General features: G+C 35.3%; 4 protein-coding genes across 5 annotated transcripts in view; 2 read left to right on the top strand and 2 right to left on the bottom strand.

Moving 5' to 3' along the window:
• Positions 1–2,892, bottom strand: part of LOC127117757 (pentatricopeptide repeat-containing protein At5g55740, chloroplastic) — a 3,050-nt gene extending 158 nt beyond the window's left edge. Inside the window, exons 1-2 of one of the 2 annotated variants that reach the window (XM_051047865.1) lie at positions 1,828–2,892; positions 1–1,653 (exon numbers count right to left, since the gene is read on the bottom strand). The exon at positions 1–1,653 is cut by the window's left edge and continues 158 nt beyond it. In XM_051047865.1, coding sequence (XP_050903822.1) covers positions 220–1,653; positions 1,828–2,724 — 2,331 coding nt within the window. In that variant the 5' untranslated portion in view covers positions 2,725–2,892 and the 3' untranslated portion in view covers positions 1–219. The other variant, XM_051047864.1, reaches the window with a different exon arrangement.
• Positions 2,893–31,200: 28,308 nt separating this feature from the next.
• On the top strand, positions 31,201–33,817 carry LOC127117758 (uncharacterized). Its single transcript, XM_051047866.1, has 9 exons — positions 31,201–31,302; positions 31,404–31,478; positions 31,571–31,690; positions 31,857–31,979; positions 32,079–32,153; positions 32,246–32,334; positions 32,411–32,519; positions 32,616–32,684; positions 32,764–33,817. Exons 2-9 carry the CDS (start codon positions 31,455–31,457, stop codon positions 33,709–33,711), a joined length of 1,557 nt encoding a protein of 518 aa, XP_050903823.1. The 5' UTR covers positions 31,201–31,302; positions 31,404–31,454; the 3' UTR covers positions 33,712–33,817.
• Positions 33,818–41,213: 7,396 nt separating this feature from the next.
• LOC127117759 (protein argonaute 1) lies at positions 41,214–48,237 on the bottom strand. The gene is made up of 22 exons (XM_051047868.1): positions 48,070–48,237; positions 47,146–47,933; positions 46,843–47,054; positions 46,587–46,736; positions 46,366–46,499; positions 46,136–46,245; positions 45,342–45,448; positions 45,118–45,256; positions 44,911–45,027; positions 44,646–44,753; positions 44,489–44,560; positions 44,270–44,392; positions 44,023–44,182; positions 43,664–43,923; positions 42,857–42,999; positions 42,681–42,743; positions 42,539–42,602; positions 42,321–42,456; positions 42,151–42,224; positions 41,978–42,072; positions 41,832–41,863; positions 41,214–41,733 (listed from the first exon to the last, which is right to left on the bottom strand). Exons 2-22 carry the CDS (start codon positions 47,923–47,925, stop codon positions 41,516–41,518), a joined length of 3,297 nt encoding a protein of 1,098 aa, XP_050903825.1. The 5' UTR covers positions 47,926–47,933; positions 48,070–48,237; the 3' UTR covers positions 41,214–41,515.
• A 10,322-nt stretch (positions 48,238–58,559) lies between these two features.
• Positions 58,560–65,284, top strand: LOC127117760 (protein SLOW WALKER 2). Its single transcript, XM_051047869.1, has 16 exons — positions 58,560–59,377; positions 59,688–59,763; positions 60,136–60,255; positions 60,678–60,753; positions 61,017–61,085; positions 61,203–61,283; positions 61,490–61,561; positions 61,786–61,878; positions 62,005–62,139; positions 62,290–62,373; positions 62,456–62,599; positions 62,696–62,785; positions 62,866–62,948; positions 63,136–63,549; positions 63,868–64,090; positions 64,322–65,284. Exons 1-16 carry the CDS (start codon positions 58,696–58,698, stop codon positions 65,075–65,077), a joined length of 3,198 nt encoding a protein of 1,065 aa, XP_050903826.1. The 5' UTR covers positions 58,560–58,695; the 3' UTR covers positions 65,078–65,284.
• The last annotated feature ends 6,805 nt before the right edge of the window (positions 65,285–72,089 follow it).

The following is a 72,089-nucleotide window of genomic DNA, read 5'->3' on the forward strand; positions in this document are numbered from 1 at the left end:
TCCATGCTTCCGTTCCACTTTCTTCGAAAAAATGGACTGGTTTAGATGTGGGGCCCACCAAAAACACCATTATCCTTCTCTTCTGACACTTGATCCAAACGATGGAAATATTCATAATCAGCTATCTTTCCCTCCTTAAACTTTTTTTCCTTTGTGTTTCTTCCATACCAAACAGCCCCTAAGTCTCTTGTATTATACAATGGGAACTGTACAAAAGGGTTATTTATAGTCTGCATAATACATTTCAAATCCCAACAAATCCAGTATCATATAAATCTCCTCTTTTTTAGGATGTGATTTGTCGCTAGCAATAAATACATGAAGTTCTTGTTCAACTTCAATCCAGCTACATCCAGGAATCTTTTTTAGACCTTTTTCTTTCATGAAGCCCCTTATGTTTGATACCTTATCCCATTTTCCTAGAGTTGCATACACATTTGAAAGAGCTACATAATTCCCAGGATTATTTGGTTCCAGTTTCAATAACCATTTTGCTATATAATCTGCAAGTTCAGTCTCATGATTCTGTCCACATGCAGCAAGCAGAGATCCTAATATGTGTGCATCTGGAGGACTTGGCATTGTCAAGATAATCCTAAGAGCTTCATCTAGCTGGCCATCAATTGCAAGGAGTTTCACTAGGCAACCATAGTGTTCTTCACTTGGCTTCATTTGGAGTTCACACACCATGTATTTGAAAAGCTCTAGGCCTTCCTTCAGCAATCTCCCATGGCTGCATGCTGACAAGGCACTAGTAAAAGTTATGTGATCCGGCACTATACGTTCTTTCACCATTTCTTTAAAAAGTGCAAGGGCTTCTGCAGATTTACCATGTGAAGCATAAGCAGATATCATTGCATTGTACACAGGCAATTCCTTTGTTGAACATATAACGAAAACACGCTTTGCAGGATCCAAATTTCCACATTTAGCATACATGTCAATAATAGAGGTTGTAATTTGAAGGGAAAAAGACATGAAATTTCTCATAACATACCCATGAATTGCCCTTCCATAGTTCAATAATGCCATATTTGTGCATGCTGACAGTGCGGAAGTTATGCTTATGCTATTAGGTCTCATCCCTGCGTCTTGCATTTGTCGGAAAACCGTATTAGCTTCGTAACAAAAACCATTTTGAGCCAAGCCAGATATCATAGTAGTCCATGTGATCAAATTCGGCGTTACACCCGATGATTGCATTTCCGAAAACATGTCTTGAGCCTCAACAGCCTGACCATTTCTAAAGAAACCGAATATCAAAGAGTTCCACGAAACAACATTCGGAGGAACACTCTCCAGTTGCATTTGAAAGAACAATTTCAAAGCCTCACCACTCAAACCCTTCTCCGCAAAAGCTGCCAACATTGTATTCCACAACACAAGATCTTTCTTCACTGCAAAACAAAAAACTCTTCTCGCACAATCCATTCTGCCGCACTTTGCATACATATCTACGATGCCACTCAACACAACCACGTCAGAGTCAAATTCATTCCTAATGCAAAACCCATGTAACTTCTTACCAAGTTCTACATCTCTTGTATCCGCAGCAACAGCCAACAAAGAAGACAGTGTGACACAATCAAACCTCATGTTTTCCTCCTCCCTCATCCAACCACACATCTCAAGCACCTCCTCGAACATTCCAAACTGCACATAACTAGATATCATCAAATTCCAAGTCACCTCATCTTTCAAAACCGCAATATTTCTAAAAACTAACTCAACCTCCTCAATCAAACCAACCTTAGAATAAAAATTCATAATAGAGCTACCTAAAATGTTACCTAACTCAAATCCCATTAAAACAACAAGAGCATGCACCTGTTTTCCCTCCTCAACTGCCTCCAAATTAGCACAAGCCGAAAAAAAACCCGCCAACGTAACCTCACTAAGTTCAACACCCTGATATCTCATCTTCTTAAATAGCTCAACAGCCTCCATATTCATTCCGTTTCTAGCAAAGACCGCAATCATTGAGTTCCAAGCAATAACATTCTTCTGAGGCATATCATCAAACACCTTCTCCGCATCCTCCAAAAACCCACATTTTCCATACATATCAACAAGACTCGTCGCAACATACACACAACCATCAAATTCCTTATTCATTTTAACGACATACCCATGAATTCCTTTCCCGAAGCCACCCCACCGGAGTGCCCCACAAGCCTTCAAAGCATTGGGGACAACGAAATTATCCGGGAGAAACCCTTTCTCCATCATTTCAACATAATTCAACAGCGCTTCTTGGGAGAGTCCCATTCGGGCTTGCAGGCCTATAATGGCAGCCCAAGAGAAGAGATTCTGGTTTTGAACAACGTTACGAAAGAGATGAACCGCGATATCCGCAAGGCCGCATTTTGCGTAGAGAATCACAAGCTTGGATTCGATGAACTCGTTTGATGAAAAGGAAGGACCTTTTTTGATGACGTGGGCGTGGATTTGAAGACCTAAACTGAGGGCTCTCGCATAGACACATCCTTGGAGGAGTTCACCGTAAATGTCGGGTCCTATGCGGAAGTGCTGTGGCAATTGGTAAAGTGAATCGACGGCTTCTTGGATTCGAACATGTTTGCAGAGGAATGAGATGCGGTTATGGATTGAAGTGTTGTTTGTGAAGTGTTGTTGTTTTGGAGGGGATTGGGGTAGTTTTGAATGGGTGAGAAGTTGTGGGATGGTGGTGGTGGGTGTGACGTGAAGAGAAGCTAAGCCATGCATGGAGTCAAAGGGGAGAAGGGTGTTGTGGTGAGATGAGGATGATGGATTTGCATGGATGGAGTTGTTTGAAACTAGGGATAAGGGATTGAATAAGAATAAACAATTTTAGGAATTGCTTTTTCCATCAAGGTTAACCAAAATTACTCATGATAGGGGGAAATGTAATTTCCAAGTATCCCAATTCACACCATTCATGCCTAATTAAGAATTAGATTGTGTAATATGTAGTTTATAAAGTTATTTAACATAGAAATGTGTTTAATAGATAGTTTAGATGATCAATGTTTTTTAGAATGTTGGATTTTGACCATTTTTATTTTAATGAGTTACGGGTTAATACGAAAATGCACTTCTGTATTTGTTTAAAATATTATTTTTTAGATATTCAAAAATACATTTTCGTATCAGGTCTGATGGAATTGTTTGACTTTATTTCCATTGTGTTTCATATGGGTTTAATTTTTCCTACTATGTAGTACTTGTGTGGTTTAACTATAGGTAGTTAAACCACACAAATACTACATAGTAGGCTGATAATCAAGATCGATTGAGGCTCGACAGAGTGTCTCAACATGCATCGGTTCGCATGGAAAAAGTTTGACCCTCGTAACCACCTGTTGGTTCTAGTTCGGTTGATGCAGATCCATAAACTTCCAAGGTTCATACATCTCCGACTTCGTCTTTCCGAAGTAGGCAGGTGTCACCATCGGTACAAGTTTAGGCACCCTAGATTGAGGCACCTGATGTCGATGTAGCTGTTCCAAGAAGAGTTTGAAGGAGGCTCGTAAGACTTATCATTATCACTGTTATCTTTATATGTAGACCATGTTGTCAAGCATGTGTGGGACGGAGAGGTGAAATTTATCTGTATTTATTCTTTGGGAATGCTTTAAAATGCGGTTATGTGATGCTTAAAAATGCATCAACCGTGGTCAGAAGATTGTGAAGTTTCCGTTGAATACAATAGATGTGAGGGGTGTTAATACATTTCTCTTGTATAATCGACTCCCAAATCCATAATCTCTAAGTGTTCTTTTGGTAATGTGGAAGTTGATTATCTAGAACACACAGTCTCTGGTAAAGGTGTGTTGATGGATAAAGGAAAAGTGCAGGATGTTATAGATTGGTCGACCCCGTCGAATCTGAAATAGTTGTGGGGGGTTCCTTGGTCTCATGGGTTACTACCACCGTTTTATCAAAGCATAAGCTACTATTGCGTTGCCATTGAAGAATTTATTCAAGAAATATGATTTCCAATGGGATGAGTTTACTATAGTCGCTTTTAACAAGTTGAAGCAAGCTATTTCCACAACATCGATGCTCATGTTGCCTGGTTTTAACCAACCATTTATTCTTGAAACTGATGCATCTAGTACCGGAACTGGTGTTATTTTAAGTCAAGCAAGACACCTTATTGCTTTATTTTCACAAAAGTTAGGGCCTCATATTCAAAACCAATCAGCTTATGTGCGTGAATTTTGTGCCATTACCGAAGCCTTAGCCAAGTTTCGTCAGTACTTAATGGGACACAAGTTTATTACTTACAAGAACCAAAAGAGTTTGAAGGAAATTATGGAACAAACCTTCCAAACACCAAAGCAGTAGGATTGACTCCACAAATTTATTGGATTCGATTTCACAATAGAGTATAAATCAGGCAAGGAAAACGTAGGGGAATATGCTTTATCCAGTGTTTCCTTGATGGCATGGTCTCACCCATGTTCTCAATTTTTGACAAAGTTACGCCAAGCAATACATCTAGATATTCACCTTGCTCCAGTCTTGTAGCAGTGTGACAATATGACCGATACTAATCCATATTTCACTTCCAACTATGGGTTACTTTATTGGTGCAACAAACTGGTTTTCTAGCAACTAGCTTGTTGATTCAGAAAGTGCATCTTGAAATTGAAATTCATTCCTTCCCCGTTGGGGGTCATTCTGGTGTAACACGGAGCATGGCTCAGATTGCTTCTCAATTTCAATGGCCTCGCAGGCGACTTGATATCAAATAATTTATTTTACATTGTGTGGTCTATCAACAAGCCAAAACTCCCACTTATCTTCTACATGGTTTCACAATCCCTTCCCCATTCCAACTAAAGTATGAGAGGACATCACAATGGACTTCATCACTGGCTTACCGACCTCTTCTGGCTTCATCATCATTATGATGGTTATTGATCTCTCACTAAGTTTGGCCATTTCTTTCCATAGAAGTCTAACTATGACAGTAAAAAGGTTACTGAAGTTTTCATGAGTAATATGGTAAAACTCCATGGCATGACTCATTCCATAGTATGGTAGTTTTTTTTCAACCCAGATCAAAAACTTAAAACAATGAAAACAAAGATAAAGTACTCAATGACTTTTATCCTTGTTCACCATTAAAAAGGATGTTTCCGGTCTATCCACCTAAGTGATTTTTCTTAGACAAGGACTTAATCGAATAATCAACACTGATTACAAATACAGTCATAACTTGTCACTAATTTCTTAAGAGTATGACCTCCCCGATCGCGTAAGAAATATGATGGTCACTGACTCCTTAAGATCATGACCTACTCGGTCGCTTAAGAAGATTTCAACCTCAATAACAACTTGTTATTGACTTCTCAAGAGCTTGACCTAATCTGATTGCTTGAGGATTACAATCAAAGTTGTAATAACTAGTTTTGTGTTTACAAGATGCTTCAGATAAGAAGATACACAAGTTTACAACCAAGTATTATACTTAACAAGAATATTCAATGAGTTTTTGTTCTAAGTGTATAAGTGTAAGAAACACTTATTTTCTGTATATATTTCCTGAGTGTGAGCATTGATGAATGTTCAATGCACGTATCAAAAGTCTTGTTCTTCAATCTTCAAAGACCTCTTTATATAGATGCGAAAAAAGATCTATTGGATATGAAGATGAAATATCCTTTAAGTATCCATTGTGTGAAAATCACTTCAAACGCAACACTAGAGTGGTGTTGTAGTTAGTAGACGATGAAGATGATGGGACACGAAAGACTTCTTTGACACAAAGTACGATACTTTATGGAAAATATATATTTTCTTTTGTGCTTCTGTAACATCAAATCTTTGTTGAATTTTGGCTTTAACAACTTCTATTCAGAGGCTTCTGATATTTTTCGATGAAGCTTAAGTAGCATTTCCAAAGCCTGTCATCAGAACTTGGTGAAACAAATAGAGTCTTTGAACAACTAGGTTATGAGACTTTCACAAGCAGATAGTCAGAGCTTTATATTAGAGTCTGTCTGGATAACTTATATTCATAATGTTGACTTGATAGATCATAGTTGACTTGTTTGATCACTTATATTCTTTGGTTCAGAGTATAGATATCTTTAGAGTAAGAATTTGTTTCCAATTTTTGCATACTCAGTAAAATGGTTAGGGTACAACATTATTCTCTACACCTTGTTAACATCAAAACTTAAGGATAGTTGTAGAACCAAACTTATTCCAACACTATTTAAATTGTATGGTGCTACACTTGCAATAAGATTGTTAGTCGGAAGCTTTGAATAAGTGTCTGGATATGTATCTTTGCCACCTCACTTTTCAAAACCCCACTCAATAATCCAAATCCATGTCATGGGCAGAATAATGGTATAATATTTCATTCCATAACGGCGTGGTTATGACGTCTTTTAAATCCCCGCATGATTGATATCCTCTCACACTTATTCGCTCCAAGAGTAGCTATGAGGACTCTCTCAATCTACAAGCTCAACTATTATAACACGATGAACTTTTTCTGCAACTACAGTATAATTTATACCATGCTCGGCAAGCTATGAAGTTGCATGAAGACAAGAAACGTAGGCATGTGGAATTTAACATTGGTGATCAAGTCCTTATTAAACTGCAACCTTATCATTAATCCTCAATGGCTCCATAAGCACCAGAAACTCGGTATGCACTACTTTGGCCCATTTCTAATCATGGCCAAGATAGGCTTTATTGCTTATAAGCTACAACTTCCTCTTATGGAGAAGATTCACAATATTTTTCACGTTTCTCAATTGAAGGCCCTATGGACCTATTACTGTTTTATATCTTTTGTTGCCATTACCTACTTCTGAATTGGGTCAGATAATACAGTCAGAAGTTGTCCTAAACTCTAGGGTCATTTTCAAGGATTAACTTCGATTCCATGGGTTATAGGTGGGCATGAATGTTCAGGAGACAACATGGGAAGACAGTAAAGAGATAAACCTCACTTACCCAAACCTTAGCCTTAAGGATCAGGTTTCTGTTATTGGGGCAAGACCATGTGGGCAAGAAGATGGGCCACCACATGCTTGTAGAACCTTATTTTGTATGTGATATGACTTTAACAAAGGGCAACAACTTTTACAACAACCACTTTTTTGGAGTTTTGATGGCAACAAAATATTCATGATGATAACTTATTTAACAAGTCAAGCATAAGTGCTTAAACGGATGAAGAAGAAAACCTAAGTATAAGGGTTTGATGAACTTGACTATCCAATGATGGAAACCAATTTGAATATAAGCTAAAGCCTCATCTCAAATGATCTCCGGCAAGTGTCTTAAAAAAGAAAGCATTTGACAAAGTCTTGAAGTACAAAAAAGTCCTACCTTAGTCTGTGTGGACATTGTAAAGCAAAAGGGAATTCTCATAAAAGTGCATGGCACACACACAAAAAAAACTTATTTTCAAATTGATTTTTCTCAAGAAAATATTTTCTATAATGTCTTGAAGTTGTGCCAGATGAATTGGGAGCAGTCAGCATTGCTATGTGCAAAGTTTTGCCTTTTCTAATCGATTAGATGAGTTTAAAATTAAGCTCTAAGCAATTATGACAACACCTTAATGATGTGCATTGGCTAGATATCTTATCCTTACTTTTTGGAACTCATAATCGATTACCATTGAAATTTCTAATCGATTAACGATATGCTCTAATCGATTAGATTGTCTTAAAATGCATTAAAATCAATTTACTTTTTGAGCCAACCTCTATGATATAAATAGAGGTTCATTCCATCATTTCATTTCATCCATTATCGTGTTTTTACATTTCTCTCTCTCTCTCTCTCTCTCTCTCTCTCTCTCTCTCTCTCTCTCTCTCTCTCTCTCTCTCTCTCTCTCTCTCTCTCTCTATATATATATATATATATATATATATATATATATATATATATATATATATATATATATATATATATATATATATATATATATATATATATATATATATATATATATATATATATATATATATATATATATATATATATATTTATATGTGTGTGTGTGTGTGTGTGTGTGTGTGTGTGTGTGTGTGTGTGTGTGTATGTGTGTGTGTGTGTGTGTGTGTGTGTGTAATTTTCTTTTAAACTTTCTCTCATTATTGTTTTTAGCCGAAGTGCTTATTTAAAAAAATCCTTTTGTGAGTGAGGATATTGTGTAACCGTTTACCGTGAAAATTGGTAAACAACCTCTAGTCTCCAAAAATGGCTTACTTTACATAATCAACTAGTGAATCCTAGGACATGTGCTCTTTTTAAACTATATTTGAAAGTCTATGAACTCTTCGACAATACCCATGATTTGAGAATGTTGCTTAAAATTTAAAAATAAATGCAAAATTTGTAAAGGAATTGCAATAAAGAACTTTAAAGTAAATTGCAATAACAAAACATAATTGATAAACTGCATATGACTTCAATTGAAATGAAAATATGGCGATTCATATGTACATTCTCAACGAACTCATTTCTCAAACGCACTTAGATACTCAGAGTAATTTCTGAGTATTTGTACAATGATTAAACACACGGAAATCCTATACACTAAGACCCTTATTTATACTAAGTCAAAAATAACCGCTATCAACGGTCTTTTCTCCAGAAAATGACACGTTTCGCTTGCATGCCTTCACTTCGCCATAGCTTTACACGCGTCATTTTAGATAAATGGATAAAGACAAAAGACAATTATCATCCTTATTCAAAATTCAAAACCTTTCGTCGAACGCAACCTCAGTATTGCTTCCGTCGAAGTTGCAGTCTAAACTCATAAATATCTCTAAGTTCTAAAATCAGCACTTCCCTCTTAAATAAAGGATCTCTTCGACTAAGATCTCCCAAAATACTTCCTGTCAAAGTCAAAACACCTTTAAAATATTTCTTTTTCCTATCGTACTTAATCCAACCTTGGCTTCGAAATCTCAGCTAACAAATTATCACAAAAAAATATAATTTCCTTATAATTAGCATACTAGTCTCTCATCATTGTATAAAACAATTCCTAATCATGGTGAGAGAGGTTATTTGTTATTCTGTAACACTTGTAATCTTGATTTGAAGAGAAAGTAAAGAATAACAATTTATAATCAATTTCATTGTGTTCTTCTTGCTTCCCTCTTTTCTACCCTTGTGGGTTTCTTGCAGACCAAGAAACCGATTATACTTTGTTATTCTTGTATCGTTTTCACAACAAATTGGTGCGGTGAGCATGGAGAAGATGTCACCAACAAATTATGAGATTGAAAAGTTCTCCGGAGTGAACGATTTCGGTATGTGGCGCTTGAAGATCAAAGCTTTATTCTTTCAGCAGAGTTGTTTAGAAGCGTTGAAGGGAGCTGAAGCCATGGACGTTGCGTTAACGGATAGAGAAAAGATGACTATGGTAGAGAAAGTCCACAACGCCATCTTATTGAGATTTGATGATAAGGTTCTTCGACAGGTTTCGAAGGAGATGACGACGTTGGGGTTATGGGTGAAACTCGAAAGTTTGTACATGACCAAATCGTTGATCAATTGCCTCTACCTGAAACAAGCTTTATATTCGTTCAAGATGAGTGAATACAATGTTCTGGCTGAGAAGTTGGATATGTTCAACAAGCTGATTCTTGATCTTGAAAATATCATTGTCAAGATCGAGGATGAAGATCAAGCACTGCTATTGTTGTGTGCTTTACCCATATCACATGCTCACTTAGAAGAGACTCTCTTGTATGGAAGAGAGACTCTGACCTTTGAATAAGTTCAATCAACCTTGTATTCTAAGGATTTGAACTAATGAAAGGAGCACAAGCCATCTTCGACTGGTGAAGGTCTGTCGGTTAAGGAGAAATTCACAAATAGAAATGACAAGTTCGACAATAAGAAAGGTAAAAGTCAGCATAAGTCTTATAGTGGTAATGCATCTGGTATTCTATGATATCACTGTAAGAAGGAGGGTCATACAAGAAAAGTGTTCCCTGAACGCCTGAAAGATCATGGAGGTAAGGATAATCGCAACACAACCAGTGTTCAAGATGATTTTGACTCATCTGATGTTCTTGTGGTTTCAAGCGGCGACTCAAGTAAAGAGTGGATTATGGATTCAGGTTGCAATTGGCACATGACTCCAAACAAAGACTTGTTCGAGGAACTATGTGATCAAGATTGTGGATTTGTATTGCTTGAAAATAATAAAGCTTGCAAGATTGCAGGTATTAGATTTGTGAGATTCAAGCTTCATGATGAGTCAATAAGGTTGTTGACTAAAGTCGGGTATGAACCAAATTTGAAGAGAAATTTGATTTCTCTTAGTGAATTCGACAATAAAGGATATGTTTTCCAAGGAGAGAAAAGTATTCTAAAACTCATGAAGGGGTCAAAGGAAGTCTTAAGAGGCATGAAGAAATAAGGCTTGTATACTGTCGCACCTCGAAAAAAATGGGGATACGACTTCAAAGCGAAGCGCGATCGCACGCTCGCAATGATGGACTGAACAGAGTCGCCACCGAACTTTATTTATTCCTAAAAAGGAAAGGGGAAATATCGATAAAACCCAAGACAAAAAGAAAGGATAAGATACGGTCATCGCAACCAATATCAGGGTTCGGGAGTCGATTACGCAAGGGGAAGGTATTAGCACCCCTCACGTCCGTTGTACTCAACGGGAACCATTAGGTCAGTTGTGTGCGTTAGTGTTAGTTAAAATATTAGGCTTTTCAGTTATTAAGTGGGAAAGAAAGAATAGAAGAGAGAAGAAATGTTTTTGGATTTTTAACGAAGGACTAAACCTAAGTTTTTTATTAATGGGCCTGACAAGATTCATAAATCCTGCTCCTACGTATCTCAAAAGAGAAATCAAGGCTTACGTAGTTCTGGGTAGAAAAATGTTTGTTTGTTGGTCGATTTTAGCGAAAGCTATATTGTATTAATCGACGAAAACATTGTTTTACCCAAAACAGATGAGGAGTGAACGCATACCACACATCGAACGGATTTATAAATCTACATTCGGAAAAGCGTCATTTATCTCGACTCAACAATCGTGGCCGAAACATTGTTTTGTATCACTTAAGACAATATATCTTTCATTTATGAAAAAAAGTTTTTGATCAATCGCACGGCGGCGAGAAAAGAGTTTGATTGGTTGGATGTATTTTGAGTGATGGCGAGGACTTGGATGAGCGAGATATACATCTCGAATCCTAGCCTCAGGAGTGCATGGTATACACCATGTTCCATTTCCATCTTTATTGAAAAAAAGTTAAAATAGGAATTAAGTATTTTTGGAATTTGATTGAGAAAGGGTTTGACGAAACCGCATTAACAATTTTTAGACGATGGCGAGAGTTGAGATTGGCGAGGCATACGTCTCGAATCTTAACCTCAGGAGTGCATGGTATACACCATGTTCCATTTCCACCTTTATTGAAAGAGTCTTAAATAAGATTTTAAGTATCTTAGATTTGATTGAGAAAAAGGTTTGACGAAACCACATTGACGATTTTAGATGATGGCGAGAGTTAAGATTGGCGAGGCATACGTCTCGAATCTTAACCTCAGGAGTGCATGGTATACACCATGTTCCATTTCCACCTTTGAAAAAGTGTTTAAGTAAGAATTAGTTATTTTGGTTTTTATTGTGAAAATGACTTGACCTAGATCAAGTATTGATTGGGCGTTTGAGAAAGATGAATGAGTGTTTGGGAAGACAAAGTGGATAAATTTGGATGATGGCGAGAACTAGGATTGGCGAGATATACATCTCGAATCCTAGTCTCAGGAGTGCGCGGTATACACCACGTTCCATTTCCATCTTTATTGAAAAAGTCTAGATAGGGATTAATATTTTTTTTGAGTTTTTATTATGAAAATGGCTCGACGTTGGATCAAGCATTTGATGAAAGTTTGAAAAAGATGGGATGGAATAGGAGGGAGAAATGAGTTGGTTCGTTTATTGAGAAAGTACTCGACGTTGGATCGAGTCATATTTTTGTATTTTTGAAATTTGTGGATTTTATTCTTGGGTTAGTAGCTAATTAAGCACCCAAACAATAAAAGAAAGAAAAAGCACAAAATTATTACACATTGGGGGAGTGGGGTACATTTGTCAAATGGGGATTAAACAATCATGAAATAAATAAAATCGGGCCCAAACAAATAATGCATGAGTGTAAGTGCAAGGGAACTGGCTCATTGTAAGAAAGCCCAAGAGTAAGCTATGTGAGGTCGGCGGCGATGCTTAAAAGCAATCGACTTACAAGGGTGTGAAAAAGGGGCTCGATATTAAATCGAGAAAAGTATGATTTTTTTTTGAAAATGGTTTTGCATGCATGATGGATTTAATAAAAAAATCATGGACATAAAAAAAACTATTAAAAGAAACAAAATGCTAAAAGATAATAAAATACTAAAAAGAAATAAAAAAAGAAATGCTAAAAAGAAATGAAATACTAAAAAAGAAATACTAAAAATACTATTTACGAGTATCGAACCCACTCCTCTTGAAACTATGGCACTATGCTCTCTCCACTAGGCTACTTACTAACTGACTGATAATTTATTGCTAACTTAAATATATAAACTAATGTAAATTAAAAGAGGTTAAAATAAAAAAACTAAAATGAAAGAAAACTATCGGTCTACTGGTAATTAAACCCAGCCGCATGGCTGTTGGGTTTTAGATGCTGACTGATTGGGAATTCTAAAATACTACATTAATGCTATAGTAAAATGAAAATACTGCTAAATGAAAATCTAAAAAGTTTAAACGTTATTCCTTTTTTCAAAAAAACTGGAATAAAATAAAAGAAAGAAAAAGAATCAACAGTAACACCCCCTCATCTCCCTCATGCTACGAATCCTTCCTCATCGCTCTCTCTCCGTCTCACTTCCCTGCGTCTCACTCTCTTTTCGTCCTCACTCTCTTTTCGTCCTCACTCTCTCACAATGCCTTTCTCTCGCTCACATGCGTATCACTCTCCGTCTCACTCTCCTGCGTTTCAAACTCTCTTCGTCTCACTCTCTCTCCGCCTCAAACTCTCTCGATCCCTCACCTCTCATCGCGTCTCCCAAAGACAAAAATGGAAACGGAGATAAAAGAAAACCAAACCGGGGCTCACCTTTGGCGATGATTCAGCGGTTCAGGTAACGGTTCACTTCTCTCTTCGCCTCTTTACTGGTTCCTTTCTTTAATTTGGGAATTAGGGTTTTTGCTTTGGCCGCCTCTCTCTCGTCTTCGAATCCGATCCCCTTTCTGCTCTCACTCCTTTCTTTTTTCCTCGCAAATTAGGGTTTCGGTTGGTGTATAAAGGCTCAAAAGAGAAAGCCTTCAGAAGTGCTTTTCATGCTCAGAAGCACGTTTGTCCTCTTTGATGCTATTCTTGGAACGGTAATCTGAGCCTGTATACTTTCGTCTTTGTTTTTGTCTTAATGCCCAAATTGGGAATTTTTGAAATTTGACTCTTTGCTGATGGTTATGTTTTCACTGCAGTGAATATTTGGAGTAAAAGCTTCTTCGATCAATCTCCTCTGCTGATAGCTCTTTCTTTCCAATTAATTGGTAATCCTGAAATTGGGCTTGTTCCAACGGTTTTGCCTTGCCCTTTGTTGTTTGTTGCAGGTTGCGGACATCATACCGTATAGTTCACCCGAGGCTGCGGTTGAGGAATGGAGTGTGAGGACTAATGTTGGATATATGTGACCTTCAAAATGATATCTGGCTCTGTCATTCGTTTCGAGGGCAACACTTCAATTTCACTGCCTTTCGACCTGCAATCAATACTTTGAAAGAAGTGGAGGCATTCTTGACGCAAAATCCAACTGAGCTTGTTACCATCATGGCTATATTCACACGTAAGCTCTACTTCCCGAGACTTAATTAGAATTTCTGTTACATCTTTGGTTGCTTTTGACAGCACAGGCCTAACAGGGACACCAGGAGTAAAATCACACTTCTTTGGAAGTTCCCACACACCATGCGAAAAGACTGAACTCCAGGAGGCTAATAGAGTTTGCTCGGCGTATCCAAATCCGCAATTTCGACTGCAGCCAACGGATTATGCATAGAGGCTCACACTCAAATGCAACAACAAGAAGTGACTTCATGTGATTCTTTTAATTTCTTTTTGCAGGTTATGGTTGGGTAACTTGATGAGTTCATTCAGGTTCTTTGATTGCAATTCTAATCTGTTGAGTGAATATGCATTCCAAGGGATATATATTTAATCAACAAGTTCTGTGTGGCAAATTGCATCCATCATACACAGTTGGAGCTCTCCATATAACAGTGATAACAAAATACTGTGTAGTACATACAAACCACTGAAAACAATAGAAATTTAAGTGAGGCGGGTAAGTACAGCAGAATCACTTGTGAACAACATGATGCAGCACTAGATCCTTCGGCGGGTCTATCAACAAGAACCATCCCTGCTGGATTTTGAGCTGGCTGAGCCCTTGGTAATCTCTTGGCAATTTCATAAAATACTTCATTAACATTGGCTGCAGATTTGGCGGAGGTTCGGTGTCTTCTACTTGATACTGTTTGATATTTGTGATGGTGAGTTGAATATGAATCCTTGAAAGATATCATCACAAAGCACAACGGATACCTTTTCAACAGTTTGTACCTTGGAGCACGAGAATCTCCGCGGCCCACATCAGTCCCTCTTGAAGCACCAGCCCTTCTCCTCGCGGTTATCCCCTCCCAAATCAACGTTGTTTTTATTCAAACTTGCAACATCTTCCGGTGGTACCACATGATTTTGATCTCTTCTTTGAAACTTATCAGTGTACAAAGCCTGTCTGGTCATGGTTTGGTTGATGTTGCTGTTTTGGTTTTTTCTTGCAGGCTTCCTGTGTTCAGCCCCAAAATCAAAGGGTGTCGCAAGCTTTTTGCTATCATTGTAAGCCGGATAAGCAGTTGTTATCAGTGCAGAATGAATTGCAATTAGGCTCTGCGGAAGGTTAGATAGCAGTTTAATGTTTTGGACTTATCATATGCGGTTCTGTTGCAGCCGACGGTGACTCAACTATTCTGTAACATCTTAGCAGGTTTTGGAGCTAAGTATACAACCTCCGGCATTATGCACTTCATTACGAAGAAATTGTTTGCTGTACTCATTGTGGATGATGTGAGCTTGAGAGAAAATCGCTATTTGATGCAACCAACTGCCAGTAGTGCAAAATATTCTCCTAGTGCTCAGAACTGCATCCTTGACAAATCGAGCAGCATCGGTCTCAGATGCCAATGCATTCTCATTCTTCTGCCTAAAATTCTTTAGGATCTCCTGTGGCTCATAAGGAGACAATTTTGTAGCTTGTAAGATTCTGTATTAGAACTTCTGACTTGTATACAGTTCTTAAGCGGGATATTCCATGAACCGATAAAACCTGTACCTCCTGTGACACAAACTCTTCCTTTTCCTTATGCCATTATCACACTTTTCTTGCAAAATATTTTTCACACTTTATTGTTATATTGATTACTCCTGTATGAATGTCGATGGCCCTATATATGCACCGTCTGAACTTATTATTGGCAGGTCAATGTAGGGACGTGAGGTCCATACAACTTTTGCGCTTTATTTAAGCAATGTTTATTCATGATGTGTCTTTTAAAGGATGATGAAGCAAGTTATTTTAGAGGATGAAGCAAGTTTGTGTAAGGATTTCAAAATTCAAATACTGTCATGATCACATGTAACCTATTATACACAACTTTGAATTATGATGACTTCCATTCTTTTGTTTCAAAAAAACCAACAAAACCAATTAAAATCTAATCAATCTATAATTGGTTAAAATTACTTTGATGTCAACTCTAACATTCATTTGGAAATTAAAATCAATTAGAGTTTGAATCATTAGTAAAACACAATTAAGATTAACTTGAAATTTGGAATTAGATTTACTTTGAAATTAAATTGAAATTAAAAAAAAAAAAAAAAAAAAAAAAGTCAAATAACTAAAATCCATTTTGTAATCACAAAGCACCATGATCAAAAGGCTAGATAACCAATGTTTATCACAAAATATGGATTTGGGAATGAATGTATGCAAATGAACTTTAGGCCAAACGCCAAACAAAAATAAAAAATTCAGGGTCAAAATCGGGGTATGACAGTTGCCCCTATTTAAGTATCTTCAACTAGAGAATATGAAGCAGGACACTCTTCATATGATTATAGTGGGAGATGATTAAATACTGAGAAGACCCGGATTTTGATCCTGAATCCCCATGATATGATGTGATATGATATGATATGACATGATATGATATGCGTGATATGATATGCGTGGATGCATGATTCTTTTTTTTTAAATTTTCTTCCCTGCTAGGGATATGGTGGACCCTTGACAGGAGATGCTACTGGACAGACCAATATGTGGGGAATACTGATGATCCACAGGAGGACAGACAAATGGTAAGAAACAATCTTGTTGGGGAAACAGTCCTGCTGGAGAATCAGACACACACTGGGGAGTATTCAAAGTGAGGTTTGATGAACGACACTTGGGATACAAGAGATTTTGGTAGTAAGTTCACATACGACTTGACAACGCTGGGGAATAATCAAGGAGAAAACTCTCCATAACAGGTTCATGTATGACCTGATACCGGAATAAGGGTTCAACAACAGGTTCATACATGACCTGAATAGTATTGAACAAAACTTCAGAGCAGGTTCAAGTATAACCGGACCCCGGAATAAAAGGGTTCAATGACAGGTTCATACATGACCTGAATAGGATTGAACAAATGATCTTCAGAGCAGGTTCAAGCATGACCGGACCCCGGAATAAAAAGGTTCAATGACAGGTTCGTACATGACCTGAATAGGATTGAACAAAGAATGGAAAAACTCTTCAGAGCAGGTTCAAGGATGACCTGACCCCGGAATAAAAAGGTTCAATGACAGGTTCATACATGACCTGAATAGGATTGAACAAAGAATCTTCAGAGTAGGTTCAAGCATGACCGGACCCCGGAATAAAAAGGTTCAATGACAGGTTCGTACATGACCTGAATAGGATTGAACAAAGGATCTTCAGAGCAGGTTCAAGCATGACCGGACCCCGGAATAAAAAGGTTCAATGACAGGTTCGTACATGACCTGAATAGGATTGAACAAAGAATGGAAAAACTCTTCAGAGCAGGTTCAAGGATGACCTGACCCCGGAATAAAAAGGTTCAATGACAGGTTCATACATGACTTGAATAGGATTGAACAAAGAATCTTCAGAGTAGGTTCAAGCATGACCGGACCCCGGAATAAAAAGGTTCAATGACAGGTTCGTACATGACCTGAATAGGATTGAACAAAGAATGGAAAAACTCTTCAGAGCAGGTTCAAGGATGACCTGACCCCGGAATAAAAAGGTTCAATGACAGGTTCATACATGACCTGAATAGGATTGAACAAAGAATCTTCAGAGTAGGTTCAAGCATGACCGGACCCCGGAATAAAAAGGTTCAATGACAGGTTCGTACATGACCTGAATAGGATTGAACAAAGGATCTTCAGAGCAGGTTCAAGCATGACCGGACCCCGGAATAAAAAGGTTCAATGACAGGTTCGTACATGACCTGAATAGGATTGAACAAAGAATCTTCAGAGTAGGTTCAAGCATGACCGGACCCCGGAATAAAAAGGTTCAATGACAGGTTCGTACATGACCTGAATAGGATTGAACAAAGAATGGAAAAACTCTTCAGAGCAGGTTCAAGGATGACCTGACCCCGGAATAACAACAATTGGACTCTGACCGTAAGCAATGGACTACAAACAGCTTTTAACGGATTTTGCCAACTACAATTGGACTTGAAAATGACCGGGAAAACCGGATGTTGGTTTAGGGATACCAAAGACAAGCTGGAATTAGAGGTTCAAGGATCTAGGATCGACAACAAGACCTGGGTCAATGCAAAATGAGCACGAAGTACATTTCGGCTATGCATGATTTGCATTTCCTTTTATGCATGATATATGAATGATCATGGTTATGAGAATGCTGACACTGGGCAGACTGGGAGTTTGTAAAGGCTCTTTATGGAAGCTCATGATTCCTCAACACCGAGAACTCAACCAAATATTTTATGATAGATGTTGTCAAAGGAGGATTCTATCCAGTTTGATGGCCACAACTTAGCCAATGGGATCCTTTTGGAGGATTAATGAATCGTGTTAGCATAATTTTCGGGCACTCGTCTTGAACTCAATAGTTGTTGACGCATGGCAGAATTTGTTTGAGCAGTTTGAAGGCACGAAGAAAGAGGTTCTGCCCCTCTGTGGCCCATCTTGCCCCAGTTTGTTGAGTCTTTGAAAATGTTCACCTTGAAAGTGAGTTTAGAAACAACTTGCCATGAGACTACCTCGAGATAGCTTGCCCCAAGTGTTTGTAACTTGCAGTAGTCTGATCTTGACTAACCAAATGCTGGAATGGTAGACTCTTGATTGACTGTCCTTTGGATAGTTGGACTTACCGAGCTCTGAGGTGGTTTGCCCCGGTCTAAGTCTTGAAGCAAATTACTCTTGGCTAACTGAGCCTTGGAGTGATTGGACTTACTGAGCTCTGAGGTGGCTTGCCCCATTCTGATTCTTGAAGCAAATTACTCTTGGCTAGATGACCCTTAGGGTGACTAGCTCGAATTAACTGATGCTCAAAGTGATTTGCCCTTGACTAGACTTCTTTCACTCCATCAAGTTCTTCAACTGTATATTGTTGGAATTTCTTTGACGCTAAGCGTTGACTTGCAAATAAGATTGTGCATTCAAAAAAATGGTAATTTTAATGCAATGTTTATGCAAAAATTTGAAATCAAAGTTTATTGATATAAATGGGTGAAATACAGTGAACGAGTCATTGATAAGAACACAATGGTGATCAAGTCATTCACAGTATGCAAGTTGGTGCTATCAAATGATTAACAAAAATCGTTTGGAGTCAGGTTAACACAACCTTGTTATAGTATGCTTTCAAAATAAACCCTGCCTCAATTAGGTCTTTTAAGGGTTGTAACGTGGTCTGGTTCACGGTTTTTTGAAACAAAAGGATATAAGGCTCAAAATTTGTTTTTACCCACCCCTTCTTCTTGATGATCTCCAGTTCCTACGTTCAGTTAATTCGATATACGCATTCGACTTCCAAGAGGGTTCGAAGGTGTGATGAGGATTCAAGACGAATTTTCTTGAAATGGCAGTCACCTTATTTTTTTGTTTTGTTGAGGACTTTGATGACCTCTTTTGATTGATTTTCTTTATCCCTAATTTTGCCTGGACCGCTTCTTCGAAGCTTTCGGTCCATCGGGATGCCCTGACTTTTGCCTAAGTCATTTCGTGGTATTTGATTTAGCGGGCTTTTTTTTTTATTTTTTTTAAAGGTGTTGACTGCCACATTATTGGTGGATGAGGATCAACCAACATTAATTTTATCTTTTCTCAACTTCTTCGACACTTCAACATGTGCGCGAAGGATAACATGTGGTTGAACCTAATTGGAGGGTGTTCATATGGACGATTTTTTTTGAAAGATCGAATGCATGATCAAACTATCTGAACACAACTATCCTGCCCCAGGTTAAGATTAAGGGTTTTAGATCCGAAATAAACACCAACTTCTAGGCTCAAAGTGGTTGACTAGGGATTAACTCCTTATCTCTTCAGTGTTTGGGGATTTGAAACAATGCCTTACATCATCGACAAGGTTTTACTCAAAAGCATACCACAACAATTTTAGGTGTTTCGTTTTCATCATCCTCCCTCCAATCTTTGTTAACACAACAGTTTGATAAACAAAAGTGAATGAGAGGAGAATTTTTGTTTTTTAACATAAATGAAAAATGAGTGAATACGAATGGATTAATTCAAACGATGCATAAACATTTCATTAATCCTACCAATTCAAAGAAAACAACAATGCTTAAAAGCAAATAACAGTCAACATGCAAAGAAACTACAAAAGAAATGCTGAAACAGCCAAATGATTGCCAGCTTTAGGGAATGACTTCTTCAATCTTGATCCATTAACTTAGGGGGACACCCCTTGAGATCTTCGCACTTATCCGGTCGATGGGTTAACATTTACCACCAAGCTTCCTTCTTGAAAGGCTATGTACCTTTTGTCAATCAGCTGCTGTACTTTGGCTTTGAAGGCGTCACAGTCTTCAGTTGAGTGCCCTTCTGATCCGGCATGATATCCACATTTCTCATTTGGGTTATACCCGGGTGGGTAAGGTTGTGGAACCGACTTAAGAGACTTGGGAACCACCAACGAGTTTTGAATCAGAGGTTGTAGGAGTTGGCTATATGTCATGAGGACTGGGTGTCGAGGATCATTTTTCCTTTCCAAGTTACTTTGAGGCCTATGCTGATTTGGATGAGGAGCAAACCAGGATTGTTGGTAATGAAGACCAGAAGGTGGTGGTTGTTGGTACAACACTTTGGGCATTGTTAACTGCTCATTTTCAGCCACTTGAAGGTTGGGATCAACAAGCTTTTTGACATTGGCAGGATGATCTTCAAATTCTTTTCCTTCAATCTCATCGTTGCACGCAACTCTCTTGGATCCACTACTCACTTCTCCTTTTCTTTCATTGGTATGGGTCGTGACATTGGAAATCCAAGACGGTATCTCAATGCTCTTACCAGGAAACAATGATAGCTCACTAGCCATATCCCTTACATCTTCCTTGTGGTACAAAACCTTGAGGGGTATCAAGGGTCCTTTCCCTTTATCATTACTTGGCCCAGAGATCAAGGTATATGTACTTGAGACTTCCTCCTTGAGTGTTGGTGACCTTATGTCAATCAATCTTTGCAGCTTGAGCTTAAAACTCACGCATTCCTCGATGGAGTGCCCCATTGTTCCAGTATGGTATTCACACTTGATCTTCGGGTGATCTTCTTCAAAGACTAAGCTCTTCTTGTTAATCAGTCCTCGTACCAAATATTTTAGCGCACAGCAAGAATCTAGGTCATGTCCCAATGCCCCTTTATGGAATTCACATGTTGCATTTGGATTGTACCATGGTAGGTATGGTGACACAGGCGTGAGAGCTCGAGGGGTTACCAAAGTATTCTGGATCAGTAGCGGGTAAAGCTTGCTATATGGTACCGGAATCGAGTCATTGTGATCCTGGTTCTTCTTGCTCTGATTCTGATTTTTGTTTTGAACCTGACTTCGGTGATTTTGAGGAGGAATGGCCAGAGGATGTTGATGATGACGCCTTGAGGGAGGTCTATATATTGGTAAATGAGGAGTTGCCACATAGAATTTCCCTTGACCTGGGGTAACACCAGATGGATGTGGCGTAGTAGCTCTCTTTGTTGCAGCAGCGTATATTGGGTGACCCTCTCTTCCCAACAAGACTTGCAGGGTTTCCAAGACCCATCTCATTTGGCTCTTCAAAAGATTAAGTTCCTCCTTCATTGCTTCTTGGCTTTTCCTTAGCTCGTCCATCATCCCCTGAGACATGGTTCTTTGCTCTTCGCGTGTTGAGAATCACTTTGCTTCACGGACAAAAGATGGATGAGTTTTTTTTGGTATTTTGTCTGGAGAACGACATGCATTATGATGCAATGCAAATGCAATGGAATGCGAATGAATGCAATGCAAGTCATGCACATTTATTTTTCTTTTCATACACGGGTTCAAAAGTCTAAGGTACCGATGAATCTGATTGTTTTCCAAGAATAGGTTCTCACCGGGTAAGATCTAAGGTTTTGTTACAAAGGATCCCCAAAGTCATTGATTCACAAGAATGTTTGACGCTTACGGGAAATACTTTCCGGTCGTCAACTCCATCAAGGGAATCTATTCTGGGTGAGGTTCTCGTACCGACCCTTACGAAGTATTCACCTCGGGAGTCCGTACTACGCAACCATCATTTCTAGTTCGCCAGAGTTCCAATGTTCTAAAAGGTTCTTAGAGTTATGGACCCCTTTGAAACATCGAAGCTTACGAGGTATACACCTCGGGCGACAATATTTGCAAAAGAATCTACTCTAAGTGAGGTTCTCGTACCGACTCTTACGAGGTATCCACCTCGGGAGTCCGTACTACTCAACCATCGTCCTATCTTATGTTTTTTCACTCTAGACTCGGGTGTAGAGTCTTTCCCACATGGTTTGCAATCAAGATCCAAGTACCCAACACGGTGAAACTAATATACAACAAATATCAATATAACAATAAAGATATTAAAAAGCAATAAATAAAGGGAAAAGCCACACAATTAAACAAACAAAAGCACACAGACGTCCTAACTAGGCTTGACTCACTTAGGGTTGTTCCTGTCCCCAGCAGAGTCGCCATCTGTCGCACCTCGAAAAAAATGGGGATACGACTTCAAAGCGAAGCGCGATCGCACGCTCGCAATGATGGACTGAACAGAGTCGCCACCGAACTTTATTTATTCCTAAAAAGGAAAGGGGAAATATCGATAAAACCCAAGACAAAAAGAAAGGATAAGATACGGTCATCGCAACCAATATCAGGGTTCGGGAGTCGATTACGCAAGGGGAAGGTATTAGCACCCCTCACGTCCGTTGTACTCAACGGGAACCATTAGGTCAGTTGTGTGCGTTAGTGTTAGTTAAAATATTAGGCTTTTCAGTTATTAAGTGGGAAAGAAAGAATAGAAGAGAGAAGAAATGTTTTTGGATTTTTAACGAAGGACTAAACCTAAGTTTTTTATTAATGGGCCTGACAAGATTCATAAATCCTGCTCCTACGTATCTCAAAAGAGAAATCAAGGCTTATGTAGTTCTGGGTAGAAAAATGTTTGTTTGTTGGTCGATTTTAGCGAAAGCTATATTGTATTAATCGACGAAAACATTGTTTTACCCAAAACAGATGAGGAGTGAACGCATACCACACATCGAACGGATTTATAAATCTACATTCGGAAAAGCGTCATTTATCTCGACTCAACAATCGTGGCCGAAACATTGTTTTGTATCACTTAAGACAATATATCTTTCATTTATGAAAAAAAGTTTTTGATCAATCGCACGGCGGCGAGAAAAGAGTTTGATTGGTTGGATGTATTTTGAGTGATGGCGAGGACTTGGATGAGCGAGATATACATCTCGAATCCTAGCCTCAGGAGTGCATGGTATACACCATGTTCCATTTCCATCTTTATTGAAAAAAAGTTAAAATAGGAATTAAGTATTTTTGGAATTTGATTGAGAAAGGGTTTGACGAAACCGCATTAACAATTTTTAGACGATGGCGAGAGTTGAGATTGGCGAGGCATACGTCTCGAATCTTAACCTCAGGAGTGCATGGTATACACCATGTTCCATTTCCACCTTTATTGAAAGAGTCTTAAATAAGATTTTAAGTATCTTAGATTTGATTGAGAAAAAGGTTTGACGAAACCACATTGACGATTTTAGATGATGGCGAGAGTTAAGATTGGCGAGGCATACGTCTCGAATCTTAACCTCAGGAGTGCATGGTATACACCATGTTCCATTTCCACCTTTGAAAAAGTGTTTAAGTAAGAATTAGTTATTTTGGTTTTTATTGTGAAAATGACTTGACCTAGATCAAGTATTGATTGGGCGTTTGAGAAAGATGAATGAGTGTTTGGGAAGACAAAGTGGATAAATTTGGATGATGGCGAGAACTAGGATTGGCGAGATATACATCTCGAATCCTAGTCTCAGGAGTGCGCGGTATACACCACGTTCCATTTCCATCTTTATTGAAAAAGTCTAGATAGGGATTAATATTTTTTTTGAGTTTTTATTATGAAAATGGCTCGACGTTGGATCAAGCATTTGATGAAAGTTTGAAAAAGATGGGATGGAATAGGAGGGAGAAATGAGTTGGTTCGTTTATTGAGAAAGTACTCGACGTTGGATCGAGTCATATTTTTGTATTTTTGAAATTTGTGGATTTTATTCTTGGGTTAGTAGCTAATTAAGCACCCAAACAATAAAAGAAAGAAAAAGCACAAAATTATTACACATTGGGGGAGTGGGGTACATTTGTCAAATGGGGATTAAACAATCATGAAATAAATAAAATCGGGCCCAAACAAATAATGCATGAGTGTAAGTGCAAGGGAACCGGCTCATTGTAAGAAAGCCCAAGAGTAAGCTATGTGAGGTCGGCGGCGATGCTTAAAAGCAATCGACTTACAAGGGTGTGAAAAAGGGGCTCGATATTAAATCGAGAAAAGTATGATTTTTTTTTGAAAATGGTTTTGCATGCATGATGGATTTAATAAAAAAATCATGGACATAAAAAAAACTATTAAAAGAAACAAAATGCTAAAAGATAATAAAATACTAAAAAGAAATAAAAAATGAAATGCTAAAAAGAAATGAAATACTAAAAAAGAAATACTAAAAATACTATTTACGAGTATCGAACCCACTCCTCTTGAGACTATGGCACTATGCTCTCTCCACTAGGCTACTTACTAACTGACTGATAATTTATTGCTAACTTAAATATATAAACTAATGTAAATTAAAAGAGGTTAAAATAAAAAAACTAAAATGAAAGAAAACTATCGGTCTACTGGTAATTAAACCCAGCCGCATGGCTGTTGGGTTTTAGATGCTGACTGATTGGGAATTCTAAAATACTACATTAATGCTATAGTAAAATGAAAATACTGCTAAATGAAAATCTAAAAAGTTTAAACGTTATTCCTTTTTTCAAAAAAACTGGAATAAAATAAAAGAAAGAAAAAGAATCAACAGTAACACCCCCTCATCTCCCTCATGCTACGAATCCTTCCTCATCGCTCTCTCTCCGTCTCACTTCCCTGCGTCTCACTCTCTTTTCGTCCTCACTCTCTTTTCGTCCTCACTCTCTCACAATGCCTTTCTCTCGCTCACATGCGTATCACTCTCCGTCTCACTCTCCTGCGTTTCAAACTCTCTTCGTCTCACTCTCTCTCCGCCTCAAACTCTCTCGATCCCTCACCTCTCATCGCGTCTCCCAAAGACAAAAATGGAAACGGAGATAAAAGAAAACCAAACCGGGGCTCACCTTTGGCGATGATTCAGCGGTTCAGGTAACGGTTCACTTCTCTCTTCGCCTCTTTACTGGTTCCTTTCTTTAATTTGGGAATTAGGGTTTTTGCTTTGGCCGCCTCTCTCTCGTCTTCGAATCCGATCCCCCTTTCTGCTCTCACTCCTTTCTTTTTTCCTCGCAAATTAGGGTTTCGGTTGGTGTATAAAGGCTCAAAAGAGAAAGCCTTCAGAAGTGCTTTTCATGCTCAGAAGCACGTTTGTCCTCTTTGATGCTATTCTTGGAACGGTAATCTGAGCCTGTATACTTTCGTCTTTGTTTTTGTCTTAATGCCCAAATTGGGAATTTTTGAAATTTGACTCTTTGCTGATGGTTATGTTTTCACTGCAGTGAATATTTGGAGTAAAAGCTTCTTCGATCAATCTCCTCTGCTGATAGCTCTTTCTTTCCAATTAATTGGTAATCCTGAAATTGGGCTTGTTCCAACGGTTTTGCCTTGCCCTTTGTTGTTTGTTGCAGGTTGCGGACATCATACCGTATAGTTCACCCGAGGCTGCGGTTGAGGAATGGAGTGTGAGGACTAATGTTGGATATATGTGACCTTCAAAATGATATCTGGCTCTGTCATTCGTTTCGAGGGCAACACTTCAATTTCACTGCCTTTCGACCTGCAATCAATACTTTGAAAGAAGTGGAGGCATTCTTGACGCAAAATCCAACTGAGCTTGTTACCATCATGGCTATATTCACACGTAAGCTCTACTTCCCGAGACTTAATTAGAATTTCTGTTACATCTTTGGTTGCTTTTGACAGCACAGGCCTAACAGGGACACCAGGAGTAAAATCACACTTCTTTGGAAGTTCCCACACACCATGCGAAAAGACTGAACTCCAGGAGGCTAATAGAGTTTGCTCGGCGTATCCAAATCCGCAATTTCGACTGCAGCCAACGGATTATGCATAGAGGCTCACACTCAAATGCAACAACAAGAAGTGACTTCATGTGATTCTTTTAATTTCTTTTTGCAGGTTATGGTTGGGTAACTTGATGAGTTCATTCAGGTTCTTTGATTGCAATTCTAATCTGTTGAGTGAATATGCATTCCAAGGGATATATATTTAATCAACAAGTTCTGTGTGGCAAATTGCATCCATCATACACAGTTGGAGCTCTCCATATAACAGTGATAACAAAATACTGTGTAGTACATACAAACCACTGAAAACAATAGAAATTTAAGTGAGGCGGGTAAGTACAGCAGAATCACTTGTGAACAACATGATGCAGCACTAGATCCTTCGGCGGGTCTATCAACAAGAACCATCCCTGCTGGATTTTGAGCTGGCTGAGCCCTTGGTAATCTCTTGGCAATTTCATAAAATACTTCATTAACATTGGCTGCAGATTTGGCGGAGGTTCGGTGTCTTCTACTTGATACTGTTTGATATTTGTGATGGTGAGTTGAATATGAATCCTTGAAAGATATCATCACAAAGCACAACGGATACCTTTTCAACAGTTTGTACCTTGGAGCACGAGAATCTCCGCGGCCCACATCAGTCCCTCTTGAAGCACCAGCCCTTCTCCTCGCGGTTATCCCCTCCCAAATCAACGTTGTTTTTATTCAAACTTGCAACATCTTCCGGTGGTACCACATGATTTTGATCTCTTCTTTGAAACTTATCAGTGTACAAAGCCTGTCTGGTCATGGTTTGGTTGATGTTGCTGTTTTGGTTTTTTCTTGCAGGCTTCCTGTGTTCAGCCCCAAAATCAAAGGGTGTCGCAAGCTTTTTGCTATCATTGTAAGCCGGATAAGCAGTTGTTATCAGTGCAGAATGAATTGCAATTAGGCTCTGCGGAAGGTTAGATAGCAGTTTAATGTTTTGGACTTATCATATGCGGTTCTGTTGCAGCCGACGGTGACTCAACTATTCTGTAACATCTTAGCAGGTTTTGGAGCTAAGTATACAACCTCCGGCATTATGCACTTCATTACGAAGAAATTGTTTGCTGTACTCATTGTGGATGATGTGAGCTTGAGAGAAAATCGCTGTTTGATGCAACCAACTGCCAGTAGTGCAAAATATTCTCCTAGTGCTCAGAACTGCATCCTTGACAAATCGAGCAGCATCGGTCTCAGATGCCAATGCATTCTCATTCTTCTGCCTAAAATTCTTTAGGATCTCCTGTGGCTCATAAGGAGACAATTTTGTAGCTTGTAAGATTCTGTATTAGAACTTCTGACTTGTATACAGTTCTTAAGCGGGATATTCCATGAACCGATAAAACCTGTACCTCCTGTGACACAAACTCTTCCTTTTCCTTATGCCATTATCACACTTTTCTTGCAAAATATTTTTCACACTTTATTGTTATATTGATTACTCCTGTATGAATGTCGATGGCCCTATATATGCACCGTCTGAACTTATTATTGGCAGGTCAATGTAGGGACGTGAGGTCCATACAACTTTTGCGCTTTATTTAAGCAATGTTTATTCATGATGTGTCTTTTAAAGGATGATGAAGCAAGTTATTTTAGAGGATGAAGCAAGTTTGTGTAAGGATTTCAAAATTCAAATACTGTCATGATCACATGTAACCTATTATACACAACTTTGAATTATGATGACTTCCATTCTTTTGTTTCAAAAAAACCAACAAAACCAATTAAAATCTAATCAATCTATAATTGGTTAAAATTACTTTGATGTCAACTCTAACATTCATTTGGAAATTAAAATCAATTAGAGTTTGAATCATTAGTAAAACACAATTAAGATTAACTTGAAATTTGGAATTAGATTTACTTTGAAATTAAATTGAAATTAAAAATTAAAAAAAAAAAAAAAAGTCAAATAACTAAAATCCATTTTGTAATCACAAAGCACCATGATCAAAAGGCTAGATAACCAATGTTTATCACAAAATATGGATTTGGGAATGAATGTATGCAAATGAACTTTAGGCCAAACGCCAAACAAAAATAAAAAATTCAGGGTCAAAATCGGGGTATGACATATACCATTGAGGCTGAAGTTGTCAGTGGTTCTGCAGATGTTGCATCCACGAAACCTTTGTTGAAGACATCAATTTGGCACATGAGATTGGTCCATGTCAGTAAAAGGGGTCTAGTCGAATTGGGGAAACAAAATCTACTTGGTGGAGACAAATTTGAAAAGCTGAAGTTTTGTGAACCCTGTGTACTTGGAAAATCTTGCAGAGTGAAGTTCAATAATGGCAAACAAAGAACACATGGATCCCTTGACTACATTCACGTTGATCTTTAAAGGCCTGCAAGGTATCCATCACATTCAGGAGTAAGGTATTTTATATCCATAGCTGATGATTATTCCAGAAAGTTATGTGTATTCATTCATAAGTTTCTTGATTCTTCTACTTTTCTGGACAATCACTAGAATAGTGACCATACCTTTGACAATTGTAACACTGAATGTGACTCTTGTCTGACTTTTGACCACCACCTATTCCTCTACCTGCAACACCACCTCTTTGGTTGCCTTGGTTCCAGGATTTTTTCTGATTCGACAAGTTTCCTTCTTGCTGATTTCGACCAGTTAAATTATTGTGACCTCCTCTACCTTTGTTGTCATTCCAACTACCTTTGCCTTTTCTTTCTTTTGCTGATTGAGCCTGCAAAGTCATATCACTCTTCGACTTTGTTGCAGCTCTTTCAGCCATTCTTTGTTCATGAGATTCAAGCGTCCCTTGAAGCTCTTCCTTTGTCAATTTTGACAAATCTTTCGACTCTTCTATGGCTACTACCACATGGTCGAGCTTTGGAGCCAACGACCTCAAGATCTTTCCAACAACAGATCTTGATGTCAACACCTCTCCACATACCTTGACTTGATTCACTAGTTTCGTAACCTTGGTGAAGAAATCAGTTATGCTTTCATTGTATTCCATCTGAAGCAATTCATTCGTTCTTTTGTGAGTTTGTAACCTCACCTCTTTCACCTTCTCCGCGCCTCCAAACGATTTCTCCAGAATTTTCGATGCTTCTTTCACTGACTCTGCATCACTAACCTTTTCAAAGTTACCTGCATCAACACATTGATGGATTATAAAGAGAGCTTTATAATCTTTCTTCTTCAATTCTTTATGTGCAGCATTTTCTTGATTCGTCGCGGCTTCTGCAAGCGTTGCTACTCCTTCCTTCACAAGATCCCAAAGATCTTAATAACATAACACAACCTTTATCTGCTTGCACCAATTCTCATAATTGTTGTTCTTGAGAATCGGAAGATTTGCTGGAAAATGCCTGTTTGGATGATTCGTTGTCATGGTGATTTTCTTCCCACGAATCGATTAACCGGAGCTCTGATACCCGATGTTGGAAAATCCCCCCAAAATCTATGGAGAATTTCAATCAATCTTGATGAACAAGATTGTTATTACCCATACAATGGCAATGAAGAGAGAAGGACAATGGAGAAAGAAAGTAAAGAACGATGAAGGAGAAGAGTAATAAAATTCTGCAGAGTTTCTCTCTGCCCACAAACTGTGGAAAACTTGTTATTTACTTTGCAACTGCAAAATACTGTGAATACAATATGTTATGAATACTCTATTCACCTCTATTTGAAAATAAAGGTTACTCCCTCTATTTATAGATTTAGGTTAACTTGGACCTCAAGGCAAAGCTCAAAACTATAAAAGCTCAAAATTATAAAAGCCCAAAATAGCTAACACTACTCAACACACTAGGTGGTTTGACACTTCTTTACTTTTGTCTAACAACCTGCTTTGACACAAGGAATTACAATTCAACAAGTAAGATCTTATTTGTGGGAACCAATAGCTAGGAAGTCATTATCCATAGGATCTTCCAAAATGAGAACATCTTGTTCATCATCAGATGAAGTAGGTTGGGAAAGTATTGCAGAGCCAAAAAAAAGGTATCTGAGGTTTATCCATTTGAAGCCTTTTCTTCTTCTTAGACACTTTAAAGCTCATCACTAGAACTTTTCGTTTGAGAAATTTAGTGAAAGAGGATATGATGAGATTATCCTCTTTGTCATATTCAATTTTGTAGAGAGGAATTTTCATATGGGAGAGGTTTTTGCTGGAAAATTTTGAGCATCCAAAAACAAGAGATTCATCATCATCAAGAGGAATTTTGAAGTGTTTGACAAGTAGAGTGAGGATCATGCCAGAGGGCAGTGGATTATTTTTCGAGATTCCGGGATGCATTGATAAGATGATGAAGTAAGACACAGGAAAGGCTGAATTTCTTTTTTGTTGATGAAATACCTCATCCTGATTTGATTAAACTGTTGAAATCAAACAATCCACGGAAATAGGTCAACCATTTTAGGATACTTTCTTTGATGTCCCTTGTGATGAAGAAAGTGTATAGTGGAATGTAGTTTTAGTTTGCCTTTTTTTTTTGTTAAGAAGTGTTTGCTTCCTAGATGACCATTTGATTAGAGATTTATAAAATTTGACATTCTTTACTTTTAAAATATCTCTCTCTCTCTCTATATATATATATATATAGAGAGAGAGAGAGGGGGAGAAAGGGGGAGAGAGATTATATATATATATATATATATATATATATATATATATATATATATATATATATATATATATATATATATATATATATATGGAAGGAGGGAGGGAAGAGAGAGGGGGAGGGATATATATATATATATATATATATATATATATATATATAGAGAGAGAGAGAGAGGAGGGAGGGAGGGAAGAGAGAGGAGGAGGGATATATATATATATATATATATATATATATATATATATATATATATATATATATATATATATATATATATATATTATAGTTTCTAATGCTTCTCTAAACTTTCAAAAGTTCGAACCTTCATCTTACAATAAGTCGACTTAATAGGACTGATATTAATAATTAGTAGCATGAATGTTTACTTATAAATTGTTAATACATTTAGAAAATATAAATTAAAATAAACTGTTAATATATTTATTAAAACAATGTATTGATGTTAATTAATCCATTCATTTCAACAAATTTATTTAAATACAAAGTGAAATTAAAAGTATTAAAACTCAAACTCATAATAAATATAAAATAATATGTAATACACTTATTAAGATCCGAAACAACGTGTAAGATCCGAACTAACAGAAAAAAAGAAAAACAGAACCACAATAACCAAATCTAAAAATAAACATATTAAAAAACAAATCTCAACAACTTCTTGTTCTTTATATTCCATCCAATACTTCACTCCTCTTAGCATTCCAGACAATGATTCAAACACAGCATAGCACAAAAGTTGCTTAGGTACTACAAGTGTTTATTGCTTTTTTTCTTCTTTTCATTCGCATATTTAGAAAGCATTTTCCGTTTTACATGTTTTGATTTCTTATCTTTATTTTATGCAGACGAGTTTGAAGAAAGAACAAGAAGAAACAAACAAGCACAAAATTAAAGAAATGGACCCCTGCACTGTTATAAAGGTACTCAAAGTTTGCTTCCATAGATATTTGTATTGTTTGTGTCATGCTGTTAATTGTTCAATCAGATTGTATATATATTTAATACTTGTTAGGTGGCAAAAGAGGAAGATCTTGTAAACCAGATTGGAAAGGAGGTTTATTTTGATCTTGTAGACTATCAAAACGTGACATGTTTCCGTGTTCTAAACTCGACCACATTTAACTTTTTCAAGGTATCATCATCGATTACACTCTTAGAGAAAGAAAAAAAAAAGAGAAAGATTGGTTTCATCATGTTGTAATGAATCGCATGCAATGCTAATGGATATTATTATATGATATGATATGTCGTTATACAAGTTTGATTTTTCAGTTTCGATGGTAATATATGATATGTAGGAAGAGGCTGCTAAAACGTTTCACGTACCAGCTCATTTACAGCGGTATTGGGTATTGGCAAACCGTCGAAACAGTACATGTCGTCCATATCGGGCATTGACACGCAACGAGGAAGAAGGAACTGTAAATTCATAAGATCTCTTATATCTTTAAACTTTACCATATAGTATAACAATTGCTGGTTTTCGTATTGGTTTTTCCAGATTTCTCTATATTTTGCAGGTTGGAGAATTGAAAGTGCTACACAAATTTCACAAAACAGAAATAAAAATGTTTTTAGAAGTGGAGCGTGGTCCGGTAACATTGAAATTATGAAGTTGTATACTATAGTTTGATAGCACGAAACATCATTCAAAGTAGAATTATCGACGAACTATACTATTTTACAGGATTTATCTCCCGCTCCACTACTCGGCCAGGGGAAGGATGATATATTACTCTTTTTCAAGCTATATGAGCCTCAAAAAGAGAAGATAAGGTACTGAGTACTTTCTTGTGTGATTAAGGTGAACCATATAGTTAACATCAGATGTGTTTTTTTCTTTCTATGACAGTTACGTTGGAAGGCTCTACGCGAACTTGAATCACAGGCCATCAAAAATGTTAAGAAAGTTAAATGGATTGGCTGGTTATGATCTTGACGAAGAACTTGAACTCTATGAGGTTGATTAGTGTTGTCTCATTAATATAAATTTGTTATTCTTCCTTGAATTATACAGCGTTACTAATTGATTACGCCTTTGTTTTGTTGTTGTTCAGGAGATTATGTTTAAACCAAATCTCATGTGTGAGCCGGTTAACATAAGACTAACATTTCTAGAAAATGAGGTATAGTTCATAGTTCATACCTGAGATGATGCATTGCACACTAAATTTCTGTAATTGACTTGTTTTTCCATGAATGCAGTTAGACAATGGTGATATTTTATGCTTTCAGAAAGCTCTGACAATCGATGATAGAAAATATTTTCGCTATCCTGATGTGCCATCTTACTTCAAATATGTGCACAATCGCGGGGTTGTTTTACCTCCCTTAGTTCAGGAGGAGTCAAGAGAGGACATAAAGACGGAAAGTGAGAGTCATACGGAAGCCGAAACTTCAAATTTCATTAGCACAAACTTTAAAGAGATTGACAGTATGATCGACGAGGATGCCATTGCAGCGATCGACCGAGTTTTGACAGAAGGGGTTACCATTTCGTTACAATACCAACCTTCTTTCCGGGGGCAAGTCGTCTCGAAACAAGATCCCAAATTCCCTAAACAACTTCTTCGAGAATTGAGAGACATTGCGTTTAAAGAAGACTTGTTTGAAAAATTTAGAAAAGGTTTCATCGTAAAAGTTGACGTCGATGCAGTCAAGGAAAGAATCGACGCCAATGCTGAGATGTTCTCCTCTTCGCAATTAGAACAAGTCAGAATTGTTGTTAGTCTTGTCAACAACACTCTGAGAATGTTTGATAAGCTTGAAAATTTGAAAAAAGAGCTGGAGTCGACTAAAAAGAACAATGAACAAGATAATGAAGCACTGAAGAATACAAGAGCGGAGATATTGACATTAAAGGCTTCTTTTCCGGACCAACACGCCGAACTCGACTCTCTTGATGCGCAAATTGCTGATCTTAAAGCTAGGCTTGATGAACTAGAATGTGATAGGGCCAAAATTATTGAGATTCAAGATCAACACAATGATAAGATCACATCTATGAACAAAGAAGTTAGATCAATTTACCATCACCTTGTTGATGGTCAAGTAAAGTTGAAAAGTATTGAAAATGAGATACCTGAGACTGAATCTGAATTGGAAAGTCATGAAAAAGCCTACGTAATCTTAAGGGCAACCCCTCCATTTTGATTAATGTATTTGATTGGTCTTTTTGGCCAATGTTAGACTCTAATTAAGTTATGTTTTATGTTTTTTGATATGTTAGAGAATATTAGGGAGTTAGTTAGAGTTTTAGTTAGAACTCTACCCTTTAATTTAGTTAGATCAATGCCTAAAGAATGGAGTCTAAACCTTTTGTTTCAAATTGAGTTATTCAATAATGATTTTATTATTCTTTCGATTTTCTTTTGTTTCAATTATACACGTTATCTTTTAACATGGTTTCAAGAGTTAGAGATTTCTTCTATGTTCTTCTCACTCAATCTATATGCCAAGATTTCACCCTTGTCATTTTAGGATTTTGAGAGATTATTATCTTCTCTCTTTGTCATTCTCGAACTTTCTTTCTTCACTAATTCTTTCTCTTTTTGTTTTTGATTAGTCATCATTTTACTATATTTTATCCTCTTATTTTCATAAAATTTGATAATAGTTGTGTTTTGAATGTTAATTTAGTTGATTATGCAAACTTTGCCATGTCCATGAGGTTTTTAATTATTAAGGATATTTTCTAAGTAATGTTATGTGTTGGGAAAGGAATGGTTTGTATTGCAGGATTTTCTAAGCTTTACCATGTCTATTAAAGCTTCCTAACTTGTGATTAGTGTGTAATGTTCATTACTTTTACAATGTAATTTGTTCAAGCTACGAGTAGTTATAGATGAGTAATTACATATGATAATTTTGTATTTTAGAATTAATATTTGTAATGACTAAGTATGATTTATTTATATCCATTCTTAATTCTCTTTACCTTGTGATCAATCGTAAATTGTAATATGGTTACATGTTAGAAAGAATTTCAACCGGTAATGTTTTATAGGAACATCTTTTAGTTATCACCTAGATTTAGGGATAACAACTTAAAATTGCAACGTTCTTGTTATTTGAATTGTTTAACTTTATTGATGATTTATTAAAAGTCACGGGAATCAATTTAAAATTAAAAGTTTCTTTGCTAAGGAATTAAGAATATATATTTTAGAGAATCGTTGATCATTAGGAATAAGGTTTAGTTGTTACAAGATTAATTTAGGACACAAAAGAATTCAAGAGCAAACTCTCATCATTTACACACCTGTCTCATATTATTTTTTACTTTGTTAAGTTTGTTCTAATTTTACTTATTGCAAACAAACCAATCTTAACCCCTTCCCAAATATCTTTTTAATCAACTGAAGTAATATAAAACCCTATAATATCATGCAATCCTTGAGATCAATATTTCGAGATTTCTCGATGTTACTCCTATGAACGAAGAAGCGCATGTGAAGATCTACGACTATGAACCTGGTCTTCCCTCCTTGTACTCGAACGTCTTTTGATATTTGAACCAAAGTCACTACTTGACGGGGGCAGGATCATATGTTTACAAAGAGGGAGACATGTCTTAAGAGGAGTTATACTTGAAAAATTAGTTGGTGGCCTTTTGTAAGGGTTTAGCTCTGTTGGTGGAGTTGTCCCGTCCGATAAGGCGTCAAGGAAACGGTTGGAAATGAGCATTCAGATCTGCTGGATGGTGGATGTTATAACACCCTAAACTTTGAAACTTATTTAAAAAGATTTAAACGACAATTTAAGATGTCATTAACGATAACCCTTTAAAAATACAACAAATCATTTGAAACTATGCAGCGGAAAAACATTTCATAAAAATTTCATAAATAAAGTAATAAACTTCAAACCAACAAAATCGACATCAACATAAAGTATAACAAACTCCCGGTCCCCGATGTTACACGATCAGAGAACTAAAAACTATTCATGTATATAAAGCAATAAATAACGAAAAGAAGAGTAGCTTCAACAAGTCACCTTCCATACACAGCAACAAAGATTAATCCTAATGATCTGCAAGATATCCATAGTATACAACATGAAGTAAATGGGTGAGAAATAACATTCAATATGAACAGTGTAAATAATGCGAAGGTAGAAAAACGTACAACATAACACACATTCAATATACAATCAACATCACCATAATCTCACACTCAATCATAACAACATGCACATATATATATGAAATGTGATTCACGACACAACGTGACACTTATGCATGTGGTACCATTATGGACAACACAAGTTCATCTCGCTCCTGAATCTCCACCATAAGACCATAGCACACCAAATCGTTATTATCACCATAAGTAACGCTTCACTGATCTCATATGAAACCAGTCACTCGCTCCTGAATCCACATCATCTGACCAGAGCACATCAAAACGGGGCTGAAGTTTGTACACCATGATGCATGATTTTCAACAACATGCATTATCACCAAAATTATCACCAAAATTTTTACCAAACAGCATAACCATATCAAATGCGAATTTACACAATATTAAAACATGCTAAAAACATTTTAACATCAATTCATCATTAAATAAACACAATGATTTACACAATTATCTATACATTCCACAACATATATTCACACATCACTCCAACCGATCAATTATCGTATCGAACACCATCGAACAGTAATCAAAAGTCGTTGGAATCGGAAAACATACCCATAAATCGACACCAATAGCAACTTTGTGTTGTCACTCTCGCTTAGCGAGGATGTAATGCGGAAATAAAGGAAGGAAACTCTTAAAATTGTCACTTCGTTAGAATTTTGAGTAAGTTTGCTGTTGGGGGAGCTTATACATCGAGTACTTTAGTTTCTTATAAAGATTATACCTATTTCTTGGGTCTTTCCGAGGAAGCTCGACAAAGGGAATTGGTCGAATTGGCTTACCAAACTTGTTAGGCATCGACTTTCTAGCATTCAGGGTTGTTGGCCAGAGAGATGCCTTGTTTCCCTATTGTCTCCTATGTGTGAGAGAGAGAGAGAGAGAGAGAGAGAGAGAGAGAGAGAGAGAAGCTCAAGTAACAGTTTGATGACCTTACAATTGAGTGGAGTCGGCACCTATAGGATACCGGACGCACTCCTAATTCATTCCTGGATATGGAGACTGCCGTGGATTCTTTCGAGTACTCAGAAACTTTGGTTGAAAATGCGAAGTTTCTCTCTCGAGAAATATTGCAATGAAAATAGCAAGTACTATCATATCCATAGAGACTGGTTGTGTTTTGAAGTATGTTCAAGCATTTTTATGATTCTAAGCAAAAGGTTGTTTATAGTTGTTTGGTTGCGGAAAATAAAATGACAGTAAATAAATTTAGATTTTAGTGCTAACGATGAGGAAACTTGTTGGGGTTAATTTCATCATACTTATCCTCATGTATAACCATTGGCCAATAATATGTTCTTCTACCCAACTATTAATACGCTCACATAAGGATGGTAATGGGTAGGGTTTAGGTAGGGTACTATAGTACTCGTCCCCATACCCGCGGTTTGAAAAATCCATGTACCCGAGCTCATATCTATGTGGCCACCATCATATGTACCCGTACATGTACCATATGGCTATCTAAGTACCCATACTCATACTCATTTACTAGCATTTATAATTAAAAATAATAATATAGCGATTATATTTTATCATGTCATTTTAAGTTATTAACAATATTAAAAAAAACTCTAGGATGATATTGTTGACTTATGAAATAAACAATCATTTATATTAAAATACGTACAAATTTATTAGTGGTGTATTTAATAAAATTGGTACATTAACATGTATATAAAATAATAAAAATATAAATATATTGTGTGGTATGGGGCGGGGTGGGTACTAAGGTACTCGTACCCGCGCCTATACCCGCTTATTTTTTGGGTAATTGCATGTGCTCATGCCCATACCCATTTTGCAGGTTTTTACCCTACCCGTTATGGGTAACATTTTCAGGTGCCCACTGGGATGAATCCAATTGGCATCCCTATTCCCACATGTTACTCTCATCATGGCTCATCTTTGATGTCAACGATATGATATCAATTTGTATTACCTAATAAACGGTATCTCGCTCTATTAAATACAACAACATTAAGTTCCAATAATGAATAAAGATATTGATCTCAATTATCAATACTCGGTGTGATATTAAACTTAACCTTGTCTCTAGACATTAGCATCCAACAGATGGAGATTTGGATCTAGTAACCCAACACCCCTCACATGTCTAATTGTACCATGAGAGCATGTTTTAGTAAGAATGAAGAATCATCAATATTAAAGCTTAATTAGAATTACATAAAACACCGTGATCATAATTAATACATGAGTGTAATGACAACTACATCTAACCCTCAACAAAAGAGATTTTTATCTACACTTACTCATCGGAATTATACATGTAATCCCTTGAAGAAAGAGTTGGAATAACATATGCAGTGATCCCTCGAGTAGTGCTTCCACCTTTAATATTCCTTTTCTTTTCTTCTTTTAAGATTCAGGTGAATCTGGTACCTTTCTAGACTACCTTTAATTCATTTAAACTGCCTTTAAACTAAATTTAGCCCTCATATTTATAGGATTGATAAAGGTAGGCTTGCTAGGCGCACCACCTATTTTTGCCTAGCGCCCCTACAGCTTTCTAGGTTAAGAAATTTCAGTTGTCCAACAACTTGCCTTAATTGTATGGTTTCGCTAGGTACACCGCCCATCTTCGTCTAGCGTACAAACCATTTCTTCACCATGAAGTAAATTATCCTTGAAGTCTTCTCTCGCATGTGATTGCCTAGCGAGCCTTACTTGTAGGAAAATTGTCATGGCAAGGTCTTTGAATGCTCCTTGGTGATTTTTAAGTTCTTTTCACCTATTTTTATTAATGTGCCAGTAAAAAGTCTAAACTGGTGTTTTTATTACTTTTCAATGATAAATTGAGTGTTTTATATTGATTACTTGTAAAATAAGTTAATAAGTGTTTATGTATTTTACAAAATTTTGGAACTTATAAACTCTCCCTAACCTATAATTTTGTTTAACCCCAAGCAAAATACATTCAGATGGTTCATAAATTTTGAAATGCATGTTTCATGAGATGTTGAATGACTAGGTCAATAATTTTTTAAAATAATTTATTTATGACATGATATTCTTTCTAACTCAAGTTCATGACCACCGTCATAAATACCCACAGACCATAGCATTAAGATAAGCTACTTTCTTGACTAAAGTGGGTCTTTAAAACATGTCTAGATCAACAGTTAATTATTCGTCATAATCATGATCTCACTGAGTATCACCCAATAGCTAGTATTTTCCTCATAATTAGACAGTGCATGAACTGTAGAAACATATTTTATTTCATCTAAGCAATACTAAAAGAAACATTATGAATCATAGATCACTAAGGTCTTTCTTTTGGTTGTAAAGTGGTTGGTGTCACACCTCGAAAAATACCTGAGCGTATGAACGCTCGAAATCAATGAAAGTTGCCACTGAAGTTTTATTTTATAAAGGGAAATGTCGATAAAAACCCCTAAAGAACAAAAATATGGTCATCGCAACCAAATTCAAGTTTAGGTTTAGTTATGCGCGTGGAAGGTATTAGAACCCCGCAACATCCATTGTAACCAATGGGAGCCGCTTAATTAGTTTTGGAAAAATGTCAGCTTAAAAATGTACGAGTTTCTTCTTATTATTAAAATTATTTACAAAAATAAAAATAAAAGACTAGAACTTTTTTTATTAGGGTGTTTGACGAGACGTTAAATCTCGTTCCTACATATCCCTAGGTACAATGGAGAATTCAAAACTACGTAATTCTGGGTAGCAAATGTTTGTTAGTTGATTGATTTTAATGAGAGATGTTTATGTCATAAACTTCAACGGATCACGGTCTTGAAAAAAATAAAAATCAACGTCACAAATTTGTCAATTAAAATAAACATAAATTAAAAAGAATGAATCCAACTACTGCTAACTTTTTGTCCCAGATATGTCTAGCAGTATGGTCTGGGTACATAGGCAGTAGTGACAAATCTATAAGGCCTCCTCCAAATGCCTCTGTCTTAGCATCCGCATCAGCCTCACCCTTCGGTGGTGGCACTGACTCAGCATCATCTGCAGTAGGAGGTGGCAGTGGTGCCTCCGGTGACTCAGGTACCTCAGACACCTAAATAGGTGAAATCTGGCGCCTGCGGGAGGATGGAGGGAGTGATGTGTCGGTAGGTGAAACTCGTCTCCTATGGGAAGAAGAATATGGAGAAGCATGAGGAGAAGCACGAGCTCTAAAAATAGATGACTCTGCATGGCCATAGGGACCAGGAGCCTCTGAAACCTGTTGATTATTCTCTCGCCGCACTGATGTGTGTTGTGCAACTCTCATGTACCTCAGTCAATCAATCGTGTCTATCAACCATTATGCTTATAAGTTAAAGCAAAACAGACCATTTGTGCAAGCATACAACACCACAAGCAACAAAAACAAACGAAAAAATAACAGAGAAAATTCCGAAGATGCATCTTCAGTTGCTGAAAAAATAAAACATTGAAAAATTATGGAGATTCATCTCTGGAATTTTTGCAACTTAGAAGTTACGTCAATGGCGACAATGCAAGCATGAAAACAAAAAAAAATGTAGTATTGATATCATTTTCAACCAACTATTATGTTTTACACTACGTTTAAAATATCGATCATCCAATTTCTACTCATTTCCTAACTTATACATCAATTTTTACTCATTTACACAAAAATTCAAACTATTCAAAATATCAAAAAACTTACCATTTTTCACTTTTTTTAGTGTTCGATGATGTTTTTGATGTTGATTGAAGTTCTTTTGGTTTTGTTTGCTTGATTTTGGACTTGTTGAAGAGAATAAATTTGAGAATTTTGAATTTTTTTTAGAAATATGAGAAATGAAAGAGATGAAGAGTTATGACACGATACAAGCTCCAAATCGTTCCTTAGATGGATCCCCGGCATTATTCCGTAAATATACATTTAAATATTTTTGCATAATGGTTAAAAAACATATAGGATACATCTTCGAAATCTAAAAACATTTAAATATTTTTGCATAATGGTTAAAAAACATATAGGATACGTTAAAAAAATCTCCTTAATAAATCTCCTTAATTAATCCATTGTAGCTTCTTTTTGCAAGTTAAGGGTGAAACTTGACATTTGTTACTTGTGTAGCTTAGATTAATTATCTTGCTTCTTATGCTTAACTGAAACAATCTCCTTAATAAATCTCCTTAATTAATCCATTGTAGCTTCTTTTTGCAAGTTAAGGGTGAAATGTTACTTGTGTAGCTTAGATTAATTATCTTGCTTCTTATGCTTAACTGAAACACTACGTGTTCGTTTGAGAGTGCAAACACATCCCTACCCCTCTTTTGTGCGAACGAGACATACCCGACACAAATCAAATTTAATGAAGTATTAAACTCAAATTCCCCAATATAAGAGCATTTGAATGAAATGATAGCCAACTAAATTAGAGATCTTGAATTCAAATTCAAATACATTGTGCAATCGTGCATAGGATAATTGGTTCTTTAAAGAAAACTCAAATTCTGAATTCATTTTAGAGAGAAATTATGACGCGGCATGCAATGACATTGATAGTAACAAATCCATAAAATTCAAAATAAATCCAAAAACTGTTAACATAATGAAACATAGTCTTCAATTCAAGAATAAACATAATTTGAATCAAGAATGACCCAGGAGAACGGATAATTGGATAAAACGACACAATTGTTCATCAAGAATGATCCAAGACAACAGATAATTGGATAAAACGACACAATTGTTCGAAGCAACCACTAATACCAGAAGATTAGATGAGTATCAGATACTTCCTCCAACAAACTTCAAATATGATCTCGGTAGTCCTTCAACAAACTTCAAATATTATCTCTCAGCAATAAAACATGACCCTCTTGACATTCTCCTTCAATTCAGGCAGGGGTCTAACAGCAGCAGTTGCCCCCGGCGCACGTGAACTACGCCCAGCGGCAGCTGCCATTCCACCACGAGAAACTGCTCCGCTTGCAATAGATCCGCTATCAGAAGTCTCAGGTTCCATATAGAACCTTGCCCGGAATGCAGCCAAATGAGCATAATAAGCAGGGGGCACTGCAATTATTTTACATACAAAAACTGTTAAAACATGCAACATAATTTTACGATGACCCGACTCAGTTTTCATATTATATGGCTCAAGAGAAACTAACCAATTGAAACAGAACGGGTGCATCTCGCATATCTGCAGAAAATAATAAGAACAAGCCCAGATTTAATTTCATATTTGAAAAAATGAAGGGAAAAAAAAAAGCAGCATACATTCAATTCACCAACACATTACTAGTTGGTTACTTACGTGTAGCACAAGTTATTACTTAAACTTTGCAATTCATCAGCAGAAAATTTATTTTCATCCCACAAAACATGATAATGAGCTGGACGGCTAGTACCCTGCAAAAATCTCTTGAACATAAGAGTACAATAATAATCCAACTTAAAATAATTACACCAACAGAAGCAAAAGTTTACCTGTATTCCGGCATGACTGCAAAGATAAAAGTCAAACTCAGTCGGATGGCAGATATTAGAATCCACAACAGTTCCTACAGCATTATTTACAAGGAAGAATGCTCCGGGATCAATCTAATGAATATAAAAATCATTACAACGGCATTTATAATATAAAGTAAACTAAATACCAGGTAATATATTGCCACTGCGATCAACAGATCTCTTGTCACGGTGGTCACTGGCAAAGAGCCTAGTATGATGACGTTTCTGAACCACCACAAAAGTCACAGTAGGCTGATAGTTGGGTTCAAGTGAAGCACAAGCCTGGTAGGATGAAAAAAGTCAGCACAATAAGAATAAATTATTCACTGAAATTTCTGAAACAGTCATGCAAAAAAAAGATTACCTTCCGGATTGCATCAAGCTCAAATAGCAGGACTTGGTAAAATTGCCCTTCGCTAACTCCATCTCTGCAAGTACACCTTTGAGTTAGAAAGTTATCTTAAAATCAAACACAGATGAACTTGAACACTAAAACATAACACTACCTGTAAAATATGATGCGCTGAGGTTTTTGACCAGTTGCTCTCCGGAATGATATAAGAAGTTCCCTAGAAAAGAAATAAAATAAAAAAGAAAACTCAAAAACCAGCATCCAGCAAGCAACTCATATATGTCCATTAGATTAAAAAGACTACATAAGATAGGTAGTTAAAGACAGTACTTGATCATTCCACCAGTCAGTGTTCCTCTGACTGGATCTTGCCATTGTTTGAAAAGGTCTTGAATCAATTCTTGCCGATGTGCTTGGGCACAAACCAAACCTGCATACTTGGTGATTTCTGGCCAATCTTGAGAAGCAACAACCTACAATAAATGGAAAAAAGTACAAAATATATATTCAACCTTGAGTTGCTTCAAACCAATGAAGCACGGATACGACACGGCGATACGTCACTAATAAAAAAATACTAGATAAGATACGAATATTAAAATTATAATTAAATATTTAGTTAAATCGTAGGTACGTTGACCAGCTTCTAAATTTAGTTCATAAGGTCGGGAGAAAATGAAAGAAACGTGGCAAGCAAAGTATTATTCTGAATAAAAATATTCTATTATCAATAATATTAGTAAGTAATAATTAATATGAATGAAATTTTAAATATTAGTAATGATAAGAAGTTTGGGAAATCAAACCAATTTTAAAAAATGGTAATTATAATGTAAAGAATTAATTAGGATATTAAAGACAATGACTAGAATCTAAGGGTCATTTAAAAAGGGGAATAAAGGGTCATTAAAAAGAAAATCTGATATAAAAAAAATAAAATCACGTATCTGGGAGTATCGGAGACATATCGCCGCCGTATCGGAATTTTTTAATTTATTTTTTAAATAAAATAAATTCAGATACTCCTTCGATACATATCGGTGCCATATTGGCGTATCGGATACGATTCGGCAGAGTTTTTGGCGTATCGGTGCTTCATTGCTTCAAACTAAAAACAGCTCAAATATAAAAACATACAGCTGCTATTGATGGACTTGAATCCTCCCCAGGGTGAGGATGAGTCACATCAGCTCCAAAAATGATAGTAGGTCTGTCACTGACTATAGGAATGCGTCGTGAAAGTGCGTCAACAAGCACAGTATTCCTACCCCCAACTTTAACATTAATTTTCAATGAAACATTTGCAAGGTACTGCTTGTTCATCTTAAAAACATGTTTAGTCAAACAACACTGGGAAACAACCCCCAGGTCAGTCTCACAAATACGCTTGAGGTCACCTGCATATCAAATTATCAAATGTTAAGGTCGCATGCTATCCACAGGCCCGGTTAGTACTACAGAGGATAATTTGAAGTATAAGTCAGAATATCATTTACCATAAAGAGAACCATTATTATCAGGCAAAATGACAATGAGCAAGTCAGGCTCCTTTCCCTGCAGCTTGGTCTTGGCATCATGATAGCGCCTTCTGAGAACCTTCTCTACTTGGTCAGGACGAGCACTAAGTGGAGGAAGTACTGGTTCAGGATTAAATGCCTGAATGCACGTATCAATATTAAAATACTAAGTGTTTTAGATGCTAAAGAATGGGTAAAAATGACACCCAGGCAAACATATACATACCATGCCAGATATGTGACACATATTTGCAAGCTCACAACAAAAGGCATGTGCAGATTTGTCTGGCACACTCCTAGAAAAGTTTACGCAGAACCAGTTGTTAACTGTTCCCCCATTGACCATTTTCTGAAATAATTAGAAAACGCATTAATATTTCAAATTTAACTGGCATTACTCATCATGAAATTCCCAGCATGTGCAGCTCAAGAAAATACAAAGTACCTTACTCATCATATTCCATTGCCCAACTTGGGGTAGACAATCCTTTTCTCTACCCGTATCATGATATTTGAGCTGTAAGGGATACAATGATAAAAATTGCAATTATAAACAAATAAAAGATTCAGATAAAAATTGTAACTGTCCCAAGAAAAAATACCCATGGTGCAGGAAGGATGCGAGCTTCGACTTGAGCAAGCTTATCACTGATTTTGATTCCAAACTCTTTCGCATAAGGATCTTCATGATAGGCATTATGACGTACTGTCTGAAAAAAACAACCATTTGATGCATTAATTACAGAATAACAGCAACACTAAACATTCATCTCAAAACAAGAAATCCTAATGGACAGCAGTTATGCCAAACCTACATCGAACATACCAACATGCATTAAAGAACCAATGCATTAACGTTCTACTGACCTGTGTGATGTCATTTTCCCTATCTGGTGGACGTTGGCATGTGACTTTGAGCAGGGCGGTAATTTGTCGCTCATTCAATCGTCTCGAGTACCTTTGCCCCTCGACAATTTTGCAGACCTACATCACACATGTACTATTACCATAAGCAGCACGTAGACAGGCCTGACAATACAATAGCAAAAAGGAGAGAATTATGCAGACATTTACCTCCATTGGAAGGTAGTTTGGTCTCTGAGGGTTGCCCACTTGCAAACAAGGCCACTGAGTATGTTGAATGACAAAACCATATGTCTCAGAGAAATACTCAACAACAGACTTCATAGTCCCACTCTCATCCACAGGGAATCTACAATAATTGAAAAAATTTAAAATAAAATTCAGCAAAAGAATTTATATACTGCATGTGAAAAACACTTATTACTTCTACTCACGTCAGCTCTCTGGTAGTTTGTGAAGTCAAACCAGAAATACGATATCTTCTCCTCATGTTGCCACGATGTGTTACTTCAACTTTGATACCACGGAGTGCTTTTTTTATCTGTCATTAGAAATAAAGATAAGTATTCAATTTGGGACTTGAGACAATAATCATTCTCATTTTTTTCTAGAGAGCAATAATGCAGAAATGATTCTCATTTTTTCCTAGAGAGCATTGCTGTGGAGTAAAACATCTCAGAGATAAGCTAGACTAAAAAAATTGAATGATTTTTGCGTTGCCAACTACATGTAAACTTGGGACACCAATAACAACAAAATCAAAGGAGCTTGCATACTTTGATTCACAGCAGTTATGTTAGCAGTTTAATCATATGTTCACCGAAATCATGAAGAGTCGTGAAGAGCTTTAAAATAAAAATAGATAAAAATTTAATTGATAAAGGGTGTGTAATGCGTGGGAATCTGCAAACAGTGCGGATCAAATCCTAAAGAAAGCTAAAAGTGATGTTTAATGAGTCTGCGTAGTATAAGGTACTAGGTAGTTGGTCAGGTAAAGGCTGACCAAACCAATGATGCTTAGCTGGTCTTTTCGGATGATCAACAACATCCCACGGGGGCAGCAGTGGGGAATCTTGGACAATGGACGAAGGCCCGACCCAGCAATATCGCATTAGTGAAGAAGGGCAATGCCGCTTGTAAAGCTCATGATGTTCACTAACATCATGAAGAGTTTTAAAATAACAAGAGATAATTTTTTTAATAGATAAAGGGCGTTAACAAATCTGACCTTCACCCGATCAGCATCAGCCAGAGGCCTGGGTGAGACTTCCCTATTCAGCAACTTGGCAACGAACTCTATCACAGGCAGTGGCTCAATAAATGCAGTTGAAGACATATCTGCATTATAAAAAAATTACGATAAATTGGCAAATTGATTCAATGGCAAAAATGGTGAAGCAAACTAATAAAATAGGTAATCAACGGTAAAAAGTACAAGGTATACAAGCTACAACTCACCAATGTTCAGAGACAGTCCATTTTGAGTAGGACGAATACTTTGATAAAATCCTCGCCAACTTTCCAACCCCTCACCTAAAGGCTGCCTTATACCTAGAAGAGGGGAATAAAATGATCTTCCCACTGGACAATACCTACACCATTTCGAGTGTAATTAGCATCGGCAGACATAGGGTGAAAAAATGTATTCAAAACAAAAATAAAAGTGCCAAATCAAGAACCTGCTTGTAGGAAGCTCCCGGAGAACAATGTCAAGAACCTGCAGAGCTTCCTGAGGTGCATCAGTTTGCCTCCCCTCCAAAAAGAGACCCAGGTGGTGAAGGTCAGCACGTGAAGCAAATTTAATAACAACTTTAAACTCCCTGTCCCTCCTGTATAAAAATCAATTAATCAACTAAAATTAGAATAAAATAATTAGACACAATTTAAACATGAAAAAGAAAAAAAAAAACAGGTGATAATACACATGAAGCAAACCTCTTCCCTCTTGATCCGTCGTCATCTTCATCAACCAGGGTGATTCTAAAGTCCTTTGAAATAAAAGGAAGTGGCCCTGCTGTATAGAGACTCTTACGGCCATCATAAGCCGGAAGTCTCTTTCCCAGGTGAGAATCCCGATACAATTTCACAAGCTGCGCCATAACAGCTCGGTTCACACCTCTAGAAGTCACTTCCGGAGTAATTGTCACCTAAGCAACCAAGAGCAACAACACAAGCAAATAGTATTAAATAAAATGAAGAGATAAGAAAATAGTAATACAAGTTAAAAGTGGAACACACATCATACTGATGCAGGTCTTTCTTTGGCAACTCAGCAAAGAAGTGGTTCGCCTTAACAACACACTTCTTGCCAATCTTCCCTTTTCCAGGTCGAAGGGGAAACCTCAGTGATGATTTACTTGCAGGCGGAGGAGCGGGAGTCTCTTCAGAATGAATTGTCACCTGTCCCAGATCCTGTTCCACTTCAGACACTTGTGGATGCGAAGATGAACTTGCCTCACTCGGTGCAGGTGGAGGAGACACCGCAACTGGATACGGCACAGAAGGAACTGAGGTAGCTTGGTGCAGTTCGGGTGCTGGTGGCCTGACGGGGCCTCCATAAGAAGGAGCTGTATCATGGCCACCACCATATCCACCTCGGCCATCGCCATATCCACGACCTCCTTGCTGAGAAGGCCCTCCCCTGCCTCTGCCTTGATACTCAGGTGGGCCACCATACTGCTGTTGGGGCTGGGGAGGTCCTCCTCTACCCCTTCCTTGATAATCGGAGGGGGCACCATACTGTCCTCCCCTACCTCTTCCTTGATAATCAGAGGGGGCACCATACTGTCCTCCCCTACCTCTTCCTTGGTACTCAGGAGGGGCACCATGTTGTTGTTGGGGCATCCCACGACCTCCATAACCCCCACGTCCACCTTGGGGACCCCGGCCTCGCCCTCCTTGGGGTCCTCCGCCTCCAGACACAGCAGCCTGTTGTTGAGGGGGAACACTCCTCTCGGCAGGGTGTTGACCGCCAGAGCTTTCACCACCAGGTCCGTCGGTTCTCCTCTTCCTAACCATAATTCAGGCTGCACAAAAAGTAAACACATGAGTACAAAAAACCATAGAAACTTGCAACATTTATCTACTTATAACAACATCCAGACGAAGCCAAAATAAAACACTACAAACACTAATCAAACAAACAGCAAAGCTTCCAATTACAATTTTTCAAAATAATCTATGAAGCACAGGAGAACCCCGACACTAACACAGCGACACCGGTACTATACAATTTTTCAAAATAATCTATGAACCACGTAGAACCGGACACTAACACAACGACACCGGTAATAATTTGAAAAAATTAACGACTGAAATCGAAAAAAGCAAGCACAAGAATCTCTTAGCACACATTGCAAGAGAAATCCAACAAAAGCATAAGAAAAGTTCCCCGAAATCGAACCCTAACAAACTAAAGTAAAATCACTGGAGCACGAGAAACACATACATGATCAAAAAAAATAAGAAGAACTTGAGCAACTAATGTTAGCGTGAGCGGTTAATAATTATCTGAGTCGGTTATAATTAGAAATAGGGTTTTACATGTGCATATATAACCTATTCTTTTTACCTTGGATTAGAGAGACGCTTAACTTTTCCACTACCTTGGATTAGAGAACCGAAGTGAATAATTTAAGTGTAACTTAACTTGTGCCCTTATAGGGTAACGTTTAGAAATTCAAAAATAGAAAATTTGTTTTGAAAAAATAAATAAAATTATTAATTATAAATTTTTAATAAATTTAATATACAATTTCTAAGAATTTATTTTTATATTTATCTTTTAATATGTATCTTTGGAGCATAAATTAGCATTATCCATAATTTAATTTAATTTTATATAAAAAAAAATGAAGAAAATGTTGTTTTATGAGACGGTTTTCGTATAACTAAGAAATGGGAAGCAATGGTTTCCGATAAGAATTAAATTGATTATTTTCTATACAATAAAATAAGAGAAAATGGATGATGTCATGATACTGTAAATTTATTTTATATAAATAATTTATTTCGTTAAAACTGAACAATTTTAAATTATTTTAATAATATAATAAAATGATATATTTTTGTGTAAAACTTTTTTACACAAAAATAAAGTTTTAAAATAGCTATTATTAAGTTTTTCTTAAGGTTCGGTGAACAATGTGGTATGTGGTGTAAATTTAGAGAAAATGGGTGATGCACGGACGGTATAATTTTACTTTATACTGTCAATAAATGACGATCATTCATCCTGCCCAGTCAGACCATTAAACCCTTAAGTTTATGAATTTAATTGAAATACACTGACGCAGTAAAAAGAAAATGCATAATTAGTTCCTAGGTCCCTTAACTTTAAGCAAGGTTTCGATTTGGTCCACTAACTAAAAAATGATACGTAATAGTCTTTTAACTTCTCTTTCGTTAAACTATTTGACCCCTTCCGTTAGTTTGAGTGGAAAAATGTTAATTACGCCTGAGGTGGCATGCCAGGTATGCAAACAGCACAGGCCCCTTCCGTTAGTTTGAGTGGAAAAACGTTAATTACGCCTAAGGTGGCATGCCAGGTATGCAAATAGCACAGTGAACACTCAGGTGTTGTTCATCTTCCTTTTTGTTTTTCACTATTCATCATTCTTCCATTAGTTTGTGGCTTCATATTCTTCCATCTTCCATCATGTTCCTTTTTCTACTCCAAATTACGGTTAAATCACCATCTTCCGTCATTGCAAACAAACTTGATTCCATTTTATTTTAACTTAATGTTATTCCATATTACTTTGTTTTAGAGCAGTGAAAGAAACTAGCAACAGACAACACAACAACATTTTCTTTAACATTCAACATTGTTTAGAAGTGTATACTCTGAAGTGATTTTCCTCAAAATTTCCCTCACACATAAGTTGATTATTCAAATTTCAAATTAGTGTTATTGTTGTTTACCGTTTACAGTTATGCTTTAAATTTTGCACTTCTAACTAGAAACAAATTCGTTTTCTGACTGAATCTCTCAATAATTTCTCAACAAAATGGTGGGTCTGATCCCAATGCATCACAGATCTGCCACGAACCTCTTCTTTGATCCACTACACTCTCATCCTCCATGGCGGATCTAAGGTTTAGATGTGTATAGGCGTGGTTCTCACAATGAAGGTGGTCGGAGGTAAAACCGCAGTGGTTTACACGTGAGGGTGTACGGTGGTTGAAACTGTGATGGAGGGAGGATTTCATATGTGGGATAGTGGTGGCCGAAATGCCACCGACGGTGAGGCTAGTGTTGTAAGGTGATAAAATACTGATCGAATTTCGTATGTGGGATGTTGGTGGTCGGATTGTGTTGTAGCGTTGTAAGGTGATAAAGTGGTACAGTGGTGGTCGGATTTCATATGAAGATGTTTTTTTGTGAAAAGAAGAAGCAAGTAGGATAATGTGTTGGATAGAGTTTTTTTAGTGGATCAATGGTGTTTAATAGTTATAGCAGGTGAGTGGAAGAAGAAAGATAGAATGGAGTTAGTTGAGGTAGGGGATGTGTTGTTGAGCACTTGGCAGGAAGTGGATATAAGAAAGCGTTGGTTTTGATGGGAGAGAGTAGAGTAACACGTGAAGAAGAGGGAAGAGAGTCTGCTCCCCTCTTACAACAATATTAAAATAAATAAATTTCGCATCAGATATAAATAGACCATTATTGTATCTTTTAAGGTTTTTTTAATAAAAATTAATGGAAATAATCAAATAGTTTAACGGGAGTGAAGTTAAGGGGCCACTATGTAATATTTTTTAGTTAGGGGACCAAAGTGAAACTTCTTACAAAGTTAAGGGACTAAATGATGCATTAAGCCTAAAAAAATTGACATCGTCAGTTAATCTGAGACGTTGGATACCGCAAAAAGTTTGACTTTTATTCCTACTACTTATAAAGTAATACAAACGGACCATGTTGATGAATTGACAGTATATATTTTTTTACACTTTTACTGCATATTAATTAATTTCTAAATTTATTTATTATTTAATAAAACAATAAATAAAAGAACGTGATTTGTGGTTTTATGGTTTTTCAAATAGTTAAAAAATAGGAAACAAAATAATTAATTTAATTTGATTAAATTATATTTAAATAAAAAGAAATGCGAGAGAGAAGTTGTTGAGAAAAGTTAGTAATTAGTGGATTTTTTTATTGTTTTATTATTTATTTAATTTATTTATTATTATTTATTAATTAGTAAATTAATTAAAAAATATTTTATAATTATAATAATTATAAGAAAATGTGTAACAAATTTTTAGGCGTGTGTTTGTTTCAAGGATTTAAATTTTATTTTTAAGAATGTGTAAGGTTGGAAATCATACTCTCATATTTGTTTTAAGTTTTATTAAATTATACCAGGATATTTTTTATTCATGAGAATATGATTTACTCATGAATTTGATTTTATTTATTTTCAAGCAAAAGGCTGAGAATTTTATATTATTATGGAAATAAGAGATAACCACTCATAACCTTCTATTTTAAATTAATTTAACTCTTTTATATTTTTTTAAAGTAAAATTAAATATATTTTATATATATTCCAAGAAACTTCAATTACTTACCAAACATATAATTAGTAATAAAACTCCTAGTAATATTTCAGGGAATAACATTCCAAAAAATACATATTTAATCATTCAAACAAACATATCTAGGAAAAGGAGAAAAAAATTAAAAAAATAATTAACTATTAAATTAATTTATAAAATAGAAAGAAATAGGATAGAGAGAAGTTGGAGAGAAACTTTATGGATTTAGTGGGATTATAGATTTACTTTTTATTATTTAATTTATTAATTATTAATTAATTAATTATAAAAATAGAGTTTTGCAGAGATATTCTTATTGAGAAATTATAAAATTATAATTTAGTATGATAAATTATGTAAATTTATAATTTAATTAATTAAATAATTAATTTAACAATCTCTCACTTATATGATAATAATTAGTTATTAAAAATATTAATTTTACTATTAGAATATCAATAATAGTCAAAATACGAACTAATTACAGAAAAAAAATTGTTGTAGAAATTATATTCGATACTGAAAACAAATTATATTAAGGGTGGCAAAATGGATGACCTGTCCCGTTTAGGCTCACCTTATTTAAGCTCATTCAAAAGTGGGGTAGGGCGAAGTAGACTAACTTAAAGGTCCGAACTCAAAAGTCAGATCCGACATATTTACTAACGAGTTTGTGGGTTTGCGGACCGACATGGAAAACAAATCTTTTATAATTTAAATCCTTACATAATTTATTTTAAAAAAATCATTAACAGAGAGTTCGAGGAAAGACAATTTTCTTAACATTAGGGAAATTGAAATGAACTTCCAATCAAAATAATAAATAATAAAAATATAAATCAGAAATAGAAAGAAAATAAATAAGAAAAGAATGATCTATGTTAATGGGTGCTAAATAATTTTAAAAAATAATATTTTGTACACAAATAAATTTTATCTACAAGGGCTACGTTAATGTTTTATAACACATTATTTTTGTCAAGAAACATCATCCATCGATAAATACGTAACAACTTGTTGTCAGTAAAAAGATCAATAATTAATTTATTGGAAAAAAATGTATGCATAACAAAGTCTATAATCAATCTAATATCCAAACATATGCAAGTAAAGTTGCAAAAACTTCAAAGACATTGTCATATCTTGAACAGAAAAATAATTGAAGTTTTTTCTTGAACTTATCTTGAGATAAAGATAGTATAAATATAATATACTAGAACTGCAATAAATCTAAAAATTGTGTCATTGTTTCATCTCTACAAACTTCATTGAGGTGCTTAAGTTTTTGTCTCATTATGCATATTATATTAAAAATAAAAAGATTGAGTTAAAGTTTATCTTAAATGTGTGTCTATGAAGAGGAAGAAAAACAAAATAAACATGGTGGCTTGGATGATCGAATAGAACAATTGTGAAATGGAGAGATAAGCACGGCGGCAAATGAAACAGATGGAAATAAATATAATATTGGATTGATAGAATGAGATTATATTTATATAAGAATAAGGAAAGTTTAGTTTGTTACCATTGAAGAGAACAAAAATAGTGGATTGATCTCCTCAATACACCGCCCAATTTTCATTTTAAGTAAAAAAAAATAACAAAAAACCCGCATGTGAAACCCGTCTTGGCCCACCCCGCCCTATTTTTTAAGTGGATTAGATGGGTTGGGCTGTAACACCCTGAACCTCGACTCAAAATTAAAAGGATAAAATCCACATCTTAGGTTACTACTCAAACACAACATGCATACTGTAAGACCCCAATTTTGACCCTAAGATCCCTCATGCCCTTCTCACCATATGCATTAGCTTTGGGATCACACTTTGGCATCCTCCTTACCCCTCATTCATTGGGGTTGCATTAGGAGAGATCACCAAACACATTTGATTGTATCATACTTTGTTTTTCATTATTTACTAACCAAAATACCAAAAAACATGTCAATGTATAGTTTGTTGTTTCTGTACGTAGTGCGTGTGTTCACCCATGCTCCATCAAGCCCATATATAGGGTTTAAGACCCTCAATGCAAGGATGCTAATCAAGATATGGTTCATATTTACTCTAGATATCATATATGGATCCCCATGGTCTTCACATATCATTTTGATCAAGAATTCATCAAGATTTTAAAGCTTGTTTGCCTTGGAAGCCCTAATTCATTTGGGTACCTTATGTGTGACTTCCTCGATAAGTTTCTTCATTATTTGATCAAATATTTCAAGGGATACTTCATATTACACATATATGATCCTCCATGAGTCCCAAATATCAAGAGAATGTCAAGTTTGCAAGATGGTTCATGGTAGTTGACCAGAGAAAGTCAACTAGTCAAAACTGGTTCATGGTTCATGCGAGGACTACTAGATGTTATCACTTCGTTATAAGGATTTTCATAATATATTTCATGGTTACGAGGATTACCGTAACTCATTTTCCATCTAAGGACTACCAGATGTTATCACTTTGTTATGAGGATTACCAGAATTTATCTCATGGTTACGAGGATTATCGTAACTCATTTTTCCAATATGAGGATTACCAGATGTGGTCATCACTTTGTTATGAGGTGTCAGGATTCATTTCCTGGTTACAAGGATTACAATAACTCATTTTTCCATTTGAGGATTACCATATGTCATCACGTTGTTATGAGGATTGCCATAATGCATTTCATGGTTATGAGGATTACCGTAAATCATATGAGGACTACCAGATGTTATCACTTTGTTATGAGGATTGCGATAATGTATTTCATGCTTACAAGGATTAATGTAACTCATTTTTTCATATGAGGATTGCCAGATGTTGGCATCATTTTGTTTTGAGGATTTCCAGAACATATTTCAAGGTTACGAGGATTTCCGTAACTCATTTTTTTCATCTGAGGATTACCATATGTCATCATTTTGTTCTGAGGATAACCATAACGCATCTCATGGTTACGAGGATTATCGTAACTCATTTTTTCATATGAGGATTACTAGATGTCATCACTTTAGTATGAGGATTTCAAGAAAGCATATCATGATTGTGAGGATTACTGTAACTCACTTTATCCATATGAGAATTAGCATATATTGTCATCCTTTTGAGTTAGAGGATTGTCGGATAATCGTTGGTTTGTTTTGAGGATTTCCAGAACCCATCATTTTGTTACGATGGATTTCCCTAACTACCTCTTTTAAGTCTGAGGATTGTTAGATACCTGTTGGTTTGTTTTAAGGATTTCAAGAATTTACCATTTTGTTACTAAGATCGCAGAATGCCACTTGGTTAGTTTTGAGAAAATCCGGAACTCATCGTCTCTTTTAAATAATCCCTAAAGAACATAATCCTTAGTGGGTCCACCTTGAATTTACATTCACCAATAAAGGCATTTTACCAAACCTAATTTCATTTCACATCATTTCATTTCATCTCCATTCGAAGGATAAATTTTGGGTCTTTTCATATTTAATTAACTTCCACCACGAATTAGGGGTGTTTGCAAGTTAGGTTGGATCAAATTTGATGAAATATAATACCCGATCCAATTAATAGTCGTTGGGTTGGGTTTAGTTTTCAACCCGCACTACTAAGACTAAACCTGAACCAAATCAACCCGCTCGTCAATGGGTTTGGTTGAGTTGGATTTGCAGGTCATCCACTATTTTTTTAAAAATTATTATAAATAAAAAATCAACTGAATTAACACATTTATTTTACATAAACATTAAAACATCATAAATTTTTTGTATTTAATTAGAATAATATGTCTCATTTAATACCTAAAAGCTCGTTCAAAATATAAATTAAGTCTAAAAAGAAATACAAAATGTGTAGAATATAATTTAAATGGTAAGATATATCATTATTTCAATAAAGAAATTAAGTCTCTCAAACTTGATTTAGGCTTAGGTTTTTACAACTAATAAAAAACTACAATTACATTTGAAGGTGAGAAAAATATACACAAGAATGGTGGTTGAATTGTGTATGGGAAAGTTTATTTATTTTTTAAACCTGTTTCACAACCTAAGATGTCAAACTCAGATTCTGATCCAAGTAAGAGTCTGAATTAGATCAGAATCTGACTTTAGAGTTTGTTGTATAACAGAATGTAAAAACATAAGTAAATAAGGAGACACACAATATATATCGGTTCCTCTCAACCCGAGAGTAGTCCAACCCCCCTATAGCACGAGAGATTTCCACTATAATCAACATATTATATTTTGCTCAATCAAACTATAAAGAGACTTCTGCTCAAGCCCTTAAACAAGAGAATTCATTGCCTAAATAACATGTTCAGGACTTCCTGCTCAATTCCATAAAAGAGACTTCTTACTCAATCTAACCAGAAAGAGACTTTATGCTCTGTCCTTAAGCATGAGACTTCAATGCTCAATCACACTGATTGAGATTTCCTTGCTCTGTCCTCAAGCATGAGACTTCAATGTTCAATCATCAGAAAAAGACTTCCTCTAAGCACAAAGGGTATAGTCTTCAGATTCTCTTAACAAAAGAGTCTGATATTAATCTTATGCTTATATGTCTGCTTCTTAGTTAAGCAAACCCACAAAGGTTTTAAACTTTTGAGCAAAATACAAGTTGATTGCTCATAAGTGTAGAAGAATGAAGTTTTCATTTTTCTTCTCTTCTTGCACATATTTTCTTATTTGTTGTGCCTTTTTGTTTTGTTGATCTTCTTGATCATATTCACATATTATTTCTTCAAGTCATATGTGAGTATGTTTCACTCTACTCTCACACACTTAACCCTTATGGTTATATTTCCCATTTTGTGTGTGTTTCTCCCACCTGTGTTTTCTATGTAACATAATCTATCTCTCAGCCTATTTTGTTAACCGGTATCACAAATTTGTGAGCATTGTCACGTATTATTCAACCCATATTCATCCTCTTTTTGAATATCTTTAATCTTCTTCTTATATAGATGATGAGAATAGTTATGTTGAAGATTGAAACTATTCATGATACAAGTAGTCGTTAAAGATCTTTAGCTAGAGTACATAAAGTGAACTATAAACTCAACTAACATAAAAACGTTAAGAGGAGCAAAGTGGAGTTTATAACAGTTGGAGAGATAAGATCCTAACAATGTTACCTTTTGCTTGATTGATCTTTTTTAAATAACTTCTGACCGAAGACTTCTTGTAGACGTTTGTTGAAGCTTTATATGAATCATTATTATATTTATACTTAATTTCTTGAATTAGAGGCTTTTTTATAGAATTATTTAAAGAATGATCAAAAGTTAAATTATGTCTTCGAAAACTGGTTGGAATGAGACTTTAGAGTTTTAGGTTTACAGGTTATAAGTTTACCTTTTTTTAGAGTCTTGATCAGAACTAATATGGATGAACACTTTCAGAGATGTTGACTTTATATAAATAATATTCCTTTGAAGCAGAATCTTCAGAACTGCTAATGAAGCTTGTTCAGAAGTTGCATAGTCATTCCTTATGACAAAATTTGTTTGCTTCGAACGACTCCAGTCTTCAGAACCTTGTTGATCTTTGAATTTCAAGTAAGCTTAGGTTGATCATCTGAAAGACTTAAGTTGACTTTTCAGAGTCTTAAGACTTGGTTATGATCCTTCAGATTCTGAAAACTTTGCTTATATTCAATGGTTCTTCTAAGTAATTAACTTAATTTATATTAAGATTAATGTTTTTTGATCATGCACACTTGAACAACCATTAGTAAACCTTATTGTTCTTTAAATACTTTATTATCATCAAAATCTTTTAAATGTATAAACAAATCTTGTTCCAACAATATTAAAAAATGATGTATATGTAGTAAGGATTTTGCTAGATCATTTATAAAAGAAATAAAATAAGGGTAATGCTAACTTGTGCCCTTGGGGCACAAGTTAAGAGATAAATATAGAAACAAATTCTTGAAAATTGTGTATTGAATTTATTAGAAACTTACAATTAATAATTTTATTTATTTTTTCAAAACAAATTTTCTATTTATGAGTTTTTTAACAAGGGCACAAGTTAGCATTACCCTAATAAAAAAACACATTTAATATATGGCTTAGTGTTGACTCACTTTATTAACTTAACCAACCAATATTTATTAGTTTAATCATAAACTTACTATGATTAAATTGGATAATACCTCCAATTTGGGGAAGCTGAAGAATGGATTTAGGGCGTTCGGTTTTGAGAAGCTAAAAAGGGTAATAAATTGGGGTTGAATATTAGAGTAGTTGGGCCAGCATCTTGAACGAAGAAAGATTCGCTTTTGGGAAGGTCGGCGTTTTGGATGAATAAACCAGGGATTAATTGGAACGGTGCTTTTGAGAGGAAAAGAATATGAGCGACTAGTTCTAATGCATTAGCCACATTCAAGTTTTAATTAATTATAACACTATCTTAGGATCTAAATTGTCTGATAAATGAGATAAAAAGGAAATAAATCGAGCAAAACTCTAACTTGAGAATATGAAGAGAAAAAAAATGCACTAAAATAATTTAAGTGCAATATAGTTCAGTAAAATAGACAATTGCAGATCAAATATTGAAGTTAAAATACTCGAATAAAAAAGCTTAAATTGATTAAAATGTGAACGCGCACAAATGCGAAAAAATAAAATGAGTGCACCAGATTAAACTACGCATAATGTAGATCGATAAAACAGACAGATGCATATCCAAACCTGAAAATATTGTTCTATGATTTTACGCACGTTTGAGAAATCGAATCAACTGGTCTGTCTGTAAAACTCAAATTTTATTTTGAGGATAACAAGAGTTGTTGCCTAGAAGTTTAAAATGTTTTGACAGAATTGGGGTATGACAAATGTCCCTATTTAATTACCTTTAATCCAAAAGTATGAATGACAATGGTCTTCATACACTCGTGATAGGGTTATCTGTGGTTATGTGTCAACCCAAAAATTCACTCACTCACTCAAACCAACTAAACTCTTATTTTAATCCAACCCAATAATATATGGGTCAAACTCGAACCAACTCGTTTAAACCCATTGATATTTGGTTCGGGTAACGGATTCTAAATTTTGAATTTGCGAACCCGCGACAAGTTAACATTACCCTTTTTATTAAGCAGCGATTCTTTTACAATAATAATATTTCAATTTTGGACAAAACTACCCTCAACATAAACCCTCTCATTGTAACAAGAAAAACCTAAAACCTCACCATCCCTCACTGCCTTTTGCGACCGCGCCTCCTTCTTCAACCTCTGAAACTCTCAACCCGCAACAATGGGAAAATCCAATTCCAACGAACCTCCACCAGACGTAGAAAACATCGACCTTCTCAAATCCGAAATAGCTTCTTTTGCCTCTTCTATCGGTTTAGCCTCTTCCGGATCCAATTCAGGTTTCAACGATGTCGATTTTCGCAAAACCAAACCAAACAAACCTCCAAAGCAAGAGAAAACACTCCAAAAATCCACACCCCAAAATAACCAGACGCCGATAAACAAAAAGTTTAGCAAAAAAAATGAACCCAATGAGAACTCCAAACCGAAACCCGAACTAAAACCTAAACCTCCTGTTCTGTCATTGAACGATGCTAGTAAGGAAAAAGGGTTTAGCAAGTTCAAGAATCTTCCAAAGCTTCCTTTGATTAAAGCAAGTGCATTGGGTGTGTGGTTTGAGGATGCGGCCGAGCTTGAAGGGAAGGTGATTGGGGAAGGGAAGAAGGTGGAGATGAAGAATTTGGAAGAGTGGAAAGGGTTTGTGGAGAAAAAGAGGGAGATGGGGGAGAGGTTGATGGTACAATTAGCTCAGGATTATGAATCAACTAGAGGACGGAGTAGTGATATTAAGATGTTGATTTCTACTCAGAGGTCTGGTACTGCTGCTGATAAAGTTTCTGCATTTTCTGTCTTGATTGGGGATAATCCAGTTGCAAACTTGAGGTCTCTTGATGCTCTTTTGGGTAAATTCAATCCTCGTGTTTTTTATCTTTTTTTCTGATTGGTTTTTGTTGTTATTAGCTTATTGTTATGTATGTATGTATTTAGATTGGTTTTCTTTCTTCAACTTGTTAATAGTTTTTATTTTGGCAGTGAGATTTATTATTTCAAAATGTTGTGGCTTTTCTGCTCTCTAATTTTTCTGTTATGCTGAGATTGCCTGTGTATTTATACTTCGGTTTTACATTAGGGGATGTGTTATAATTTCCGGTTGCCTTATGTGCTCTTGACTTGAGCCTTTCAGCCTTTGATGAATTTTATTATTTACCCTAGGAATGGTGACATCCAAGGTTGGAAAGCGCCATGCCTTGTCAGGTTTTGAAGCACTTCAAGAATTATTTATTGCAAGGTCTGCATATCTCTCTCTTTCTCATGAAAAAACTTTGAGTAAGTAGACAAATTAGTCCTCAAATTTTTAAGCATTAGTCAACATAGTCACTGATATTCATGACTTGGCAAATACATCCTTAGAATTGTAAAATATCATTACACTTTATGACGCGACACATTAAATGATTTTGTGGCTCCTCCACATTGATCCTACATCAATGAGAGCACAATGAAGGTTAATTTTCCTATGAAATTTTATGTGCCGGATTTCATGCTTGTAAGTTATTTGTTTACTTGGACTGTACAGGAAAATTGTATAACTTTCCCTGCATTGAATCACCTACATCATCAATGCACTGATCTATTACTTTTTTTCCTATCTTGTTTATAGCTTATTGCCAGATCGTAAATTGAAGACCCTGATACAACGGCCACTAAATCACCTTCCTGAAACTAAAGATGGCTACTCCCTTCTACTTTTCTGGTATTGGGAGGAATGTTTGAAGCAGAGGTATGTGTGACGAAAACTTTGTTCACAATCACAATCATAAATCAAATTCTCTGATTTTTACTTGATTAAAAGGGTTTCTTAAGCACATTCTGAATGCCAGTGCATCTTTTATTTCATTCATGTGGATGATTCCTATACATGTAATTCTTTCACCTCAATTACACCACCTCCGATAAGTTCCACCATTATAAGAACAATTGGTTTTAATTAGGACTTGCAATGATTTAACTTCTTGCTGCGACAGCTGGTTAATTCTTGTTGCCGATAGTCAAAAACATCCTTATGCTATACTTCACCTACATTTATCAATATTATGCTCAACTCAAGTAATCATAACATTTCCGGTTTCCAAAAACAATGTTAAATTTTCTGTCCATTCAAGCCTTTCTTAGTGATTTATTTACCATCTTCGACTGCCTCAGATACGAACGGTTTGTTGTTGCACTTGAAGAAGCATCTCGGGACATGCTACCTGCTCTGAAAAACAAGTCATTAAAGGTTAGTCTTTTTGTTCACACTTTTATTAAAGTAGTAACTCAATATATTGTCTGAATTTTAATAACTTCAAGTTTTTGTACAAAATTAACCTTTGACTAACAAGAAAAATTATATTGCCTCTTCCCTGCATTTTATGCTTTTTACTTTTTTGTAACATGTTTTAAGAAATGTTTTAAGATTTAGTGTAACAGTTATCTCAGATATATTTAGTAAGTTTATGATTAAACTAATAAATATTGGTTGGTGTCATTTTTTGCTTGCAGACCATATATGTGCTACTGAGTAGGAAATCAGAGCAAGAGCGCAGACTACTTTCTGCACTTGTTAATAAAGTGAGTCAACACTAAGCCATATATTTGATCTTTCATTTGATGGTGTTATAGAATGTTGTTAGTGAACTTGCCAAAACTTCAACATTACTAGCTAAACACCTATTGATTTCTCTCCAGCTTGGGGATCCAGATAATAAGGCAGCATCTAATGCCGACTATCACTTGACCAACCTTTTGTCTCAGCACCCAAATATGAAGGTATATATGAATGTGTCATTTGGTTTGTTTTCTTTTGCTTTCCTTCTCTTTTAGAATGTTTTGACTATTTTCTCACGTTTACTGCTATTTGGTGATGATATACATGCTTGACTATATTTTCAGTTTCCTATTTCCCACATTTTTTTTAGATTCTAATGTCATCCTTTTTAGTTTATACATGTTAATTTTTTTTTCTTCTCATGCAGGCTGTGGTTGTTAATGAGGTGGATACTTTTCTCTTTCGGCCTAAATTAGGACCACGTTCACAGTACCACGCTGTAAGTCTTACTGTTCCTTTCTTACCGTGTTTCTTATGTCATTGAATGCAAAGTTGGTTGCACCATGCCTCTGTTAGATTTCTTCTTAGCGAGTGAAGAAATCTTAGTTGCAGGAGTGACCCTTTAAACATTATGACCTTTGAACTAAAACCTAGATCTATTCTAATCCACTTAGACATGGTTTGACTTGACTGGAGAATTTCATTCCCTTTTCTGTATTTAAGGTTAACTTCTTGAGCCAAATTCGCCTCACCAATAAAGGAGATGGGCCAAAAGTGGCGAAACGTCTGATTGATGTATATTTTGGACTGTTTAAGGTATATCAGTTAACCCTAATAGTCTTTCTTCTCTAAGCTTATCTTTAACTAAAGTATCATGAAAATACTTGGATTCTCAAAATACGTAAGAAAACATGATAAGCATTAACACTTAGAAATCTTCAGGTTTTGATCACTGGCCCAAGCAGCAATGAGAAAGTCGATAAAAGCGGCAAGGAAAATCCTAAAGAGAAAAAAACAGAAGGGTTGTCAGAATCACAAGTGGAAATGGATTCCAGGCTCCTATCAGCTCTCTTAACCGTAAGTATACAATAGTAATATTATAAATTTTCATGAATAGATATTAACTAATTATTGTGAAATTTTGAACATGTCAAAGTCAAATATAGTCGTTGTCTGGATTTTCTACAACCTTTGTCTTGAATTACACCATCTTTGATATTTTTGCAGGGAGTGAATAGAGCATTTCCTTTTGTCTCGAGTAATGAAGCCGATGACATCGTTGATGTTCAAACACCAGTACTTTTCCAATTGGTAAGTACTAAGTTGATAACCTAACTGATACGATATCTGATTTTGATTCTTAGACATCTTGACAAAAACTGTGACCTTGCAGGTTCATTCAAAAAATTTCAATGTAGGCGTTCAAGCACTGATGCTTCTTGATAAAATTTCATCCAAGAATCAGATAGCCAGTGATCGTTTTTACCGCGCTTTATACTCCAAACTCCTGCTTCCAGCTGTCATGAATACATCCAAGGCAAGAAAATACTTTACATTTCTACCTTTGGGCCAAAAATGTTTGCTCTTTTACTATTCTTCACCATGTATATTTTTTTAACTAGTTTGTTCTCAGGCAGAAATGTTTATTGCACTTATTCTAAGAGCCATGAAAAGGGATGTTAACATAAAGCGAGTAGCTGCATTTTCTAAACGTTTACTGCAGGTGATTATTAAACATTTTCAACATGTTCTATTCTTTTATACAATAAAGATTAGATAAGACAATGTTTTTTATTCATTCAGGTTGCACTTCAGCAGCCACCACAATATGCATGTGCATGCCTTTTCCTTCTTTCTGAACTCTTTAAAGCAAGACCACCTTTATGGTAAGTAAAGCTGTTTTTTTTGTGTGCCGTGTCATCGCCGTTATTACTATATTTGTTTTTATTAATTGGTGTGAAAAAATTGTACTTTTATATTCATGCGCTGATAAGTTTATTAAAGAGTTTACAATCTACTCATTTGACCAGAAAAGGTAATAATGTACTCATAATCTTCACTTGTAATATATAGGAACACGGCGTTGCAAAACGAGTCTTTTGATGATGACGAGCTTGAACACTTTGAAGATGTTATAGAAGAGACTGATAAAGAACCTGTAACTGTATCAGATAAAAAGAGTGATGAACCTGTAACTGTATCTGATAAAAAAAGTGATGAAACTGTACCTGTTCAGAATGGTGAGGTTGCCCATTCTGACTCAGATTCTTCCGGAAGTGATGATGATGATCAACCAGCATCTTCCGAAGATGATGATGATTTTGATGATGCTTTAGAGGATGAAGGTTTTTCTCTTGCAAAGAGTAAAAAGAATCATAACAAGTCAAAGTCTGAATCTGATAATGAAGGTCAGAAATTGCAGGAACCTACCAAGAAGCCTTTGTTGCCTGGAGGCTATGATCCACGACACCGAGAGCCGTCTTATTGGTAATTTACTTTGATTTGCTTTCATATTAGTTCTCATTTGAAATATCATAAAATACAATATTTCTGCAACTGTTTGTTCAATGCATTAGGGGCTTATATAAACTGCAGAAGACACTCGTGCTATATCTATATGTTTTTATGCTTATTTTCGTAAACACTCAAAATAACTTTTACAGAAACAATTTATATAGACAATTTATGTGATGTTTACTTTTATTCTCTAAATGAATTAGTTAAGTTGTTTATAGAACCTCTCTTGTATTCATTTTCTAATTAAATGTCTATATCATAATTGACATAATTTATCCATCCAAACAGCAATGCAGATCGGGTAAGCTGGTGGGAGTTATTGGTCCTTGCTTCACATGCACATCCTTCAGTTGCAACCATGGCAAGAACTCTTCTTTCCGGTGCTAACATTGTCTATAACGGAAACCCGTTAAATGACCTTTCGTTAACAGCTTTCTTAGACAAATTCATGGAGAAAAAACCAAAACAAAGCACTTGGCATGGTGGTTCTCAGATTGAACCTGTCAAGCAGGTAAACAAAACTGTTACATTTTTGCCAATGAACCTTTACCATTGTTTCTTTTCAGCAACATGATTTGTGAGATTAATGAAATGTGAAGAAAATGTCACTTTGTTCAAATTCTGCTATGCAACTAAGCAGTAGTACCATATGGCGCTATAGTGTCATTGCGCTGCTATAGCCACTATTGAACAACATTGGTTACCTAGCCTTCTGATTCGTTTTTTTCGTTCCATTTTGCAGCTGGATGTTAACAATCTCCTAATTGGACCAGAAATTCTCTCACTAGCTGAAGCAGATGTACCCCCCGAGGATCTTGTCTTCCATAAATTCTATACAAATAAAAAGAGTTCATCTTCAAAACAAAAGAAAAAGAAGAAGAAAACAACCGATGAAGAGGATGCTGAAGATTATTTTGATGTTGGTGATGATGATGTTGATGGTGGCGATGAGAGTGATAATGAAGAGATTGAAGATCTCTTGGATTCTGCTGATCCATCTTTAGGACCAGATGGTGACTTTGATTACGATGATTTGGATAAAGTAGCCAATGAGGATGATGACGACTTAATTGGTGATGTTAGTGATGGAGAGATAGATATAGATATACCCTCAGACATGGAAGAGGATGATGCCGATGATGGAAGTGATGATAACAATGATCTTCAAATAGGTGATATTGATGATGATGAAGAAGGAAGTGATGATGATAACAATGATCTTGAAATAGGTGATATTGATGATGAAGAAGAGGAAGTTGTTGAAGATCAAGTTGACAAGAGAAAACGAAAACATAAAGTTGGTGGTAAAGGTGGTAAAAGTGGTGCATCTCCATTTGCAAGTTATGAAGAGTTTGAGCATATACTGGAAGATGATCCTACCGAGGACAAAAAGAAATCCAAGAAGAGAAAAAAGAAGGAAGATGATGAATCTACTGAGAAAAAACCTTCTGAGGATAAAAAGAAATCCAAGAAAAGAAAAAAGAAATCTGGTAAATGAAGAAGTATCTTCATGTAACTTGTATTATTTGAAGTTTTTTTCTTATTACAAATTTTTGCATGTGTCTGTTATGGCCTTGCACATTTTTGACAGTCAAATTTATGTTTATTTTTCAGAATGTTCTTTGGTGCTGTGTATCAAATTTTACATAACCTGGAATTTGTTTAGTATAAATGGCCATCAATTGTTAAACTGCTTATTTCTACATATCTAAAGTTTTATATATTACTAGGAAAATACCCGTCCGATATTAGAGTCTAATTGTTATGTTAAGTTTTAGTGGAATAAAATGATAATATATTTAATTGATTATAAAGAATTTTAATAGAAGATTTTTTTTTCATAGAAAATCAAAATGAATAAGATGTAAAATTATAATGAAAAATGTTAAAAAACGCCAATAGTTGTTTCAATTATTAACACGTATATTATGTATATTGTTATTACTGTTTCAATTATAAAATAGAATGAAATATCATTTTCTCTTTAATGAAATATTATTTTTTTTTAGAAATATAATGTCTGAATTCTAGTTCATAGTTCCACCCTCATTATGCGAAAAAGAAATTGGAGCAAAGAAGATGACGATAGTTAGAGATACGAAGAAGACGCTACTTATCCATCACGGGGGTGTCTTTGTTGAGTTTAACAAATTAGGTTACAATGGGTTAGAGGAGGTTTGATAAGTTGACCCTGATTTCTGGAGTTATTTTGAGGTGCTGGGTGGGTTAAAGGATTTAGGGTACTCAAAAGTGGAGAGTTTGAGGTGCTGAGTGGGTTAAAGGATTTATGTAAGACTTATACATTTATAAGTGATCAACAAAAGGTATTGACATCTGACCGGTCTGTTTTAATTATTGCTTACACATTAAATAGTTTTAGACTTACATATTCATGAATGTAATGCAAGGTTTGTTGCCTGCACTTGATCTTGATGAGTTGCTACTAGAGATTTACCAAAGATTTTGTGTTAGGTAATCATTATTGTTAAGTCATATTTGATATGTGACATGAGTTATTCTTGTTAGGTATTTATGTGGATATCTTTGATATGCGATATTCTTGTTAGGCACTTATATAACAATTTTAGGAAGAAGTTTCTAGGTGTTAAATTAAAGGAACTGATGTGGAATGCTGCAACTTCCAGTCACACAAGTGCTTGGGAAAAAATAATGCGTGAAATAAAAAGTGTTAGTGAAGATGCATTCAAGCACCCGTGGAAGATTCCACCGAGGTTCTGGAGCAAATCAAGGTTTAGAATTAGTCCAAGGTGTGATACTTTGGTGAACAACATGTCAGAGGCATTTAACTCAGTATTTGTAGTAGCAAAAGTCAAGCCTATTGTGACTATGATTGAAGAGATACGAGTGTACCTGATGCAAAGGTGGGAGTCCAACAGACAAAAGACAGAAGATTCACCAAATGCAACCAACATACATAACAATGTTGATAGATACATTTCATGACAAATACATTTCATGACAGATACACATAAAAGACAGATAAACTCATAGATTGATAAAATTCAAACCTAAAAATACATTATCACAAATACAACATTCAACACTAAGCTGAATATTCCAACCACAATGGACACTTTCAACAATCCTCTAGTCTGACTGATTTCATTCTTCAATTTGTACAATTTCTTCTTTTGCCTTTGAATCTTCAGACCCCTTTCATCAACAATGTCGTCATCTAACCATTTGAAATAATTTCATCTCTTATGCATATGATTCATATAATTTCTACAACCCCAATTTTTCTCAAAATTAACACTATTCATGTCAACCACAGTACGAATGACACTTTCTTCTTCGCAAAAACACCCACTCCTCTTGTTTTTACGGATAACCGACCCAGTTGTTCCAATATGAACACTACTTGACAACTTTGACATTGGAGAAGATGAAGTTTAAAATCCTAGAAATGGATACGCGATGATAGTTCAACACAACCTTAATTTTAACGCAGACAACATACACGATGAGATCGAGGAAGAAAATAAACACAAGAGGAGTTTTTTTTTTCCGCAAACAACCTTAAAGTTCAACACAACCTAGATTCTATTCTAACGCAGACAACCTTAAATAATGGTTTTTTAAAATTATTTTGATGAGTCATTACACATTTGACACGCCACGTTGACAAATATTAACGTTTTCTCAACTTAATTAACAGAAGGGACCAACATTGCTAACAAAACTAATATTACGAGACTAAATTATAACGATTTTTTATTAAGGAACTAAAGCGAAATTTAAAATTAACTTATGGGACATAGGAACTAATTATGTCTAGTATGTTCAATAATTTCATTAGTGCTTCACTTCATAAAACTTCCTTAATGTTAGATAATTGAAGTGTGAAAAAATGACCGTCAATACATTTGTTTGTGTTTACTTTGACGATATTCGATAAAAATTCAATTTTATCAATTTATTTAATGATAAGTATTTGTTTTGGATTCAGTTCACATTTGTTGTATGACATATTGGTTTAAGAAGCTTTTTTTTAAGAAAATCATGTGTAAAATTTATAACTAGTGTATTTTATAAATAAAATTTGTAACTTATAATTCTTTTTGCTTTTAACTTTTTTTTTTACTTAGACAACATTTAAAAAATCTTAAATTTAATTAATTGATTAGTACCATGACATTGTTCTGCATATAAATTTTATTTTCTAACAAATTTTCACGTAATTCGTATTTAGAAAAACAACCATCAAATTATAGCTGATGTAATATAATTGTTCTAGATATTTTGTGGATGATATTTAAAAAATAATAATTTTAACTAATATTATATTGTATTTTAATAAATAATGAATATAGATTATAATTAGTGAATACTAATTATCTTATTTTTTCAGCAATGCTATAAAATTATTAGTATTAATTAAATTTAACGACACTTATATATATATATATATATATATATATATATATATATATATATATATATATATATATATATATATATATATATATATATATATATATATTAAGAATCAACTTATTTTAAATATAGATCTTTAATTTATTCCAAATCATAGTCTTTAAATTAAATCTAATTAATAATTAATTAAATAAAAATATTATTTAATTATTATATTAAATTTAATTTAAAAACTAAAATAATATATATATATATATATATATATATATAATGGAAAAATCAGATAGTGATAGAATTCGAAACAATAGAAAAAATATTCTTATGATTTAAAATAAATTTATTTAATAAAAGTTGTAACAATTCTTCATATAGCCCTTAAAAAGCATGACATGTCAAAATATTGTCACAATTAAAAAAAGGTTAGAACTATAAACATATCTTTCATATTATATAAAAATATTGAGATCACTATAAACATTTAAAAATACTATCATATTCTTCAAAAATATATTGTTTGATCAGAAAAATAATAAAAATAGCTTCAAAAAATTCAAGGGCAAAGAAAAATAAATTAACTATTCTCAATATTGACTTTCGTTTTCTCCTGTCAACTAAATGTAATTTAAATTCAAAATTGTCATTTAGTTTGCATTTGTTATTATTTAACAATGTACTTTGGTTTTCATTAATTAGTACTTTATTAACAGTAAAAAAATACTTTGTAATTCAACTTTTCTAGTTATCAATAAAATTATCTTTTACATTCATCTTTTTGTATTTTTTTTCTTTGCATAATCAACTCAACTCTTGTGTAACAATGAAGTTCTTCATTTGAACTCCAACAAATTAGTATCTTGAGCTATGATTTTCGATCCAAAAGGAAACACGAGTGTACGAGAGGTGTGTGTTTGATTTCGTTTCTAAAATTCACATTGAATTGAAGATCGAAATCGAAGAGAATCACAATCTTGATTCTCAAGGTTAGGGCAAACACGAGTGTTGGTGAGAATTGAGCGATTCACACAAAAGCAAAGATGAATGACGAAAATGGCGGCTTGAATACAAAGCTCCCAGTATTCGATGAAAATAATTGAAATCAGTGATTGATTCAAATGCGTGTGTTGTTTGACGCTCAAGATGTGCTTGAACTCGTCAATGATGGTTACACGCCAGTTGCAGAAAACACAACAGAAGTGCAAAGAAATGCGCAATGTGAAATGAGCAAGAAGGATCATAAATCGTTGTTCTACATTCACCAATGTGTAGACACAAAAGTGTTTGAGAAGATTTCCGATTCAACGATGGCGAATGTGGTATGGGATACGCTTGTGCGGTGCTATGGTGGCGACACATCAGTGAAGAAAGTAAAGTTGCAATCCCTACGCAAGAAATACGAGAATCTCAGCATGAAGAACAAGGAAAAGGTAACTGATTACATCTCAAGAGTGATTGTGGTGACGAATGAGATGAAGTCTTGTGGAGAGACGTTTTCTGAACAAGTAATCATTGAAAAGGTACTAAGATCACTTACTCCTCAGTTTTATTATATTGTGGTAGCCATAGAACACTTGAAAGACACTAGCACCATGAGAATTGAAGAGCTGCAAATTAGTTTAGAGGCATAAGAGTTGTGTCTAAGTGAAAGAAACTCTTAAAGCTATTATTTTCAATAAAAGAAACAATGATAATATCAAGTGGAAGAACAAGAAATAAGCATGGCTAGAAATCAAGAAAAAGAATGATGGTGGCAATATATTAATTTATGAATTTATTAGATAATATATTTACCACGAATAGAACTTTAAAACATAAATATATATCATATTATTTTTTATCAAATTTATCTTTAAAAAATAATTAATAAAGTTAAATTTTTTTATTTATGTAATCTTTTTAATTTTATTATCAACAATGTTTATCTATCTACTTTTATATATAAGCAATTGACGATGATATGAGTAGTTGATTGTAATTTTTTATAATGATATCTTAGTATTAAAATAAAAACATATAAAGTAAATTTTTGAAAAAACTTTTAGTAAAAAAATATTTTGAAATTAAATACAAAAGTAATTTAACTATATTTTAACTGAACACATTTTAAATTCAAAATTAATTTTTAAAATAAATAATTCACAAATGGAAATCTAAACAATTATTCATATATTTATACCAAGATCCTTTTAAATTATTTTTGTGTAATAGATTGCTTTTAAGTTTTTTTTATAACAACTTGATTTTTTAGATTGATTTTAAATCATTTTCTTCATGTTTAGAACATTTAAAAATTTATAATAGTTGTATTTTTGGTTGCACTTCAATACTTTCATATCACTTAAAATAATTGCAACTATAATTTACATATTTACACTTTTAAAAAAGAGTAATGATTGTTACACACAAAAACTTAAAAGATTAATTTATTACACAAAAATAATTTAAAAAATCTTTGATGTGATTTTACCTATATACATGTAATTTTACATATAATTTTAAATTATATTTTTCATAACTAAATACTATTTCAATTATTTTATACATTATTATATTTAAAATAAATATTTTTTTATTAATTATCATATAAATGTATAATGATATTAAATTATTTTTAAAAATATAGTGGGGGCACATGCCCCCTTACTACCACAAGTGCCTCCGTCCCTGGATGGTGGTGCCCAGAAGTCAGAATCATCCAATCCAGGTCTGAAGAAACATAAAGTTGTGCAGAATGGAAAGGAAAACTTTGATAAGAGAAATGTCTAATGCTACAACTATAATAAATTTGGTCACTTTATTGTTGAATGTTGGTCAAACAAGGAAAGCAAGAATGAATAGGCCAACATAGCTAGAGGTGATTTAGAGGAAGAACCTGTGCTGCTGATGGTGACATAAAATGATTTTGAAGCAATGGTTGATTGGTGGTACATGGCCACAAGCTGCTCCAACCATATAATTGGAAACATACAATGGATGATCAATTTTAACTAAAGCATGAGGACCAAAATTAGGTGTGCTGATGATGAATATCTAGCTGCCGAGGGAATGGAAAATGTCCTGGTAAAAGTGAGGGATGGAAAAAATGTGTTGATCAAAGATGTGTGGTATATTCCTGACATGGATATTTATGACAGTAACAAGAAGTTGATAATGTAGTCTGCATTGAAGAGAAATAGAACATTCAAGGTGAACGTTGGAGCTGTATAAACTCAGTGTCTCAGCACAACAAATGTTGAAGAAGAAAGTGACCCGTGGAATAAGAGGTTAGGGCATTTGAATTTCAGGAGCTTAGTAAATTTGAGCTCAAAGAACCTAGTTCAAGGAATTTCAAAGACTAGGGCACCATAAAAATCATGTGATGTATGCATGAGAGGCAAGCAATCAAGGTTGCCATTTACATCAAAACTGCCCCCAAGAGCCACTCATGCTTTGGATGTAGTGTATTTTGATGTATGTGGACCCTTTGAGGTACCTTCACTTGGAGGAAACATGAATTTTGTATCATTTGTGGATGAATTCATAAGGATGATGTGGGTGGCACTCATAAAATTCAAGCATGACGTGTTTGCTGAATTCAAGAAGTTTAAGGTGAAGGTTGAGAAGAAAAGTGGTCAGAAGTTGAAGATTCTCAGGACTAATGGTGGTGGAAAATTCAACTCAAATGAATTCAAGGAATTTTGTGAAAAGCATGGGTTGCATGAAATTACTTCTCCATACACACCACAACACAATGGCCTTGCTGAGAGGAGAAACAAAACTTTGCTTGATATGACAAGAAGTATGTTGAAGGAAAAAAACTTGCCTCATACATTATGGGGTGAAGCCATTACAACTACAACATACATTATTAATAGGTGCCCAACAAAGCATATGAGAAATAAGATTCCATATGAAAAATGGCCCGAAAGAAGATAGAGTATTGGTCATCTCAAGGTGTTTAGATCCTTATTTTTCAAACATGTGTCTGATGCCACTAGAAGGAAGCTGGATGGTAAAAGTAAGATTATGGTGTTTGTAGGTTACCACTCCACAGGTTCCGACAAATCTATTGTCATGTCATTATCAAGATTGGAGTTATCAGATGTCTTGGTAAAGGAATTATAAGCATGGGATTG

Source organism: Lathyrus oleraceus, chromosome 2 (genome assembly GCF_024323335.1).
Source record: "Lathyrus oleraceus cultivar Zhongwan6 chromosome 2, CAAS_Psat_ZW6_1.0, whole genome shotgun sequence".
NCBI classification, from domain to species: domain Eukaryota; kingdom Viridiplantae; phylum Streptophyta; class Magnoliopsida; order Fabales; family Fabaceae; genus Lathyrus; species Lathyrus oleraceus.

Bases quoted from the DNA above. Each gene is read 5' to 3' on its own strand.
- LOC127117760 (XM_051047869.1), top strand. From the start codon at position 58,696: ATGGGAAAATCCAATTCCAACGAACCTCCACCAGACGTAGAAAACATC. The intron at 60,754-61,016 runs GTTAGTCTTTTT...TTTTGCTTGCAG, and splicing joins TGAAAAACAAGTCATTAAAG to ACCATATATGTGCTACTGAG. The intron at 62,786-62,865 runs GTGATTATTAAA...TTATTCATTCAG, and splicing joins TTTCTAAACGTTTACTGCAG to GTTGCACTTCAGCAGCCACC.
- LOC127117759 (XM_051047868.1), bottom strand. From the start codon at position 47,925: ATGGTTAGGAAGAGGAGAACCGACGGACCTGGTGGTGAAAGCTCTGGC. The intron at 46,246-46,365 runs GTGAGTTGTAGC...TTTATAATGCAG, and splicing joins TGGACTGTCTCTGAACATTG to ATATGTCTTCAACTGCATTT. The intron at 43,000-43,663 runs GTATGTTTTTAT...CATTTATTGTAG, and splicing joins CAAGTCCATCAATAGCAGCT to GTTGTTGCTTCTCAAGATTG.
- LOC127117758 (XM_051047866.1), top strand. From the start codon at position 31,455: ATGGACCCCTGCACTGTTATAAAG. The intron at 31,980-32,078 runs GTAAATTCATAA...TATATTTTGCAG, and splicing joins GCAACGAGGAAGAAGGAACT to GTTGGAGAATTGAAAGTGCT. The intron at 32,520-32,615 runs GTTGATTAGTGT...GTTGTTGTTCAG, and splicing joins AAGAACTTGAACTCTATGAG to GAGATTATGTTTAAACCAAA.